The 72,089-nt window shown below is 36.8% G+C and overlaps 3 protein-coding genes across 16 annotated transcripts in view; 1 reads left to right on the plus strand and 2 right to left on the minus strand.

Moving 5' to 3' along the window:
• Positions 1-3,301: 3,301 nt before the first annotated feature.
• LOC132153132 (carboxy-terminal domain RNA polymerase II polypeptide A small phosphatase 1-like) lies at positions 3,302-40,345 on the plus strand. 2 transcript variants are annotated; one of them, XM_059562396.1, is made up of 7 exons: positions 3,302-3,696; positions 28,594-28,748; positions 34,314-34,415; positions 36,604-36,660; positions 38,193-38,285; positions 38,816-39,001; positions 39,348-40,345. In XM_059562396.1, exons 1-7 carry the CDS (start codon positions 3,480-3,482, stop codon positions 39,474-39,476), a joined length of 939 nt encoding a protein of 312 aa, XP_059418379.1. In that variant the 5' UTR covers positions 3,302-3,479; the 3' UTR covers positions 39,477-40,345. The 2 variants fall into 2 exon arrangements, with proteins under 2 accessions (XP_059418379.1, XP_059418378.1); XM_059562395.1 differs by lacking the exons at positions 3,302-3,696; positions 28,594-28,748 and adding an exon at positions 29,273-32,544.
• A 4,892-nt stretch (positions 40,346-45,237) lies between these two features.
• LOC132153133 (obscurin-like protein 1) overlaps positions 45,238-72,089 on the minus strand; it is a 26,908-nt gene continuing 56 nt past the window's right edge. Inside the window, exons 1-33 of one of the 13 annotated variants that reach the window (XM_059562399.1) lie at positions 71,112-72,089; positions 69,586-69,855; positions 69,167-69,427; positions 68,763-69,068; positions 68,423-68,689; positions 68,045-68,320; positions 67,557-67,832; positions 67,119-67,394; positions 66,561-66,836; positions 65,989-66,264; positions 65,492-65,770; positions 65,329-65,400; positions 61,479-61,754; positions 60,068-60,313; positions 59,558-59,833; positions 57,615-57,890; positions 57,251-57,544; positions 56,741-57,016; positions 56,371-56,646; positions 56,021-56,296; positions 54,628-54,903; positions 54,275-54,544; positions 53,892-54,158; positions 53,511-53,780; positions 52,824-53,090; positions 51,283-51,549; positions 49,159-49,271; positions 48,868-49,021; positions 48,447-48,608; positions 48,234-48,338; positions 47,663-47,929; positions 46,160-46,435; positions 45,238-45,900 (exon numbers count right to left, since the gene is read on the minus strand). The exon at positions 71,112-72,089 is cut by the window's right edge and continues 56 nt beyond it. In XM_059562399.1, coding sequence (XP_059418382.1) covers positions 45,881-45,900; positions 46,160-46,435; positions 47,663-47,929; positions 48,234-48,338; positions 48,447-48,608; positions 48,868-49,021; positions 49,159-49,271; positions 51,283-51,549; positions 52,824-53,090; positions 53,511-53,780; positions 53,892-54,158; positions 54,275-54,544; positions 54,628-54,903; positions 56,021-56,296; positions 56,371-56,646; positions 56,741-57,016; positions 57,251-57,544; positions 57,615-57,890; positions 59,558-59,833; positions 60,068-60,313; positions 61,479-61,754; positions 65,329-65,400; positions 65,492-65,770; positions 65,989-66,264; positions 66,561-66,836; positions 67,119-67,394; positions 67,557-67,832; positions 68,045-68,320; positions 68,423-68,689; positions 68,763-69,068; positions 69,167-69,427; positions 69,586-69,855; positions 71,112-72,089 — 8,723 coding nt within the window. In that variant the 3' untranslated portion in view covers positions 45,238-45,880. Of the gene's footprint in view, positions 45,906-46,159; positions 46,436-46,953; positions 47,258-47,601; positions 47,930-48,233; positions 48,339-48,446; positions 48,609-48,867; positions 49,022-49,158; positions 49,272-51,282; positions 51,550-52,823; positions 53,091-53,510; positions 53,781-53,891; positions 54,159-54,274; positions 54,545-54,627; positions 54,904-56,020; positions 56,297-56,370; positions 56,647-56,740; positions 57,017-57,250; positions 57,545-57,614; positions 57,891-59,557; positions 59,834-60,067; positions 60,314-61,478; positions 61,755-65,328; positions 65,404-65,491; positions 65,771-65,988; positions 66,265-66,560; positions 66,837-67,118; positions 67,395-67,556; positions 67,833-68,044; positions 68,321-68,422; positions 68,690-68,762; positions 69,069-69,166; positions 69,428-69,585; positions 69,856-71,111 lie in introns of those variants that run through there. The other 12 variants (XM_059562402.1, XM_059562401.1, XM_059562400.1 and 9 more) reach the window with 12 other exon arrangements.
• On the minus strand, positions 62,349-64,938 carry LOC132153134 (uncharacterized). Its single transcript, XM_059562412.1, has 3 exons — positions 63,569-64,938; positions 63,173-63,418; positions 62,349-62,847 (listed from the first exon to the last, which is right to left on the minus strand). Exons 1-3 carry the CDS (start codon positions 63,792-63,794, stop codon positions 62,468-62,470), a joined length of 852 nt encoding a protein of 283 aa, XP_059418395.1. The 5' UTR covers positions 63,795-64,938; the 3' UTR covers positions 62,349-62,467.

The raw sequence follows: 72,089 nt of genomic DNA on the forward strand, positions 1-72,089 counted from the left end.
TGGCTTGATTAAAAATAACTGTATTAGTGTTTATTGCAGTACTTACTATGAAGTTCAGTGCAAACTCTCTTCTGTTTTCCATCAGTTTGCATAAATGCCAAGATTGGGTTTGTTCTTTGAACTAATTTGTTTATTATTTGTTTTAACTTGGGATATTCAAATTTGATCAAGCTTCTAGTTTCAAATATGTTACGATGTGAGAACTAAACCTGAGAAGAAATGGAATCGCAATATATAAAGGAAAAAGATTCAGACTCAGTATGTTGTTGTGAATAAGGTACGTGTGTTTGTGTGTGTGTGTTCATTACTCTTTCAGTCATGCCGATCAACCCTTTAATGTGAAACTAAATCAAGCTTTTCTGGAATGAATTATGTTGCACTAAATCAGTGACAATGTGGAGATAATATGAATATTTTACAGTAGAATGAAGTGTGTATATGTCGAAAAAATGACTTTTCATGAATAAAATCAGCTGTCAGCAATACTAAACAGACTTGGATTTATTATTATCAGTCATTTAGTGTCTCTAAGTGCATGTGATGGGCTAAATGTCATTACCAGACTTCAGAATATACAAATTCAATCAGATGGCACTCTTTTATTTGAGAGCAATTATGTATCTGACACCATCACCTCATTGCAGGTTGACTATACACACATGTATCATTCTCAATATGTCATCTCAAAGATCAATGATTTGGTATTTAAAGAGCTCCTTCACCCAATATCAAACTAGAAGACTCTCTATAGATCTATATTTATACATCTGGTCATTTGTTTGATGCTGAGCAGATGTAAACATCAAGAAGGTTCTCCAGGTTGGATAATAATAAATTTTGTTCAGCATCAGACTATTTAGGATAAAATAATCATCAATCATAGCAGTATGCTATTCATGAACATTATCCTTGCATCATAATTGGTGATTTGTTTTATTAATTTACACTTAATTTAATATATCTTAAAAATTCAACATCAGATTTTTTTTTAATAATATATATATATATATATATATATATATATATATATATATATATATATATATATATATATATATATAAAGAACACAAGTTTTAAAATATAACTTAACTTTATAGGTTTTGTATTTCTTTATTTACTTAGAGGATTAATTTACCAGAATTTCTACATGGTGGTCCTCTCTTTAATATGTATATCAGGAAAATACTGAATTTTCAACAGTCATTACTCCAGTCTTCAGTTTCACATCTGTGGAAAACATCTGTCCAAAATCTACACCACATCCAGACCAGGACACACTTTGACTGTGAATGACACTCAAGTCCAAGAGGCAGCTAGCCACATCCGTCTTCATAGCGAGAGTGCTGTGTGAGTCACAATCCCATATAGATGGAGCTCTATTTAATGCGGTGTGCCTCAGCAGAATGTAACAGCTGACCTTTGATTTGTCATCTGTATGAATGTGCACCATTGTCTGTCTAAATCGAGGGAAAAGCTGCAACATAAAGGGCTCTCCAAAATGTGTCTGAAGGAACTGAAAGATGTGGTTCTGCTGGAGGACAGTGCAATTCAATGCAGACCCATTCAAAGACAAAGACTGGAAAGCAGCTGAAGGATGGACCCAAGTACCAATGTTTTTGAGGCCCTGGTCATGTGTGAAGCCATCTTGCATGACCAGAGCACATATACGGTGTCTATAATGTCTTATATTGATCTCCTAAATCTCAAAGGAAGTGCTTAACATCTCAGCTGATGAGTGTTACATAGAAAATACTGAAAAGATCCTTTAATGGGAGTATCCTTTCCCACAAATACTGTTCTCACCGTCAAGTAATCTTAACCAGCAGACTCAGTGAAGTATAACATCCTCTGAACAGTTAAACAGACACGGGTCCTCTTGTCTCTTGTCTTGTTGTTTATACACAATTAAAATCATGGCCTTTGTCTTTCTTCACTGGACTGCAAACAGTGATTCCTTTATGTCACTATGATCAAATAAAGGGCTTGCTGGGGACCTCTTTAACCTGTAAAGCCTGCTGTATCATATTAGATATAAACATTTTAAAGTCAGTAATTTATAAACATGCTCAAACTTTTACATTTTGTCCCTGTAATGCGGTTACATCCTTTATCTGATGCAAAGGTTTATACAATGGCGTGAAAAATGTTCCAAGATGTATATAAAAATTTATATAAATGTATATTTTTGGAAAATAATCGATGTGACAAAGCAATCTAACTCATAATCTGAATAGCCTTGCTCATGCTTTCAGTGAATGACTGTAAGACTGTTAAGTGTAGTGTGTCATGAATACCAATGATGTAAACTTTGTAATCAACATTACAGAGTGCGCGAACTTTGAGGACTCTCCCTGAAGACGGTCTCAAGGCCCCCGCGCTCGCAGCTCCTGCCACAAAAGTTCGCTAGAAAGTAGTTTTACTTGTTAAAACGTAGAAAATACACACGCGTTCATTTTAAAATCATTCACACCTTATTTCTTATGATATATAAAACCCGTCGGACGTTAGAAAATCTTGTTTTAACTCTGAATCAAACTCTATCTCGCGCGGAGGCCAAGAGATCTTTTAAACTTTGTTTGCGTGTTGAAGTTTGTAGATTTTAAAGGGGCAACGCATATTAATCAGGTCCGAATCCGAGCGAACAGAACACTTTGTACCAAAGTCATATTTCTTATCCAGTTCAAGTGAAATAAGTAGAAATATATAAATACAATCTAAATGGAATACTTATAGCGTAGAAAATGATTATTGGTGTATGTTTGAAGGATTTAAAATAAATAAATAACAAAGTTGACCCCACCAATATTATAAAATTAATTTACAGAGAATACTAAAAATGTTACATTTTCCTCTTGAATATACGAGTATCTTTTAACATAAATACTAGCGTTGCACTTTAAACCTGGCCTACAATATTGTGTGTATTATAATATATCTGCATACTGTATAATGCTTACATTGTAAAGCCATCAAAATAATAATAATTAATGATGTACAGTAATTAACTTTTTAAATTTATAATACATAATTATAATACATAATTTACATGAATGTGTGCAATACAATAACACATTTAGCTAAACTTTAGTTGCGCTGATGTTTTGCTTTGTGAAGCCACCTTTCTTGTTAAATGTTACATTTGAACAGGTACTAAAAGAGATATATTTACAGGCACTGGTAAATACACTTGTTTTTCTTCAGATTCGTAACACATTCATATTCCGCATTCATAAACTTCAAAAAGTGGCTCGTATAAATCTGTCTTGCCTGAGTTGTCGTTGCCCCTTTAAGACGAAGGGTACCTTGAAACCGTCGAGTTCCATGTTTGTATGTTGAAATTGAGAGCAGAGCTGAGCTCCATGTTGTGAAAAGTTAGCTTCTAGGAACTTAACTTTTTTCATAATTATTTTTATTTTGTCGTCTAACTTATAAAAGCATAGATATCACATTCAGCCTCGTATGGTGTCGCAGATTATGAATGTTCTTAAGCGGTAAAAGTCTGTTGGATTTTTGGGGGCATTTGAAGGGAGTTTTTTTTTTCAATTCAATTGTAGCCAACGGAAAGATTTTAATACGGAAACCCCTTTCAAGTTGCGATTTTACTGGCTTTACGGATCCCATGGACCACCCGTCCTCCTCGATCATAACGCAAGTGAGCAGAGATGAAGAAGCCAGTGCTCCTTTACGGGACGGAGGTGAGTCGAGAGAAAGTTTGGAGAGGGCACATGTCAAACTGATGAACGCTTGGAGCGAGCGGACGCTTCATACAGAGTTTAATTCCGTAAAAATAATACCGCATCGACTCGGTTTTATGGAAAACTTAGTGTACACTCACATATTTCCGCTCATCAAAACACTTCAAAAACATGTGATAACCACTTTCTGAAGGCTGTTGACAGTTGATGCATCTTGACGATCAGCATCAGGTCTATTTATTATAATAATACAGTTCAGATCTTAGACTGTATAGGTGCAGATCTATCACACGACTTCATTTGCATTCCATAAACTCGAGTTTAATGGGAAAACGACTTTTATTTTTTCCTGTAAGTGAAGGCATTGAAGTGGAGGGGGCGTGTCCATGATGACACTTGTCACTGACGTTTAAGGGAAGGCTGTTCTTGTTGTTTACTTTGTAGTGTGTGCTTTGGTACATGATCGTCACATGTCATTTTATGTTTATGTGTGCACGAAACTCCTAGCAAATGACTCCGAGTCCTTCCTCAGGTGACGGGTTATCATGAGATAAGATTGCATCCCATAGTCATTTTTGGGAAATGCTGACTGCTAGCCTCCCTTGTCTTATCTAGTTCTTTTTGTTGCACTAACCTGGTTAAGTTGTAGTCATTATTAATGTGAAAAATAAATAAATGATTAAGAAAAAATGTTTAATATGGAAATGCTTGGACTCTACTATGCTTTTTATTTTATTTTATTTGTTTTAAATTTGCATTAAAGTCATCAAAATTATGAAATGACGAAAAGGGAAGTGGTAGAATTTTGTAAGTCTGACTTAAAGCATTTAAGACTTTAGATGACAAGTTTTTAAGATCACACAAAATAAATTCAGTGGGCCGTCCCGACTTTTTGCCTGATGAAATTATCGAAAGGTAATAGATCACGATGTCTGAATTTTGATTCCTTATTATAATCCCTTGTGGTATAAAAAAGTTTTTAAATATTTAGTTTCAGTCCTGGGTGTTATGATAAAATGCTTGGTTAACACAGCTTTATTTTTCTTTTCTTACATTAGAATGTGTTCAGTTTAAATGTTTTTTTTTTCAGAGCAAAAAATAACTATACTTTAAATTTTTTTTTACCATGATTTAGCACGATTACATTTTCACAGGTTAGAAGTTTTTTTTTTTTTTTTTTTTTTTTTTTATAAAAATGTTTTATGCTGAATGATGATAGAACAGTATTTCACCCATATTTTGAATTTTTCACAAAACGTATTTGAAACGTTAAAGGAGATACTTTGCTACACTAACGATGTAGTGCTGCGTTTAGTTTTGCCTGTGATTTACATTAACGTTGTTACTTTTTGTATTAAGTTTTGTAGAGCTTAGCAGTTTTTTTATGCTTTAAAAAAATAAAGCTGAAATGTTTCAGCAACGTTATGAATGCGTTTGAACACAAGCGTGCTTTCTAAATGATGATGACTACAGTAGAGCCAGGGAGGATCTTCTGTCATAGCAGTCAGCCTTGCTGCTTGTTTTTCCAACCGCTGTGTTTTTCATCAGCACTCCTTTTCCTCTCTTGCACACACAGAGATGAAGATGGTTTACAGGCCTGTGTTTTTGTTAGAGATTTGATGAAAACCACTCCCTGTCACAGGTTCAGTACAGTGCACAGACCCTTTCCATCTGTCTTAGAAATCCATTTTTATATATTAGTTATTTGTGCTCAAATCAAAAAATCTCCTGTTGAAGAAACTGGAATATTTAGGAATGTGTATTTTATACTTGGAAAAAGTGGCAAGTCTTTGTGATGTGCCTAGAGAATGTTGCAGAACTAGGTAGTTAAATCTCTATTCTCTAGTTGCCCCTATGAATGTTAAGCGAAACAGATTGTTTTGTAAGGCAAAGTATGATGTGGTTGAAAAGGCATCAAAAGCATGTACTGACTGTACAGCCATGTGTGATATTAAGTTTCAGAGTCACTCTTTAAACTCTGAACATCTCTCACAAAAGCAGTGATTTTTTTGAGCAGTGTTTTCGGCAGTATTAGACTAAAAGCCACTAAAAGCAACAATCCGTCTTGAAAAAAGTTGAGAAAAAGTTGACCAGTGTTGGTGTTATATTTGAATGTAGTCAAGATCAGGAAACCTTTTGGACTGTGAGTACATGCACAATGATGGATATGGAAAAATATTGTGGCATAAAAAATAGGGCTGCTCCGATCACGATCGGCCGATCGTTAATGCGCATCTCGTCAGTAAAGCCGGTTCTCTAATCAGTGGTAAATTCCCTCAGGTGCGTGATTTCACATAGAGCAGCTGTTACTATACAGAGCCGTTGTTAACTGAGAAGATGCGCAAATAAACGCTGAAAATGAACGTGGATTTGCGCATCTTCTCAGTTAACAATGGCTCTGTGTAGTAACAGCTGCTCAATGTGAAATCACGCACCTGATGGAATTTACCGCTGATTAGAGAACCGGCTTTACTGACTAGATGCGCATTAATGATCGGCCGATCATGATCGGAGCAGCCCTAATAAAAAACATTGTCTACATGCAGATTTCACTGGGCACTGAGCACTTAATTTTTCAAAAGGTTGTAACTTTTGTACCATATATTGTAGAAAAATATAAACTTACCTCATATTCAATAGCTAGCTTATATCAAGACTCCGCTTATTGCAGTAGAAGCCATTATGAAAAGATCTTACAGAAATTGGCTCAGATGATCTGTGGACTGAGCTGCATATAAATTACTGAACAGAATTTAGATTTTAATCTTAGTTCAAAAGTTATGGCGTCACAAATTTAACAATGTCCACTTAAAATGGGTTCAGAGGCTGTATCTCGGCCTAATATTTATCATTGAAATGAAACGTGGTACGCTTCATCAGCACCATTATTGAGGGTACATGCCAAAGTTGGGAACAGCGCCACCTACAGGTCAGGAGATACCAAAAATTGACTATTGAGAATGAGGAGATGCGTCACGGTAGCTTGCTGTCACGTGACGAATTGCGCCCGTCCACCATTTTGGGAGGATACGCTATCGGTTGCTAGGGGCAATATATATATAAATACATATATATAATATAGAAAATAAGAAGAAATGGAGAAGAATGCGGCAAAAGAAAAGTGTCCTTACAGGGAGAAACTTACTACCAATGCCAAACAGAGGTATTTAGAGAAACTGGCTAATATAAAAAACGTCGACCCATACGAGCTGCCTGCAGCTGAATGGAACAAAGACCTAGACTCTTTACCACCTTGCACTTACATGGAAATAGTTAATTACTTGGTTTTTGGCATCAGTTATTACACTATGCTAGAATTCAAAAGCCTGAAATCCTTGGAAAGTTACGAGACATTCTGTTGCGGCTGGGTGCGCGACTTGGTCATCTACAAGCCCCCAAACTGAAAACACCGTTGTACTGGCAAAGGTAAGTTGCTTCACCTTTTGTCAAGTCAAGTCACTTTTAATTATATAGTGCTTTTTACAATCCAGATTGTATCAAAGCAGATTAATAATATAATAATAATAATAACAGTAAAATAACAAAGTTTGTTTCTGCTGTAACTTACAGCAGCTCTGGATCAAACAGTGATGGCATTCAGTTCAAATGAAATAGTGTCAATTGGGGGTGTAACAATATCGTGTCACAATATATTGCAATACAAAAATGCAACAATATATATCGTGGATAGTGACAATATGTAGCAGCTAGTGTGTATAGTTCACCCAAAATGAAAATTACTCCAAGTTTACAGACATCCAAGAAATCCGATGTCTCTTTGTCACATCGGAGACATGCTCTCCCTCATGCTTTTTCCATGTAGGGAAACGAAAAAACTGTAACAAATGGTTCCTACAGTTTCCACGACAATAGTGTGAGACACTGGAGCAGATTTTTACACAGCAGTGTTTTCCAGGCATTCTAGAATAGTGCGACAACCTCCTCTACTACCAATGTAAACAATGAATTGTGCTGGCGGGTATCCTCCCAAAATGGCGGAAAGGGGAGGAGACGCGGTCTCTGGGGGCGGGGCGTTGTGTCGTGACGACATCTCCTCATTCTCAATTGAACAGTTTGTCAGAAAATCAAGACCTTGATGTCCAAGGATTCCTTGACTCGTGACTAATCGGGGGATACTGCCAGGATCTGATCAACCACTTGTCGGCCATTTTTGAAATTTGTCAAAAAATGTGAAAAATTTTAAATATTGGCATAAAAATGAGGAAGGGTCATCAACAGCATGTCCCGGAGCTACCTGTGAAGTTTGAACACAGCGCCACTTAGTGTTTCAGAGATATAAGGAATTTTGAGAAAATGCTTATAACTTTTGAAAGCATTGTTCAAATGTTTTCTCTTTGTCAATACATTATGCCAATTCTGAAGATATCTAATTATTCATTTTACATCGTTTTGTTTGTCTGCCATTTTGAAGAAAATGTAAAAACTAGGGATGCACAGAATGTTAGGCAACCAAAATTATTTGGTCGAAAATAGCAAAAAAATCTCTTTCGGTGTTTGGCCAAATAAGCGAAAAGGTTGAATGATATGTACCGAACAATGACTAATGCGATCAAATAGAGACACTAATCAGAGAAAGACGCAAAAATAATTACAAGCACAAAGCACCGACAGTGGCACTGCAGTGGGTGGTGAAAACTGCCCAACGCATCACAGAGACAACACTTCCTGCTATTGAAGACATCCAGAGGAAACGCTGTCTACGTCGAGCTCCCAGTATTCTTAAGGACTCCTCTCACCCCGACCACAGACTGTTTAACCTCCTGCCCTCCAGGAGACGCTTCAGGGGCCTCCGGACAATGACCACAAGAAGGAACAGCTTTTTCCCTACAGCTGCCTCCTTGCTGAACTCTGCCCTCTGACCCCCCCACCCCAACACCACACACACAGACTCCTCACCCTCCTCATCACTACATCTGATTTATTTATTTATTTACAACAAGCAAAAAAACAGTAAACTTATTACTTGCACTACTGTCTGTTCATCCAGGAACACTGAGTAATCCATTTGCACATTGAAATATTTTATATGCACTTTACTGTTCATTGCACTAGTGTAAATGATGTTCATATGTTCATAGTTTCTGCATAGTGTACATACACTTTTACATAATCCATCTGTATAGTATGTTCATAGTACACCTATCTGTATATATCATGCTGATAGTATTTAAAATCTAAATTATGTCCATAATACTGCCTTATCTGTATAGTTATTGTACATATTGTAGACCTTGTATATTCTGTACTTACTGCTTATTGCACTTCTGGTTAGATGCTAACTGCATTTCGTTGCCTTGCACCTTACATGTGCAATGACAATAAAGTTTAATCTAATTAGAAGAAGAGGTGGCTGATGCTGGTGGTTAGGCTACTGTATAATGATTGAAATCGCGAAATGGCCTAGAATGATCAGTAAATAAACTGCAGAATGTTATATTTTCTAATGCACGCACAAATAGCATGTATTATGACCGCGCTGAACAAGCTCGTGGCACCAGGGTTTAAAGTCACAGTGAGAGGAAAATCTGCACCGAACTTGTTACTCATCAGTTGCTTAGTAACTTTTTTGTGAATTTTTTTTAAAGGCATGTGGCAATATGATATGTGCGATAAACATCTTCCCAAATTCATAATTTATAAATCTGCATGCTGTATTCAACAAGCACTGAGATCTTCCTGCGAGCTTGTGCCAAAATAAAAGCAGAGAAAAAGCAACAATTCCATCGACATTCATTAATGTTAGTATTGTCATTTTATTGTGTAAAATAAAATAAAACTAAGACCATTAATAATGATAATAATATTAATAATTACCATACAACAGCTCTATTAATAAATTAATTATAACCTTAACATGAAACATTCTAATGTTTTAAAATAATTCTCTTCTGCTCAGCAAGGCTGCCTTTTATTTGTACAGTAAAAACATGGCTGATTCAAGTCTCACAAATGGGCAATTTTTTTTTATTTTACCAAGTTAAATTGTGCTTTTTTGGTATAATGTCTGCTAAAATGTTGAAAAAATGTTAATTGTTAAGTAAATATTTTTAAATTGTTGTTTTGTAACTGATTTTTTATTTATTTATTTGACAAGCAGGACAAAACAGAAAAAAGCACATTTTGGCTATTTCATTTATGCAGCGGTGAGAAAAAAAAAAAAGGCAAAATAGGTAGGGGTGCTACTGATCACTATCGGCCGATAATCACATTGGGATGATTGATTGGCGGTCTCTAAAAGGCCGATCTCAAAAAAACGCTGCCGTCAGTGTTTTTGCATGACATACAGCGGCGCTGTCTCAGTCTCTGTCCAGCGCGGTTTAAATAATTATAATGCTGAAGGTACTCTCCTTCATATTTTTTCATTAAATAACTTAAAAAGTAATTTGAAAACCTTGTGTGAGACATAATTTTAGAAACAGCGAGCGTGAATCACTCACTCTTTCTCTCAAAATGCTCAAATGGTTTCAGATCACCACGCATCTGTCTGTCTGTAAGCGAGCTGCACAGTTGACACAGGAAATTGTCACTTGCACAGTCAAGGGAGTGTCATTTCATCACTAAAGTTTATAAATTGCATTTCTTTTAAATTCTTACCAGTGTTTTACCATTCAGTGCTTGCTTACTCTCCTGGAGACCTGCTCCTGCTAAGCACATTTTGCAGCATACATGCATAACGCGAGGTTCACATTACTCCGTTTGCAGTGCATATGTGGTGTGTATTTTGTCCGCGCTCATGTTAACGGATTAAAATGTTTACCATGCACATGGCTACAGTCTGGAAGTGCGTTCAGGAGCAGTGGGTATGCAGCAGTGCAGAGATCGTTTCTAGATCGAGTCTATTTTTTGCTGTGCTGCAAGCGCTAAATTAAAGTAACAGTGTATTGTTTTCAGTAAATATGAACATGGATTGACACGAAAATGTAGTAATTACACCATAAATGCATATAATTAAATTCTACTTTGTTTCACAGTCAACACATATGGCTGTTTGGCTAGGTTTAAAGGGAAAGAGCACTTTTATATAAAGAAGGCAATAATAGATGGCACTCTTGGAGGTAGGAAAACCAGGTTCTTGAACCACAGGATTGCTTGTAATAAAGATTTAAGTGCAAAAGAAAAGGCAGTAGAGCTGACTATTTCTGTCAATGGTAAGTTTATGATGTTAGAAAAGTAGATTAAATGTTTTAACAATTGCTTGAGCAAATGAATATATAAATCTAGAAGTAAATGCAAAAGTAAAAAGCATTGAATATATTGCTTATATTGTGTTTTAACATATCTGTGAAAGATTGTTACTGTACTGTAAAAAAAAAATTGCAATGCTGAAAAAGTATTTTTAATGACAATGTTTGGATTTGAAATCAAAATAATGGATAAATGTTGTGAACCCCTAAAAATAGGCTTACGAGGAGGAAAAATGCAAAAAAACATGTTTGACATTCGGCCTTCAGCCCAGTGTTTCATTTTCTTTTATTCGGCTTTGTTTGTTCTGAAAGGGAGATAAGCAAGTCGGACCACATCAAAGTAACCCAATTAGTGCCCTGGCATGTACTGTAATCATGAAAGAACCCACCATCATGTGTGAGTCCAGCAGCATGGTTCAGTTCTTCATGTGTGGCTTGTTTCACCATACCCTGATGCTTATGAGGAATCCCTGGATTATTTTGTTTTGAGAAATTATACTCTCAATTTAGCAGACAATGCTACTGCTTTGAGGTCATGTCGTAATGGTTGTGGTCACAAGTTTTGCACTCTTGAATGCCACTGCAAAGTCATAATTACCAGTAGGAAACTGGATATTTTTGAACACATATCAAACTCAGAAGTCAGTCTTGAACGATCATGGTGGAAGCAAATTGGTGTTATTCATAGTATGTTGTAATGGAGCATGTTATTCAGTTTGTAAAGCACAACGGTAAAACATTTTTTTTTGGCCTTCACAGATTATTTACCTTAATTTTTACTTTTTCCAAAATAATTGCATAATGCAAAAAATTGCTGATAGGTTTAACATTTTCAGCTCATTCTTACTAGTGCTTTAAAGTTTACAAATGGTGAATTTATAAAAAGAAATTAATAGCCACGGGCCTGTATTTTAAACCTTTTATTTTTTTGCATAGGCTCCTTTTTAAAACCATAATAGGGCACTATAAAATTTTCTTAATTTTTTGGTAATCAGATGAAGGGATAAAACAATTTAATTTACCCTAATCAAATGAAAAACCCTTTTATCTTTTGGCAAACAGTGCTGCACAACAGAGGTTATTAAAAAGAAAACAAATGTGATTATTCATTTTAAAAATAAAGATTAATTAATATTTATTAATAGTAGTGGTAGTAGCATTGTTGTAGTGTTGTCACGGTACCAAAATTTCAGTATTCGGTACCGATACCAGTGAAAATCCACGGTTCTCGGTACCAATTTCGGTACCTAAGCAAAACACAAAAATATGCCAATTAAAAAAAAAAACTATTCATCACTAAAAATAAAAACAATGCCATTCTTTATATTTATTTATATGTTTGCTAGCATTATCTTCCTTTTCATTTGGTTGCTGGTAGTTTCATTTGGACAAAGTATATGTAGAATGTATGCTAGATACGTTGTAAAAAAAAATAAATAAATAAAATAAATAAATATATATATATATATGTTCTTATTTAAAATATTTTAATTTTGAAATCTTCAAATGGAAAATATTAAAGTCCTTAAAGTGGCAAGAAAAAGACTTTACAATCATAAAATACTTTTTCAAACTAAAGTTTGATGTGTGTGTGTGTTTGTGTGTGTGTGTGTATGTGTGTTTAAACTCACTAAAGCTTGATAGAAGAGTCACGTTTATTGCCAAGTACTGTATGTATACATGTACAAGGAATTTGTTTTGGTAAATGTAGTAAATATTTACTAAAGGTTATTGTGTGTATATATATAAAATATATATATATATACTTATTTACAATTGTGTTTAAAGTTCTTCTACAAGTAATATAATTATGAAAAACAGTAAACAAGTTTCACGCAAATTTAATTTGTCTTTTAATTTATGAAATTTAAACACATTTTATTTTTTGGTAAATAAAGGGGATTTGCTATTAAAATTAAAACATGGAAGAAATATTGTGTGATTAATTTTTAATTAACAGTAGTAGCAGTATCACATACATTTTACAAAATAATAGTAATATTTCTAGCACAATGCCTTTATGTAAAAATGAATTTGTAATGAATGCATATTTGTCATTTATCTGAACTTAAGACTGGTGGTGATGCTTAAGATATTTTTGTTCATTGAGGGTTTCTGTAAAAAAAAAAAAAAATAGTAATAGATCATAATAATTATTATTAAAAGATAATAATACTACTAATTCTACTACCATACTAACAATATACAATGCACTATGGATTGATGAGCTGCTGGGTTCATGAATATTAATCACGTTTTCTGCGTTCGGTCGAACTGATTTGCTGAAATCAAAACAGGGACGGTAAAAGATGAGCGCCAGCCAATGAAATTGACATTTGCGCATTAGCTCCGCCCACTACCGGAGAAAACGGCATATCTTCTGCTTGTTCGAAAATATAAATACTTCTAAATGAACTCCATTATTTTGACAGGAGAAGACAACAAAGAATATAGTTTACATGTAGCATGTCGATTCAGCGTGGTAAGACTCTCGCTCTCTCTCTTTGCATGTGTGAGAAACAGCGCTGTCAGCAAAGCGACGGCGAGTCGTGCTCCTTCACACAGAGTTTACAGTTCGGCAAATACCATAGGCAGTAAAAGAGGCAAATACAGGTGTACTGTGCGTCCATTGAGATGAATTGAAAAGTACAGATCGCTTGATGGAGAGAGAACTCTGAAGCGCTCAGTCAGTGTTCAGCGAGTGAAAATATATCTGCGCCAATCTTATAATAGCCTCGAACACACACACACTGGCGAGTAAAATCTAAGAATGTATTAGCCAATGGCTAACAATAGACATAATTTACTCGCCCTGAGTAAAATTTATTCACATATGCGAGTTATTTACTCGCAATGTAGAGGCTGTTTTGACGGTTTTCCGTGAATACCTTTAAATTGACACTGGTTTTACTCAAATGAAACGGTAAAATGCTTGTGAAGTGACTCAGAACAGTGTTGTGTCTATGTACTTGTCTGGTGATGTTTGTGTATTTATGTCCTCATTATTGCAGGCGTCATGCGCTTCAGTCTATGTAGTAAACAAACCATTCATTCATTCACACAGAGACATGCGCGCAGAATATGCAGGATGCAGATTTCAACCAACTTTTGCGGCTTAACATTTACAGATACTGGTCCATATGGAGATTTGATTTGATTAATTTAAGCGAACTTTGACAAATTCCGTGACTGTCCATATTAAAATGTAAGTTTCATTTTCATGACTGGATTTTGAGATTCCGTCCGCGCTTTCTGCTTCGCGAAAATCATAGTGCTGTATGCGTCAAGAACCGGGTTTGAACGGGTCCTCCGTACCACCGGTACTTACAGAAACCTGGTACCGTCACATTTTCATTTTTTTAGTACCGACTTGGTACCGAAGTACCGGGTCTTTTGACAACACTACATTGTTGTTACAATAAGCCCTTTCACACATACAGACTTTTCCGGAAATTACCGGTAAATTGCCGTTAAGAGATCATATGTGAACAGGATCTTTAAAAAAATACCGGTAAATTCAATCCAGCAATTTACCGGTATGAGAAGTTGTAACATTACCAGTAAATTGCCGGAATTCTGCTGTGTGTGAATGCAGAAGGATAATTACCGGTATGAGCACGTACGAGTTAAGAACACGGTGACGTAAGACGTCTACTCTGGGCCAATCATAACAATGTGACGCATTCAAGCACTGTTTACGAAAATAAAAGAAATGTCATCCAATTGGAGCAACTGTGAAATTAAAGCGCTTCTCCTAATCTGGGCGAATTAAGACATTTGTCGTCATCTGAGAGGAAATGTTGGTGATGCAGTAATGTATGATCATGGGCGCCGTATGGGGGGAAAAGTTAGGACAATTCCAGGGGGCCCAACAAATATGTAAAAACTAATTAAATTTTTTTATTATATTATACACTATATAAACCATCATCATTGAGTATATTTCAAATAATAATAAAATGAATGATGTCTTTGATTTTGGCAATAAAAGTTAAATATCACCATTGACCAAAAAAATAAAACATCCATATTGACCCACCACCCCCCTGTATCTGCATGAAATGGTTTGGTCCTGCCTTAGCGCACTCATCAGTGACTGTGTTTAGTAGTTAGTTGCAGACAGTCAATCAATGTACGGCGCACTAGCAGTGTTAATTTCGTTAACGAAGACAATGACGAAAAATATTCGTAAACGAAAAATTTTTTATGTGACTAAGATAAGACGTTGATGAGCTAAAAATAATATCTGATGACGAAATTATGACGAAATTTATGCAGTGTTTTCGTTAACTAGACGAGACTGGACTATAATTTTATTTGAGCACTATTGGACATTCAAAATGCATCCTACAGGCTATTGTCTTTCAAAATGTGCGTCCCTGTCATTGGATTGCGATCGCCGGATAAGGGCCGTTTGTATATCTAGTCAGTATAACAGCTGCAGTTTCCCGGGAGTCACAATTCATTGTCGATTAACTTAAAGTTAGTGAAGGCGGGATAGGCGGAAGTGCTCTCTCTCTCGCGCGCGATCAGTTCTCAGCGCTCAAATACACACAGAGCAGTCTAAATGTTTATCGTGTAGAGTATCTCACGTAAATACAGTAGGTTATGGATTAAGTGTACATGAACAGGTGTGTGAAAACTGAACGCATGTCAGTATTTCATGCATGCCTTCCGTCTTAAAAGGACAGCATTCCAAATTAAATACCTATTTGTCATTAATGTTAACCAACAAAAGACGTTAAATAAATGTATACATGTTAAGTAAAACCTACAGTATCTGAAAAATGAGTTTAATTTGTATCTCTATTGTATTTGTCTTATTGTGCTTCATAAATATATATATATAAGTTGCTCCTTTTTCACTTCTGTTAAATGGATAGTTCACCCAAAAATGAAAATTGTCATAATTTATTTAAGATTTTCCAAATGTATTCCTTTCAAATTTCTCATAAGCTTAATTGATTTGGTCTAAAGAGAGAAGAATTAATGATTATTTTAATTTGAAAACTACATATAAATTAGCTACCACTGTGTAAATGACTTAGCATCATTCCAGGGAGGCATAAGTGTTTTCTGTTACAACTTGATGAACCACTGAAACGATTTTGCAAACATTATTTTAAGGTAAACATTTTTACATAGTGTTGCTTTAAGGACATTTTTATGGTGGCTTTTAATCTTGCATCAAAAATTGAACTGCATACTGTATGCAGACTTGCATTTACAAATCACCAGCAGTAAATATTGTGCTAGTTCTAGTATTGAACTACAAGCAGCAAGACAGTTGCAAGCCTTTGATTAGAGTTATGTAAAGCTTTTGATGGGACAGTTAGGTCCTAGAGATGTGGTGACAACAGCTGCGCAGATTAGATTTTTTTGTCATGGGGCCCAAAATTCCTGGCAGCGCCCCTGCGTATGATAAAATAACTAACCGTTAACTGTCTCCGAGAGCAATGGATTCACAGGAGTCAGATCATCAATAAACTGAAAACATTGCGTCTTAAATATCTAGAAATTAAACGACCATCACAAAAATTGTTTTTTAAGTAACTACCAACCGGCCAGCACAGAGAGTGAGCTGATCATGGCCTATGTTTGATCAATTTAGCCTTCTCAAATCATCAGAAATGGTCTAAAATAAAATATAAAAATATAAAACAGTTCAAGCATGTAACGATGTTTTAATGTTAAACCCAGATAAATGTGTGCTATATCCAATATTTTGTGTGGAGAGTGCAAGATAAAGCATGCTTTTTGGGACATAGAGGTGCCACAGCGATCATAAAATAAAACAAACAAATATAAAATAAAGAAAACAAACATGCTTTCTGCCATCTCGTCTTGGAACAGGAGCGTTTACAAAAATGAACCGAAACTCAGTGAATACATGCCTCACAGACATGATAAATATATCTATAGAAAGCTATAAATTACTTAACGGAAAAAAAACTCTTTCATTACAATCGTAATCCTTAAAGAAGGTGCGTCTAATGAGGAGATGACGAGTCAGGCAACTTCATCCTTGGGACACAGACTCAGAAAACAGTAGTTTATTAGTAAATAATTAAAATATCTCCTTATTATTTCCCCCTGACACATTCATGGTAATTACTTTTGCCGGTGCTTTGTGCCATCTCTTGAACTCATTTTGAACACCGAACTGTTCAGCTGCGCTTACAGCACATAGACTATTTGATATGAATTTGGATCAGCAAAGGCTACATACTTTTCTGCAATGTCTTACAGACTGCAATTTACAATCACAACTTCATTGTGCTATTACTCCTTTCAAGCCTAATTTCACTAAATTGGTCAGCTCCCGACAGCATCAGGTGTTTTATTAATGGTGAGTATAATTATTTATATATTTATTTCAATTAATTTAATCAATTTGATGCCATAATATTTAGGCTATAATGGTCTATTGTAAAGCTAGTTGGTCAGCTAGTTGCAGGTAGCTGCCTTCGGATGCTAGCGACAACAGACATTTTATCTCCTATGGTTAAGTATTTTGGTTTGTAGTCATCTATTGCGATGTCTCTGTAACAAAAGCAGTTGCATGAATGCTAAAGTTTGAAACAAAAAATGTAATGTCAACAAAAATACTGACCGCATATACCCCTTCATGTTTACAAATACAAGCGCAGCTGTTTAGAAGTTAATGACGTCACAGAATTTACCAGTGTGAATGGTGCTTTTCCGGAAAAAAGACGGAATGTCATTGACCGTGTGAACAGCGCATTTTTTTATTTACCGGTAAAGTCGTTGGGGTAATTTTACGGCAGTTTACTGGTATTACTGTGTGAAAGGGGCTATTTTGAGTCTTAAGACTGCTAAATAGTAATATATTTTTGTTAAACTTTTATTTTGACGGGTTTCCATGAGGATCTTGCTTCTGCTGTGTATGTGATATGATGAGAGTTTTGTCAAATTAAACAATAAAAGGCTAATAAAGGGACTCTTAGAGCAGTTGGGGATGAAATTTGTGTATTCATATCATCATAGTGATACGACAGAGGTTGAAAACACTGCGAGCGTCGTCTGCACTTGTGCAAACAAAACCGTGCTTTGCACCATTTGCCATTAATTAATTAATTAATTAATTCATTCATTGCCCAAATTATGGCGCCTTTACGCGGTCAAATGCTTCCACAGATTTGTAGTATTACTACAGAATTTCACCTGAGCATTTCAAATCACACTTTGTTCTTGGTTCTTATCAAGAGTCTCTCCACCATGATAAGCACTGAATGAGTGACAGGCTTTGTTGTGATATTGCGCAAGGTAAATACCGTATTTTCCGGACTTTTTTTTTTCATTGTTTGGCTGGTCCTGCGACTTATAGTCAGGTGCGACTTATCAAAATGAATTTGACATGAACCAAGAGAAAACATTACCGTCTAAAGCCGCAAGAGGGCGCTCTATGCTGCTCATTGCTCCTGTAGCCTACACTGAGCAGCATAGAGTGCCCTCTCGTGGCTGTAGACGGTAATGTTTTCTCTTGGTTCTTGTTTCTAAATAAATGCGACTTATAGTCTGGTGCGACTTATATATGTTTTATTCCTTGTCATGACATATTTTTGGACTGATGCGACTTATACTTAGGTGCGACTTACAGCCCGAAAAATACGGTAAGAGGGTGACATCTAGTGGAGAAGACTAATGAAAAGATTCACATTAATCAGATCATCTTTTAAATGTTTGCTGAAATAAATACCGGAAATGATTGATTCACGGCTTTTTAAGTGAAGTGACATACAGCCAAGTATGGTGACCCATACTCAGAATTCGTGCTCTGCATTTAACCCATCCAAAGTGCACACACACACCAACACACACACACACACCAACACACACTCCCACACCCGGAGCAGTGGGCAGCCATTTATGCTGCGGCGCCCGGGGAGCAGTTAGGAGATCGGTGCCTTGCTCAAGGGCACCTAAGTCATGGTATTGCCGGCCCGAGACTCAAACCCACAACCTTATGGTTAGGAGTCATACTCTCAAACCACTAGGCCATGACTTCCCCTCCCTTTTGATATATAGATATTTTTTTTGTCCAGCCCTATTCATGGGAGTAAAAAATATTTGTACTATGTGTCACTATTGCTTTGTTAGAGATCGCTTTATGTCCTGGTTATGAGTACGTGTCTAACCAAAGTCACAGAAAGGCTCCAACCTTGAAGGATGTAGCTTGTCAAACAAAAGTTGTTTATGTTGTTGATGAAGAATAAAGCTTGTTAGGAAATCTGCTCATTTAGCTGGTTTTCAAATTAATTAGATTTTGCAGGAAAACTAAATTTTCCAATCTCTTTCTGGCAGCACAAGAATGATAAAATAGTCTATGGCAGAGTTTTTTATTAGAATTATTAATGAAGCTCAAGGAAATGGGAAACTTATTTAGAGAAATCTTAATAAATTAACTGGTCGGAATAAAGAACAAAGGATAACTTTACACTTAAGAAATGGATTAAAAACAATCAAAACTGCAATCATTAATAGTTGGTTTATCTTATCTTAGGTACTGTCCTTCTTTGTATTGTATTTATTATTATGTATCTATTTTGTTAAATTGTTTTCTGTTTTACATGTATTTTTTTTTGTATTATGATGCTGTGTCTACCTGCCAAGGGACTACAGATGAAAATTAGCTCTCTAGCTAACTCTGGCACATTTACATTTTGAGTGTAAAACAAAAAATGTTAATTAATGTGCATTGTCCCTTTAAAAAAAAAAAAAATCAAAGTCTCTTTAAGACAATCATGTCACTTGGCGGCCATCTTTGAAACGCCTCTCAGGCATCCAAGTGCAGCTTCTATTTTTTTGAATGGGGAAACATCAAATTCTCCAAACCGGTTCATCCAAAGCACCTTACATTGCACCAAGGTCTGCATTTAATCAGTTCATGCAATTTCTGGGAATCAAACCCATGACCTTGACGTTGCTATCATCATTTTCTACTGTTCAATGGCATTTTCAATGCACTTTATTTCAGTAAAATAAATAATAATATTAATAAAAGTGGAAGGAAAGTTGCATGAAACAGTGAAACTTCACAGGGAATGAGTGCAAGTTATGCATCTAAAACAAAAAATTCCTTAAAATCAGTGCATGGCTGAAGTCTTTTCCTGGATACTGGAGTTAGACTAAACTCTGACTCTAACGTGTTGTGTCTAGCCGTACAACACCCAGACTGCTTGCATAATTCAATAATCATATTCTTAACAGCTTGGTCTTTGAGCTAAGGAACATTTCAGTACCTGGATTAATATAGGTGCATTGATTAATGCACCGACATAGAAGATCTGTCACTGGATGATGTTGTTTACTAAGGCTTAGCTTTTGGCGTGGTCCTGTGAAAAATGTGCCAAGACATTGTCCTGGCCCACCGGACAAATTTTTGGCACAGAGACCGAGCACCTGTTAGCCACTTTGTTATAGTACTGTATTTTTAGAAAGGCCAATCTTCAAAGCTGTGCCCTATTTGTCCATGTTTGGGATTGACAGCTGCCTAGGCTGCATTGGCAAGTCTGCTTGCATATGCCAAATATTCCTAATATTTCAAAAACCTTTTTGTTATTTCCTGTCTTGGAAGGCATTATGGTCCAAGCAAATTGGGTCAGTGGATGTGGTCAGTAATCAGAATCCTTCCCTGTCTGCACGGCATTGTGGATTATGTCTGCATGGTGTTCCCAAGCCTTCGCCGTTCTTTGCCTGTTTTGTTTGCTCATAGAACATGATCTGCCTGATGGATGTCAGAGGCGGGACACAATGAAGAGACAGTGTGGGCCTTCCATTGCCTTGTGGTGGCTCTTACTTCACTTCCTCACACTTCCTGTTCCTATTTTGGTTTGACCGGGCACAGTGCAGCAGAGTTATGGGCCAGAGATATGGCTGCATTCCAGTGAGTGTGCGCGAGAGGGAGACGGGGAGGGAGAGTGAGTGAGTTCACTGGGGCCCCCGGAGGGATTCTCATGCTCGGCAAGACTGTCATTTGAAGATCTGCTCTGTTTGTCTTGTGTTGCCTTTCTAGTACTGACCACTTTGTCATTAGGCAGTGAGTGATTTTGACCCCTTTTAGTAGGTTTTGGGTACCTATGGGACCGGTATGCATCAAGCCGAATCAGAGCGCAGATTTCGGTGCCTCATTTTGGTGCCTCTTAAATGCCTGAACGATCAGTTGAAATATTTGTCCTGGTTCTCTGAAATGTACACAAGAAGCATGGGCGTCCCTAGGATTTTTTTAGTGGGGCTGTAGCATTTAGCTCCATGAACTGTACACAAATTCGTGATCGCCTCAGAGTCAGTCGCTTAAATTTCATATAAAAACGGCGGCAGACCTGTCTCCTCCTCGTCTTTCAATCCGCAGACTGCGGCGAAGCAGCGCAAACGGACTCAAACAGAAACAGAGGACACAAGGTGTGTTTATCGGTAGATTGTTAGATTATCTGTATCTGTGCAGTTCTTTGACATAAATACAGTTTACAAAAGGTTACGAGGGAGCAGTAGGTTTCTCATCTACTGTAAAGTTTTCGCTTGTCACCGCTCATCACACCACAGCTGTTTCCTCCAGCGAAAATCTAGCCCTTAACACATAAAAATGCATACTTTAATTATACTTATTTAAATATACTTAATTTAATTACACTTACTTTATACATGCACTACTGTGCAAAAGTCTTAGGCACGTTAGTATATTCACCCCAAATAATGGTGTTCCGCCAGTTATTTATATCTTTTGCTGTAGTGTGTCAGTAGAAAATATAAGATTACATTTCCAAACATTCATTTTGCCATTAATTTTAATAATAATCTAGTGAGATTTTTGAATGCACAAGCAGTCTGACAACAGCCGGTGCTCCACATGGAGATCTGATCTCAGCATCACAGTTAATATTTACTGTATTTGGCCAAATAAATGCAGCATTTTTTCAAACAAATACAAAAGAAAATCAATAGCCTAAACCTTTGAACGGTAGTGTAAATTTCAAGCTGAAAAATTTATTATACATTATTTCAGTGATCCTCTCATAATTTTCTAGAACTTTTTTTTTTTTTTACTGCTTTTTAATTAGTGCTTTGCAAGAGTAAAGTAATATATATATATATATATATATATATATATATATATATATATAAATATATATATATATATATATAAATATATATATATAAATATATATATATATATATATATAAATATATATATATATATATATATATATATATATTAGTGCTGTCAATCGATTAAAAACTTTAACTAGATTAATCACACATTTTTTCTGTGATTAATCACAATAAAAAAAGAAATGTTTTTGTACGTTTTTAATAAATTTTTTAATTTAATAATTTCACAGTTAATCAAATTAATGTAGAAACAACATAAAGACAGTATATTTTAAATAATTGTTTAAATGGCATCTTTTTATGAATGAAGGCCAGTATTACTGATATTAATACAGCTACTGATTTTTTTTTTTTTACATTTATTATTAGGCTTCAAAAATATAACAGTTTTTAATTTAAGTAAACTTAAAACAATGCTAACATAAACCCATAATAAATGTCATGTTTACTCCTCCCCTTCCTGTCTTAACAGTTAGGAAATATACAGAAATTTAATAAAGTTATCAAAGTTATATGCAGTCTGCACTGCATAAACTATAAATTAAATAGTTAATCCTTATTAAAGCTACAAAAGTTATTTAGTCAAGAGCAGCGAGTCATTTTCTCTGTTCCCTTTGTTCTTTAACTTTACTGACAGGAAGCTTTATTGGCTGCTGTCCCTTTAAGAGCAGACAGACACGCGGATCTCACCGTTTATATACTGTCTATGGATCTCGCCTCATTCTCTCACAACTCTTTTTGTTCATTTTAGACTTTATATAAATCATTTAAGATTGCTCTTATGAGGATAATCGACAAAACTGGCACTTTGGGATGTTTATTGTTAGTTCAAGCGCTTAAGAGAACTGAATTCTGGCGCCCTGTCTATACATTGTGTGTGTGTGTGTGTGTGTGTGTGTACGTGTGTATGTGTCACATAAGGGCATTCACAGACAGCGCATTCTCTTTTGTCTTGCCGCGCTTGAAATGTTTAAAAGCATTTAAATGAATAAGAGCGTGATCATATAATGTAAAGCTAGCCAACGGATGGCAGAAAATACGGATGCTGCGTTAATTGCGTTAAATATTTTGACACGTTAAACCAGTCAAAAATTATTCGCATGCGTTAACGCGTTAACGTTGACAGCACTAATATATATATATATATATATATATATATATATATATATATATATACACACACACACAGACAGACACACACACACACACACAGTTTATAGTTTTATATATACAGCTTTACAGATAATTTTTTCCACAACAAATGTTTGCTTTCAAGAAAGTTTTATGGTATTGTTGCAGTACTAATTTGGACATACCATGATAATACTATGGTATTTCATGTTGTACCATATATATAACATGATACTTAGATGCAGTAAAAAAACCACATTATAGATACCACAGTATGTGGACTTTTCTATCTGTGTAAAATCTGTTTTAATGATCCTTGGTTGTATGAAAAGGTCACTGTTTTGTTTTCCCTCGTAACGTTGTTGTGTATATTGTTGTAGTAATCTTAAATTATTGATTTTAAGTGTGCATTTAATTGGACAAAATTTAAAGTTTTGTCATAAGTTAGTCTAGATCCCTTCATTGGACTCCTGCAAAGTATGTGCAATGTCACCCAAATTAGCTTCCCTTCTTCATCGAGGGGTGGCATGAAACAAGTTGCGAGTTCATAAAGTAGGATCATGTGTCACCATCGTAAAGTCAGTCACTGAGTGGCTTCTGTCCGTCGGGATTGGAATAGCATGGGGACCCTCTGGGACCCAGACAAGCCACCCTCAAGTATGTGGACAGAAACTAAACTGGCTGGGGTGAAAAAGTTGAAGCCTAATTATCAGTCTCATTATAGAATGCCAAGGAGTCAGGTTTTCCTTATAATTGTCTCTGCCAGATCTGTTTGGTCTTTTTCTGTTTACAAGTTGGGGTTTGTTGCTCCAAGCTAATAGGTTACAACTTTTCCGTCTTTCATCAAAGTGTCCATCAAGGTATCATATGTACAGCATGAGATAAACATATGGTTGAGCCATTCCCTCCCGTCCCTGCGCTGGGAACACAACAAAGTTTTGTTTTGCGATTCCGTTTATGGTGTGGTCTATATTTGTGTAGAATGCCATCACTAACCACTGTCAACAGCTGCCCACGTGTGCTATTTAAAGTCCTCTGATGTATAATATCAGAGGAGTCAGCGTGAAGCGATGGATGCAGTTTCTTCACCTGCCCTTTTCTTCACTTTTGTAAACCTGTCACTCTCCCGTCCTGTGCCAGGATGCAGGTGTGCTCGCTTAGCGATGTATCACTATTATGACCTGTCAGATTCTCTGGATATTTACAGGGGGTCACATGCACGGTTATCGTGTGTGTGGCATCGTTGACAAGTCAATGTATATCTTATGTTTTAAGGTCAAGAGATGTGTTTTATATCCTGATGATGGGCTGGCAGCTCACGGCATATATGTTCTTTTGGTTAAGTTTGGTTTTAAGGGCAACTTTTATGTTAAAGGACACATCGAAATGAAGATAAATCTAATAGGCTACTCTAAATTTAAAACGAAAACTCAGCCTTTAGTTTCTGATCATATTCGTTTACTGTTACAATAATGTGCTTTTAGTATTTAAATAAAAGTACTGGATGTTTTAACTAACTTGTTTATTACAGCTCGGTTTGATACATGAGCTTTAAGTTTGAATTTTGAATGGCTTGCTAATCTTCCCTGTTGACAGCTGCCTTGTCCGTCTTGGCCTCATTTGTCAAAGATTTTGTCTTGCTTTCGTCGCTGTTGTTCGCTCTTGTAAGTTGCCCAGTGCTGTGCTGTTGCCCTGAGCCCAACATAGATCCATAATCACGTGGATTCCCTGTAATGTGTCACTATTCACGGATACTGTGTCTCTGTCTGCTGTATTTGGTGACAAATATCTTGCTTATTAGCAAACAGCAGGCATGGTCATTTCGAATAATTTTGTGTTTGTGTACCCTAACACTGATTTTCAAACTATTTGATGCCAAGAACCCCCAAATATGATGATGATACCCTTTGCAAAGCAATTCCCTTGAAATATAGAGGTGGTTATATATTTTCATTATAGGGGTGTGCGATAACACGATTTTTGATTGTGGAAGAAAAAAATGTCTCCACAATCTTCTTTTGAAGAAATATCGTATTTTCCTGCTACAGCACACATTTTGTTAGTAACAGATCTGTCGCCTCCTTCTCAATATACTGTACAACATGACATACATTCATTAAACACTCAAGTTTTACATATAAACACTTGGTTGTGTCGAAAGTAAAAGTACACAGTTGAGAGAAAAACAAATACGTGTCTGTATATTAGATGCGAGCAGTTCTTAAAGTGACAGCAGGCTAATTGTAGTTAGGGCTGTCGCGGTTAAGAAATTTCCCCTGCGGTTATTATGGGTGGCCCAATAGCGCGATATGCGGTATTACCGCCGTGTTTTTTTTTTTTTACATACCTAATTTATCCTGATTTTGCTGCATACAAAACTCTATCGTTGAGTTTTGTAGCATATATTGTTGCTTTGTTAACTGACAGAGAGACACGTTTGAAAACATTTTTGTTTATTGTTAAACGCCAAACAGCAACAAGAACATGCGTTTTCCAATAATTTTTTTTTTTTTTTAAATCTAAGAGTTCTAACATGTATTACACGTATTTGTGCGCGACTTTGGAAATCTAGACTGATTATCGCATCACCACTGGCCCACCAGGACAGTGGATTCGCGTTGGAGTTGGAGATGCACTCCTCGAGCAGATAGCATGTGTGAGCTCGTTATCTGCTCACGCTCTCTTGGGTATGGACACTGACTTCAGCAGGTATGCCTGTTACTTTCATGGCTGTATTTTACAGATTTCGCAAAGGCTTCAGCTACTCCTAACTGTCGGCCGGTACCGGTCTCAGCTGTTTTTTTTGATGTTGCTCCACGACCTGATGCTTGAGGGGGCAGCTGCGCTGGATGACAGGGGACACTCTAAAACGCTTACCGTGAAAAACGCTTAACATGGCTTAATGTACTAAGACAGTGATATTAGCAGACCAAACTCACTAAAAATCATACTAATAAAGTATACTATCTATAAAAAAAATCAGATGAGCCCTGAATATGAATGCAACAATAACACGTTAAGCCTTTTCCTCCCATAGAAAACCATTAAGAAAACGCTTAATGTGGCTTAATGTACTAAGACAGTGATTTTTAAAAACCAAACTCACTAAACATTATACTAATAAAGTATACGATGTAAAAAAAAACAAAAAAAAAACAAGTCGTTTAATAACACGTTAAGCCTTATGATGGTTTTCTATGGGAGGAAAAGGCTTAACGTGTTATTAAACGCGTTGAATTCATATTCAGGGATCATCTGTTTTTTTTGTAGATAGTATACTTTATTAATATGATGTTTAGTGAGTTTGGTCTGTTAATATCACTGTATTAGTACATTAAACCACGTTAGGCGTTTTAGAATGTCCCGATGATCTCAAATTAGATGTATTGCTGCGTCACAGGAACCTTTTTGCAGCAAATTTTGCATATCGGCTCATCTATATTCGCTGGGTCGCCCTTTTCATTGGGTTGAATGCCAAAATGTTCCCAAACTGGCGACGTGACATTAGGTTTTGGGACGAGATCGAGCGCCTCCCATCGTTTTCAGCCGGCCTATTCAAAACAACCGAAGCACCATAAAGCTATCACGGCTCGCGAGAAAATTACAGTTGTAACCATATTGTATCATTAATTTATTTAACATTTGAATGCACAGTGACAAATTGAAAAAACAAGAAGGCCACAGCCTCATCAAAAAAAACTGAACACTGCGGTTGCCACGGTTTCTGCGGTTGCTATCTTTCCTCTGTGGTTTGCTTGTCAATAGCGCGGTATTACAATATTGCGGTTATCGCGACAGCCCTAATTGTAGTAAACATGCTGCCACTTGTCATTTAAAATAAAAATTTGTCATTATTTATGCACTCTCATGTGGTCCCAAACCTGTATTAATTTGCGCTGAACACAAAAAAAAGATATTTTGAAGAATGTGGGTAAACAAACAGTTGCTGGTGAAGAAAAAAAAAACACCATGAAAGTCACTGAGGACCAGCAACTGTTTGGTTGCCCACATTCTCCAAAATAACTGTAATCAACAGTATATTGTATGAACAATAATGTTCAACAGAGGAAAGAAATTCATTCAGGTGTAAAACCACTTGAGAGTGAGTAAATTATGACATAATTTTCATTTTTGGGTGAACTATCCCTTTAATGGTTAACAAAACACAAAGATAAAAATCCCTCACTGCTCTTGACTTAAGAACTTTAATACAGTTGGTTTAATAAGAATCAATGTGTAATTTATACAGTGAAGTGTATATAGTTTTTTACTTTTATATTTATTCATTCAATTTCTTTAATGATACAACTAAATACACCTACTGTACCTGAAAAATAAAACACTGTTTTATTTGTATATTATGTGTTTGTTATGTGTATCTTTTGTTCTTATTTTTTAGTAACAAATTTAAAATGTCAAAATTTTTGGTAAAAGTTGCGATTTTCATGAAAAAAAAAAAATATGATATGATAATTTTGTCATATTATTTAAGGAAAAGTGTGATATAATTAAAGACCCGTGAAATTAAATAATTTGCCTTTTTTATTCTTGCCGTATTAAAGCCAAATCAAAATATTTTCTGGAAATACTGACTTATTATTAAATGTGTCTTTTCTTTTAATACTTCAGAACAGTCTTAGAGTTAACTTAAGAGTTGATATGGTGTATTTTTTTTTTACTTTGCCGGGCAGAACCCTATTGCAACCCTCTATGATATATAATGGGCTATTGAAAATTAAAAAAAGTAAAATGTGAGATTCTTAGCAGAGATACAAAGAACAATCAATTTGTGCTAGGCCTATTTAATAATTTTTTAGTGGTTGAATAGTTAGTGCAGAACAAGTATGCAAAATTGTTTTTTCCCCCTCAAAATGTTTCGGACTCAAAAGCATTGGTGTTGTTTGTCGTATGCTGATTTTAAGATTCTGTAATAAGTTTTGGGGAGCTCATGGGTGTGACGTGTGTTTCCAATTTTCCAATTTTATTTCCAATAAAAGTTCCACTCCACCCTTTCAAAAATCCATAGATGTTGTTTCATCCTATACAGTTAAAAAAGCAGTTATGGAAAGGCTTTCAGTGAAAGATTTTACAACACTGTAAGAACACTGCTTGTTTTAATCAATATTTCAAAATGTGACTTAGACATTCTTAGGATTTGGTGTTAATTTAAGGTACGATATATAATTACAAAAATGTTTTTGCAACGTTTTGGCAAGTTTCTGTATCCGTTTGTTTTATTCTGATGTTTGCACTCATCTGTGTATATGTAATATAAGACCAGTTATTACCGATCATTTATACATGGGAATACAGTAATCTCATAACATGCGTAAGCTGTCGGAAATAGCCGAGTGTATCATGTATGCAAAGATATATGACGGTGAACAGCAGGGTAGCTGTTGGTGTGATATGATTGCTTCTCGTTTCCCAGGTGCCTCTCCACATGTTGCATCCTCATCGAAGAAACCCCGCAGTCGTGGTATTTTGCACAGTCTCTTCTGCTGCCTTTGTCATGACGAAACGGATCACGTGCCTGTCAATAACAACGCCCCGCTGCTGGTGGAAGAGAATGGAACCATCTCAAAAGTAAGAGTTATTTCTGTTTTGGTAACTTATTATTTTGATTTCCCATTGCCTCCCCACCCTGTACTCTCTAGTGTTTTCTGAAAACTGGCTAGCCCGTGGTTTACACGGCCGAGAGCCACATGATCAGCTGTGATAGTGAGGAAACCAAAACCTCAAGCTAGCTTTTGCGCATTTCTTTTCCTGTTTACGAGTTGAATATAGCATGATGAAAATTAATCACATTGGTATTCATGTACCAGAGACCCTAAATACTTTTCAGCAAAAAAAAAAAAGAAAAACTGTTGCCACTCATAATTCCAATGAACTTATTATTCAGGGAAAAAAGCATGGCTGTGAACAACTACAAGTAGATCAGGTGTCAAGATGCTGTAGGTGTCTGATTCAGATTTATGCCTTACTTCAGCTTTTTATAGTGATTTGATACACCAGGAGTTATTTGTCACGTCTCTGAAGCACCAAAATAAATTGGTAGGTGTCCTGAAGGCGGGCTGAGTGCAGGGTTCAGTGGAGTCTCAACCCCTCTGTCATGTCAAACCGTTAAGTGTCTCAGGCAGGCTGTGGGCTCAACGAACCCCTTTAGCCTTGTGCGCCTCCTCTTCCAATGCAGATCTCTGACTCTCCTTGCAGGCTCTCTGGAGAAAGCAAACTTATGGGAGAATGTTTGGAGTGTTTCCCTTCTTCTGACATTTGCCAGGGTTTCGGAGAACGGATGTCTTTTGCCGAAAGCAACATTACTAAATACTTGGAATCCTCTGCCTTTTTTAAAAGCAAGCACTCTGAAGTAAACATGCCCGCTGAACTATGCTTTGGCCATTCTGAGGTCTCTGGACAAGGAGATCCTAAAAAGGAAAACCAGCCTTTGGAACGTGCTGCAGAAATGTGCACAGAACAAGAAGCACTTATTGAATCCACGGCACACCAAAATGCCATCGAGGTGAAAGAGGCTGATGGGATTTGCTTTGAAAATGGTCAAATCAATGGTGAATTTTCATATCGGTCTAGTTCATCTGGATACAGCTCTTTGTTGGACAGCTGCTCTGAGCACAGTGAGTGTTTTGAAATAAGCAGTTCTTCAGTTGAATTGGTTGAAATAAGCCAAAATGCACTTAGCATTGCATTTGAGCAAAGTGATCAAAGTGAGATTTCTGAACATGATGCTGAACAGTTAACTTTATCTGAGATGAGCTTAGATGATTGTGAGTCTTTTCAACAAGATGATACAGAACAGATCATTCTAACTGAAATGAGATTAGGTAATTGTAACTCTTTTAAACAACATGATGCAGTACAGTTAAACTCATCGGAGATGAGCTCAGACCTTGGTGAGTTTATTCTGCAAGATGATGCAGAACCGGTAAAGTTTAACCCAGACTGTTTGCACCTTGATAATGCGGAAGAAATCAATTTGTCCCAGATGAGCCTAGATGATTGTGAAACTTTACCACAAGATGATGCAGAACTAGTAACGGAGAGAGATCTTTGTGATTCTTTTCCACAAGTTGATGTTGAGTCCTCACAATTAGATCCTTCAGATCATGAAATGCTTTCTGAATGTGATGGAGGGTTTCAGGAACAGTGCAGCAAGTGTGAAAACAGCAGTCCTGAAGACAGTATATCTGATCAAAACGGTGTAGTTGAACTAGATTCTGAAGACTGCGAGACATCTAAACAGTCTGAACCTAACAATCAAAACAAGCTTGAGAAATACCATGCCACACATTTTGAATCCACTGAACTGTGTCAGGACTATATAAAAAGTAAGCCATCTGACCACTGTGTGTCCCTTGAGCACACACAGCTTACTGGGCAAATGGATACCGCTGATGACAGAGTTCTGTTAAACAGCCTAGATGATTGGACTGAGACCTTTGATTGTAGTTGGACCTTTGACTCCCCAACTAAAGGGCATCAAGACTGTAACCAACTCTCTGAGCACAGCAAATCCTCTCTATGTTTTAAGGTTTTAGAGCAATGCACAAGCTGTGGGACGAGTTTTGAGAAAGGTTATGTGCGTGAACAATGCACTCCCGCTGTACGCATTGACCATTCTGAGGGCCCACATCAAAGCAGACTTGCAGAAGAGTCTTCAAGAACACACAGCTCTGTCTTTCACATCCTTGATGTTACCAAAGAAAATTTGCCTAATCATATCAGCAGAACTGAGGTAAGGAAACCATCTCAGTCCGATGCCATGTTTTCTGGATCAATGGAAACCTTTGAAGCTCGGTGGCTTTCTCAGTTTCTTGCTCTTTTGAGGCATAATAAGGAGACTTCAAGTCTTGCTGCTGAAATCCTTGAGTCAAATGGAGAGGTAGAAATCCCTGAAGTCATAGATTGCAAGCGTGAAGTTCAAACTTTGGATATATGTAGGAAGCTCTGTAGAAAATGTGATGAGTTGGAGACCGGGAAATGTTGTAATGATGAAACTCCTCAATCTTTTCAACTTGCTGATGATGAGGAGGTTAAGTTTGAACACCACTCGAATGTGGTCATCTCCCTGGATGCAGTGACCACAGCGGCGGGTTCTTCAGATGAATCAAGCGAGGAGGAGTATGGTGACTGCATGGATGGTAAAAGTCAAGGTAGCTCTGAAACTGAATCATTCAAAAGTTTTGTTGAGTCGGAATCGTTTGAAATCTTCTCAGATCAACCATGTGAGAAGGAAAATCTTACGGAGGATGATGAGTCCTTGATTCAAATTCTGCAGCCAGATGAGTACCCTGATGAAGGTAAGGAGAAGAACTACAGTATGTATACACAGGAAAGGTTAAGTGCTTGTGAAGAAGTGTGTGAGATTGATTCCGGGCGACAAGTGACAGGAAAGGAAAGCAGTAAAACGTATGCTGAAGCTGTAGCTGTTGGACTCGACCTGGGTCAGATCCATGAATGTGCCAAACCAGATGAGGTCCATGAAACTGAAGATTATGGGCCTGGTTTTATGGATGAATGCTTCTTATTGTATTCTGAGGGCAGGTTTGATGAACTTTGCCACAAAAATGGAGAGGTCATTGAACCCCATGTTGATATGGATGTGCAAGGGTCTTGTGTTGCTGCTGTTCAAGCTTATGGACTTGAAGAAGTGGTTGAAAATGCTTTCGACAGTTTATCTGATGATTCCACAGGATTGTGTGCTGTGAAGGACACATTTCAAGGAGCTGAAACTTCAGAATCTCCTGTTGAAGAAAGTACATTGTTGGAAACTGAAGTCAGTCAGGGTTTAACTGAAAATTACACTTCTGAGAACACGGAAAATATACAAGATCTCAGTTCTGTGGTTGAAATCGATGAACTCAAGGAGATACACTCTGACTTTGATGAAACTGAGGGGGCTTATGGACCTTGTTGTGGAGAGATTGAAACTACTGAAGATGATGAAACAAACCTTTTTGACTTTGAGGATGTTATGGGATGTTCTGAGGAACTTGACGAAGGTAAAGAGACCCCAACTGCTGATCAGCTGGTCTCATTTGCCTTTGGGGAGCAGTCAAACGCAGAGACTGGCACTCTTTGGGTATCAGATGGTCATCAAGAGGCTAACACCGAGCCAAAAGACCCCTGTGGGCTTCTTGATCCTCCTGGAACTGATGGTCTGTCTGAGCAGCACCAGAAAAATGAAAAATTAGAGGAACTTATACATCAAGTTGCAAGAAGTGAAACATCTGAACAAGACACGTTATTTAAGTCTGACCAAAAAAACTGTGAGCAGAGTCATTCTTATGAGGAGAGTGATGTATCTGAAGACGAAGAGTACCCAGAGGACTGTGATTGTGAATTCTGTCTTCCACCCATAGATCAGGTACCTTTTTCTTAGGGGAGACACTTGTTGATTGAATTAAGGAGTTTAAAAGTCTATGCATGAATTTGATCGTTCAATGTCAAAACATTTTGTTTGTAAAAGAACACAATTAGTCTGTTCTGTTTTGAGTTGCCAGACATTCTTGCCATATCTGTTTTTGCTTGGGATTTTAATTATTATGTAGTCAGTAGCAACAGAACTAAAACAAGACGCCATGCTGGGATCTGATTCCATGTCTTATGTTCTGTTATTTAAATCAGTCATCTGTACACTCTTCGACTTGGTAATGGATCCGGAAGAGCCTGCAGGTCTTGAGATGTTCGTTCTGTAAACGTAGGGCAGAGTCTGTTTCAGACTGTGTGTGCACGGTATACTTTTCGATGAAAAATTGGTTTGACAGCAGCTTTGATATCCCGACCAAGCTGAAGCAAAGTCACTTGATCTTCCTCTGCTTATGGAATGCTAGTGCTAAAAGAGCTACCTTATGCCCCCTTATGGATACTCATGTCTATAACTAATACACCGTTTGGGTTGGGCTCTGCGACCAAAGTCTTACCATGGTGTATTTGCATAATGTTAATTGTGCACTACTGTGCAAAAGTTTGGAGTCAGTTAAAAAAAAATAATAATTTGCAAGAGATTTCTTAAAAAAAACTAAAAAAAAAAAAAAATAGTCCAGCCCCAGTAGGGGTAGTATGTATATATTATAGTTTTATTTTATATATTATTTTATATATATAAATTTTTTATATATATATATATATATATATATATATATATATATATAATTTTATATTTTTTCTCCCTTGAAGTTCAATGGAAAAACCATTTGAATCCCAAAAAACAACAAAACAAAAGTGAAATTACTGTGCTCAAATGATAACCCTAACCCACAGGGTGCTTAGATCAGTAAAAATCATAATTAGTTCAAATGAAAAGGAAGGATCTGCTCTCACTAGTAAACCCAATCAATGTTTTTTAGATTTTTATTGCACAAAAAGCTCAAATGGATCATCAGGATCATTAAATGTTTACATATATATATATATATATATATATATATATATATATATATATATATATATATATATATATATATATATATATATATATATATATATATATATAAAAAATACATGTATATTACCATTTGGTAATGACTTCCAATGAATGAAATATAAATATTTGTTTCTATTTAATTTTTCTACATTTTCTACATAGAACAATAAATTAAAGTGTGACATAGGCTAGTACCTGAGTTAAAACAAAAGAACTCAAACAGTTAAACTAGTGTTAAAATGTATGTTTCTTTTAAATTCTCTTGAAATTTTGGACACATCATGCTTAGTGTTTTGCATTTTTCCATATGACTTTATACCTCTCACATTTTTACACTGGACTTAATAGCTCTAAATAATGTGATGCAACCCTCTCCCTCAATAGATACTCAGGCAAACGTATAGAATTTCAAATAAAATCTTTACCAGTTGACACATTTTACTGTCCATCATGCAGTACATGCGTCGCACCAGATAGCCCTACCCATTTTATCCATTCAACTAGGTTTCTTGTCTACTAACAGACTAAGATACATAATATAAGATGCAAAAATCCAAAACATAAATTTTGTATAGCTGACATGCAATTTCAGTCTTTATTTGTATGATAATGTCTGTGACATAAGAAGCTATAATATTAAATAGCTTGTTGTAAATGACAACTTATTTACAGCTACTTATTTACCAGTGTCCTTGAAATGTTTATTACAGGTCCCAGCCAAACCACTTCTTCCACAGATAAAGTCTAAAGATGTAGGGAAGATCTGTGTAGTCATTGATCTGGATGAAACACTAGTCCACAGTTCTTTCAAGGTAAGTCAATGTGTTGAGCCCTGTTTTTCCATCACTTTATTGCTGGCAGCGGGTGTGAATTAACTATATGTCACATGTGCTGTTGGCAGTCCAACTAATCATATCGTGGATATGAGATACACTTGACTCAAATGTTATAGATATATATTTTACACCATTGCATGCATTCACATCACAAACTTTAAAGCTGAAGTGTCATTTATCTGATGTTCTCCTGTTTGACAGTTTGAAGGGATAGTTTACCTAAAAAGGAAAATTCTGTCATTGACCTGTAAGACTTGCTTTCTTCTGCTGTACTTATAAGAAATATTAAGAAGAATGTTTCAGTGTTTTTTGTATATACAATGATAATCAGTTGGGTCAAGTGTTGGTTTGCTTTGGGCACCACCGACTTTGATTATATGGACAAAAACATTGTTCAAAATATCACCGAGTCTGACATAAAGGTGAGTAATGATGAGAGAAATTTAATTTCTGATTTAACTATCCTTTAATGTGCATCGACAACTCTGAAAAGTGTACAAACCAAGCGTCTCTCTCTCGTGAAGCCAACATGGAAGTGACTTAAACTGTAATTCGTCAACTGGCCGCTAGAGGCTGGCTCCAAAAGAGAGTCAATCCCATAGACTCTCCATGTTAAAATGGCCAACTTTACAGCAGAAAAAAAACTTTTTTACAGCTTGGTTCAAAAAATTATTTTGGTCTATATTGCCCTATATTTGCCCTTCATGACAACTGTGAGTGGGGTGAATTTTTTAATAAGGCATCCCTTTAAATTATATAAAGCCTTAAAGTTCTGCATAATTAAGGGCGTGGCCACTTGAGTGACACATGGATTGCCGCTGCGGACACTGCCGTCGGTGTCACTGTGTACAGGTGGGCGTGGCTTCAGCAACCAGCATCCCGCTTTTTTGCCCATTTTCGTTTATCTGGGAGTGACGCGCTGCAAAGATGGCACCAAGATGGAGTGGCTCGCTTCGCCCACTTTGAGCTTCAAAAACGCTCTTCAGAAAACTGCCAGTGACGTCACGGACACTACGTCCATGTTTTTATACATTCTGTGGTACAAACTGTGGCTCTGTGATGCTATCATGCTATCATTTTGAGCTGCCTGACCAGCAACAAACTCAACCAATGGCGTTAGTTTGAGACCAGACTTTCTGTTTGTACAACCAGTAGCAGATGATGGGAGGGTGCAGGAAACGTTCGTAGAAAAACAATACAATACTATACAATACTTTTTGTTTTTTTAAATACAAATTGACATCAAGTTGACTAGAGAAAGTGCAGTTTGTTTTTACACACACGCATGCACTTTTCTGGAGAAATGTGGCATTCCCTTATTTGACTCCTTATGGAAGAATGTTGTTCTCCTGGTGCATTACATCATTAATGTGCTATGTCCACAATTTGGGAAAGCCAGGAAGAAAAGGAATGTTTTCTTGGGAGTTTTCGCAGCGACACTGTTCTAATGACTACTTGCAATCAGAGAGTGAACTTTGAGTATATTGAGTTTATTAAATATAAGCTGTTTGTTTAAAAGTAGGTCATTATTAGAAATGTCATTATTTTCCCCTCATGTTTTAAATCTATACGCTGTTCTTGTTTTACTTACTGTGGAACACAAGCGGAGAATTACACTTTGCAAACGAGCAACAGTTCTGAGTAAACACTAACTGCGAAAGGACCAAAAAAACAAACTAAAAAACCCTGACACCAGCACACATTAGTCTGATATTTATTTATTTGTGACTTCAATGTCAGTCTGTTCTTCACAAAAACGTCAAGGTTTTAAAAGACAGAGAATGTACTGCAGAGTCACATGGCAGATTTTCATGTTTGGAATGAATTTTTCCTTTTAAAGTCAAAAGTGAAACAAGTGTGATCTTTTAGCACAAGACAGCTTGATGTTACATCATGCCACATCTGTGAATGTAGGTCATGCTGTCCTGACATCTCTATAACACATAAACGTGATTATCTTAACATTTGAGATTGAGTTACTAGGCCTATCTAAAGAGCACTCTCAGGGTCTGTGGCAGTGTTTTAAATAATGACTGGAACCTGCTGGGTCTTTCATGTTCACTAACTTCTTGTCAGTCATTGATTCAGTCACCTGCAATATAGATTGAACATATGTTCTTTTGCCTGCAACGGTTCAGTTTTGTTTGTTTTTTTTTCTTCCCAGCCGATAAACAATGCTGACTTTATCATTCCAGTGGAAATTGATGGAACAGTACATCAGGTGAGCGTAACCTGTTCTCATACAAGGGTTTTCATAAATAATTAAGCAGTTGAAAGTCAGGCTGTAAAAAAAAAATTGTTCGCCGTAGGCCTGCACTATTATCTAGGAAAAAAAGATCAAGATTATAACTGCGTTTATAATGAAAGATGCCCATTTTGATGCCAATATCCTAGAAATATGACATCCTGAAGAAACTTTTCTTGAAAGAAAAAGTGTGTGTGTGAATATTATTTTTTTATAATTTGGCCTTATATTCTTAATTTACTGAAGCCAAAGTAAACTACAATATTATTAGGAAAATAAAACATTTTCTACCAACTTGTAGAGGTAATGTTACTATTTATTTGTATTTTTTTTCGTTCCCAGACTCCAAGTTGAAAGTCCTGAATTACAGTGTTCAATCAGATTAATGTATTTACAATTTTTGGCAATGGATGAGAATTGCAGCCAATCATAGCCCATTATACACATGAATGCAGTGGTCACTCATAAGGTTTTTAAAAAGTCTGTAGGCCTGTCATTACTCATCCTAATTGGACGAACGTTTTAAGTATCACTTCTGTTCTCAGTGTGTGAGACTGTGATCATCTGCAGTAACAGCTTTGTTGATTATAATGTGAGCATTGTCATGTTTTTACTGGCTTCCTGCATACATACATACATACATTTAAAAAAAGGCGTGCAGTTGTCCCACACAGAATAAGTATTTACTTTAATGTAATTTGTTCATTAGAACAAAACAATTGTGATAGAATATATATCAAATAAAAAAAAATCTGCATTCAAGCTTCTTTAATCATGCAGTCCAAGTTAACCTGTGACCTCTATTTGTCTGTCTACTGTTGCGCAGTGTTGAACAACACAAACTTTATCTCTTGTTTACATATTGCCATTTAAGTTGGGTGTGCTACCTGACAGTATCGTTGCCATCTCCACTGATGGGTCAGAGCAGCAGGTGGCTATTTCTAGGTCCTGACGAAATGGAGAAACCCTGACTGGCTTCTGAGAAGTCACTGGCCATCAATCTCTCCTCAGAGTGTGTCTGTTGCTCACTCAGGCTATGAGAGTATGGTGCTTTGGCCCTTTAAAGGCCAACAGTCCCAGTTACACCATGAGACTGAAGACTGAAGACAGATAAGGCTTTGGCCTGTTTCAAGTAATCCAGGATAGGCTTGTAATGTCAGGAAAGCCTATTCGGGATGACTTGGTTCAGGATTGAGACCACCAGCTTCATAAACGAGCTTGGCTGACCTAGTTGTTCGAGTAAAACAACCCGTTTTATTGCTTCTCTTAAAACAGGGTTTATCGTTGTACGATCATATAAAACTCATCGTTATATGAAGCTTCATATCAAAATGTAGGCTAATATAAATCTTATTTATTTAGTAATATATCATCATGAATGTGACCTGTTTTAGCACCAGTTTTTCTCATATGCTGGGTTTCTTCCTACAGATAGTAACTGAATTGAATCCATTGCAGCAATGACTCATATTTGAACTGTTTTTCCTCTGTCTGTCTTCTAAATGTAGGTGTATGTGTTGAAGAGACCTCATGTTGACGAGTTTCTCAAACGGATGGGTGAACTGTTCGAGTGCGTGTTGTTCACTGCAAGCTTAGCCAAGGTAAGAAATGCAAAAGGATTTTGCACTATGCGAGGTATTAAGCAATATGTTTATTAATAAAAAGGATTTAACATTACTTACTGTACACTATGTATGAGATTTAAAGATGGTTACAGGGTTCCCACAGCTGTGGACAACAAATGATTTTAAAATGGATGTTTTCAGATCTGGATTTTTTTTTTGTATATTTTTTTTATATCTTTGCCATGTTTCATTGTGTATGAAATGCATCTGAATAATTTCCATCTGAAAGTACACAATGGAGATTTAGCGGTACTATTAATTACAGAACCGGCTTTACTGACGAGATAAGCATGGCAATCAAATATATATATTTATAGAACCTTTAATTGAGGATTATTTAAAGAAATGTTTTCTATATCCACTAATCAAAAACAACTTAAGACTCGTGTAATTTCATGGGTGTGGGAGTGCTATATTTTAGAAAGGTATTCGCAGGTTTTGTACTTGATACCGGCACTTTTTTTGCCTCTCTGTCTAACTGTGCCGGTCACATTCTGTTTTTCTAGTATGCTGATCCCGTCTCGGATCTGCTGGACAAGTGGGGAGCTTTCCGAAGCCGTCTTTTCCGGGAATCTTGTGTGTTCCACCGTGGAAATTATGTCAAGGACTTAAGCCGTCTAGGCAGGGATCTTAACAAAGTCATCATTGTGGACAACTCGCCAGCCTCCTACATTTTCCACCCAGACAATGCTGTACGTTACTGCCTTTCTTTGTTCTTTTGCACATGTTTTCCTGTGGCTCAGTGGTAGAGCATTGTGTTAGCAGTGCAAAAGGTTGCGGGTTCAATTCCCAAGGAAACACACAGACTGGTAAAAAAAATAAAATAAAATTGTATAGCCTGAATGCACTTGAAGTTGCTTTAGATAAAAGCGTCTGCTAAATGCATAAATGTAACTAAATAACTGCTTTGGGTCAAATTATGTATTATGTACAGTGCTTAGCCTGTTAAACCTTGTGTGAGTTTATTTGTCATTTGCTTGTCGCTTTGTCCCAGTATTCATATTAGTTTTAACAGACACTCTCCTCTGTTATGTTTAGGTACCTGTAGCCTCCTGGTTTGATGACATGTCTGACACAGAGCTGCTGGATCTCATCCCTTTCTTTGAGAGACTGAGTAAAGTGGATAATGTCTACACTGTGCTAAAGCAGCAGAGGACTACTAGCTAGCACAACACTAAGGGCAGCTGTCAGTATGGGGCCAGGGAGGCCGCTGGGCTTGGAGCACCACACTGCTTCCCCCTAACAGGACCAGCCACTAGCTCAGTCCTCATCACCTACCCAGAATTCCATTCATATGATGTTTGATAGAGAAAAAGAAGTTGAATGACAGAACTGTGAAGGACTATTACATGCATTCAATAAGAAGCTGATTGTTTTAACACTCAGTTGCATGAATCTCAGGAAAACAGGCCAAGACCATATTTCACCCTGAAGTCAAATAATAGAATTTTTTTTTTAAAGGAAATGAGAGAGATGCTTTTTTGCCTTTGTGACATTATTTTGACAACTAAGCACATTCCCTCCAATTTTTCTCATAATGCAAAAATTCTAACTTATACTGTAATGTGTAAAAATATATATTATTTAAATTGTATTTATATATTATGGTTGTATTTGTTGTACTGCATTTTAATTTATGCTTGTTTATAAGAAACGTACTGTATTACAGTAAACTAATTGTGAAAAATAATATGGAAATAATATAAAAAAAGCTAAAGCAAAATGTCCAGATGTATTATGGTAATAATGAGGGACAAATTGTTTAATTTTCATCAAATTAATTTCACAAAGCAAAAAAAAAAAAACAACAACAACAAAAAAACAACTTTGTTTTCTATATGCAAATATCATTTTATATGTATTTTACTTTTGATTTTAGGGGGCAATGTGGCCTGGGCATGTTTTCGTGCGATTCACCCAAAAAACGTGTTATTCCCTCTTTGCAATGCTTTCATTTTCATGGTTGAGGGAAGCCCTGTTAAAATGAAACAAGTTGATTGTCCTTTGGTTGGTGATTTGAGAAGATCAGTTTTTTTTAAGAAAATGACTTCCTCTTCTTGGGTTTCTATCTTGAGTTAAACTTCCCTCATTCCCTGTGTTTATTGAGTTTACTTCAAGATCTTACTTCAAGTGAGGACAAAACCATGAATGCCAATCACATGGAATAATATGCTGTCTTTTTTTTATCTAACCAACTTTATTTGACTCTAAAACAAGCTTTCATTATCCCTTTTTTTTTAAATCATGTTTTTGTTCCCTTCTCCAGTTTCTCAATGAGATTTGAAAAAAAGACTAATGATGCAATCAGCCCGCACTTGTAAGAAAGGGAAACTGGCCCAGCACTTATTGTGTCACACGGCCCGTTTTCATTCAGAACGTTAAGATAATGCACCTTTTGAATCATATACAGTATGCTTTATTTTGTGTAATGCCAGGTCATTCACCTTGGCCTTAAAATTACTGTAGCAAAAATTCCTCAGACAATATCAAATTGGTCATATTTACAAATCAGTTTGTCTAATACTGTATAGTTTTAAATTCATAACAGTATGCAATTTGTGTTTTATATTAATCAAAAAAAGTAAAGAATACTGGAATCAAACCTTGATTTGTCAGTGGAAACAGATGTTCGTTCGACTTGTAATGCCTTAACTCTCCATTAGATCACTAGGCTGTCAGATGGTTCATTGAGAAAGTGATTTGGGCATTGGCGTAAGCATGCCATACTGTGGACTGGAGAGCCCTGTTAATGAGCAGTTGACATGCCTTCTTGTTAGTTGCCATTTAATATGGACTGTTTTCCTAATGGGGATTGTATACTTGCTCAGAACTGTCTGAGTTGATTGTTTTGCAAGTGCCAATATTGAAAATAATGTTGATGTTCATGTGTCTGGGAGAGAGTGGAAGGGTGATGTTATGGTTTTTTAATACTGTTTTTTTTTTGTCCATTTTTCAGTGTTTGACTTTTTAAATAGATTTGGTGATGGTGAAACATTTGCCATCTTTCTATATTTGTGATATTAATGAAAATAGTGCTGTGCCATGGAGAATATTTTTTTCTTTGTTATTCATAAAAGTGTAAAGAGCAGCTTGAGTGATATTTTATTCTTAAAAAGCACAATTGATTTTTCTCTTTTGTACTTGAATCAAACCCTGTATTATATTCTGGTAGTATTTCCAATAGTATTGGATGTGCAGTTACATGATTTGCAGTCTGCTTACGCAACAGTACCAACCTAGACCCATGTTTTTCTGAGGTTATGTAATAGTCCTGGTAGTGCTTGTATGCCGCCTTTTCAATATTCTCAAAGAGGCCACAAATGAACTTCTCTTAATGTGTAATTGTTGAATTAGAAATGTGCAATGTATCTTTGATCTCCTGAACAAAAAATGTGATAGTGGTAAGGCTTCAGAGCTTGTAGTTTTGTCAGTTGTTTCACTTTTATTAACTGCCATAAGCAATTAATCCGTTTTCTCATAGTCGATTTTAATGTGCTCCACAGCAAGTCTTTTTGTAGGCACTCTAGGCATTATTAAGATAAATGAAGACTAGAATTAAGAACTTGCTGTCTGAAAAACACTTGTTATTGGTTCATTTGAAGGCTAAAGGCTCCCTCTAGAGTTACATATAGAAATATTTTTTCATCTGTAACGAGATGAAATGTGCTATAGTATAATCTTTAAGCAAATGTTACATTTAAACAAGACAAAATATATAATTTCAAGTCAGTGTTAAAATATCACTTAATTAAGAGCCATCAAAACGAAGTATTTTTGGATACAGTGATTCACTCCTTTGTATTAATACTTTAAAGGTACATATTAATACAAAAGTGTATACCTTAAGGTACCTCTGAAATGGTAGTTTTGTCTTTATTTTCCCTGAAACAGGACAGCGCTTTACTTCATGCAAAGCTTGTTGTTTCTAAACTTTTATTTAGTGCTATCTAATCATCAACAGTCTTTTTCTAAAACTTCGTATTGTTTTTTGATGTTTTAGGCAGCCTATGTAGTATGTACAGTAATTTGAAAACTGGTTGGGACAAAAACTGAAGCCCCGTTATACAGCGAGATGATCCCATTCATTTTCAGTGGAGAGCTGACGACTTCCGGGCCGGAGACACGAGAGACAGTTGGCGACAGAATGTACGGTAAAGGAGTTGCGCGACAAATTTTTATTACATTTTCTAAAGATATGTCCAGATGTGCAGTCTAGTCCATAACATTAAAGCGACACCACTGGGAGCGTCCACAAGCGTCTTTACAGTACAAAGTCTAGCGACCTTTTATCGCTTGTGGCGGCGTCGTGTGAAGTTTGAACATGGAACGGTTATAGAGGTTAGCTGTCCACACAACAAGGACGCGGTTATTTTTAAAACCGTAACGTTAGCTTTTTCTACGGGGTTTGGCCATTCGTCAACACGCAAACGAAGCTCCAGGTTACTGAAACCGAACATTTTTTAAAACGCGTGCCAGTGTGAGGATTTTCAAAAACTCTGGTTGCAGTGTTGACAACAGCGTCTCTACTTCCTCTGCAAACTGAGGAGAGCCAAAGCCCCACTCCCCATCATGTACACCTTCTACCAGGGCCGTGCTGAGACCTTTGGAGGGGCAGGTGCTCAAAGTATAAAAGGGGCACATGGAACAAGGCTTTAAATGGCACTGTTCAAAATATCAATACAGCAATATATTGTGATGCATTCCTTGCTGATTCGCATATCGATATGGATGATTATGTATTATGTACCGCAGCAAATGCTCTGATGCAGTTTTGAAAAAGAAAAAATAGAAAAGACAATTTTAAGTTTAAAAGTTAAACAAATATTTTCTTTCCACCTAATAATAGCTCTGGGATCAGAAATTGAAATGTCTTAAGTTGTCCCAACCTGATGGCTTTTTCTTCTCTGTTCTACAGAATAAATAAGAACAGCTGTTATAGTAAAAACTATAGAAAACGCTTTTGCCTCTACATTTTCCTCTTTCTCACCAGCCTCTGTCTCCTGGCTTGCTGTTCCCTGCTCCCTTTCTGTCACTTGTGCCTCTACATTTCCCTCTTTTTCTTCCTCTGTCTCCATCTCCTCATCTGGGGCCCGTTTCACAAAGGAGGTTAAGAGTATGTTTACCCTGAAATGAGGGAAACTCTAGGTTTTCTGTTTCAGAATGGGAGGTTTGTCAAACATGAGAAAGCAGGGTAAGTCAAGCCCATTTCTGAAAGAGAGGTAACTTACACTATGAACCTAACCTGGTTGGGAGCAGGTTTTCTTCGTTAAACCCAGAGTTTATTTCGGTCTCCTCCCCCTTTTTAAACACTTCATTAATGCACGCTGGAAAAATGCTCTTCTTACTAAGTGTTTTTTTTTCTTCTTTTTTTGCCCAAGTACAAATATAAAAAAGAATTATAAAATAAAGATTGATTTTCTATATAAGAAAATGATATAAGAAATTTTGTCTTGTTTCCTGGGGGGGGGGGGGGGGGGGTCTAAATTAAGTGCATTTTACTTAAGCAAAATTATATGCCAGTGTGGTAATAAAAATAATCTTAATGCAAATGGTAAACCTTATTCTGAGTGTCTATTACTAAGTGTAAATCTACTGTAGCTCCGCCCTCCATCGACACATAAGGTTAAATATGACACGTGTGAATAACGGCTTCAGTGGTGTAGGCACTAGGCTAATAATGTTTTTGGCACGGAAACTAGCTTGTAATGTGATTGATTGGGTTAGAGTCCGGCTTTTGCCGAGCTCATTCTTCTCACTTTTCCCATCACATGTCACATTAGAAATTATTTTCAATAAAAAGGAACAAAATGTTCTAAAAGTGGAAGTAAAGTGCCTAACGAGTGTTTAATAATGATACAACTATTTATAATTGTAATAAATAAAATCATTTACTATATGTTATTATTGCATCCTGTTAATGTATAACAATACTGAGGTGCGAATGTATCTGCCAGTATAAAGTATAACTAGCATCTTATTATTATTTACACTTATCCTGTTGCAAAGAACTGCTACTTTTACATGGTAAATAGAATATATCACGATTTTCACTGTACATTTTTTTCTGTAAATAGCATCTAGAGCTACTTGCACTTAGCCTACTGTAAATAGGATCTATCGCTAAGAAAGTATGTTAATTCCACTTAGTGTAAATAGCCACTGCCATATTTTTCTTACTCTATTGGCAGATCATTTGTAAAATTAGAAAAATACACTTAAAATATTATTATTAATATGATTATCTTATATTTTTTTGCCCATGAGATACATAAAATGATTAGCTATTAATTCATTAATCTAATGTTCTGCCAGTTTTCAACTGTGATATTATAACACTGATAAGAATTACATTTGTATCGAGTCTGAAGTATGCAGATGGATTTTTGGCGGGAGCTGTTGCCATGGTGAATCGTAATTTTGGCGCTCCATTGATACTGACTTTTTATAGTAGTGGTGCACGCGCTTAACTCAGAGTCAGTCAATTTAGAGTTGATTAAACCAACTCATTTCAGCTGTTCTGTAACCGAAAACTCAGAGTTTCCCATCTCAGGGTAAGTCAACTCAGAGTTCAAGTTTAAACTCAGAGTTGGTTGAACCTCCTTAGTGAAACGGGCCCCAGCTCTATTACTTTCAACTCTCTGTCCATTTAGAAACAAGGCATAATTTACTATTTCAGCATTAATCTATTATTTTAACCATCACTACTGTCTACTCTTGCACCTAATCAATAAGTCCACCTTAAATATTGATACAAAACATTAAACACTAGAGAGTGCACTGGTACATTTTGCGTGAATGATAGAAATAAAGTCAGAGATACAGGTTTGGAGACAGAATGTAACTTTCATTTCTGGATTGCAGTGATGAACTCGAAGAGGGGCATTTGTACTGTATTGACTTCACTAAAAAAAAATTTTATTGAAAGACATTGATAAACAAGAGGAAACTGCAGCACTTTATTTGGATACTTAAGTAAAAAGGCATGAACTGTGACATACTTTTCTTACAACAGAAGCAAACTATTAAAACTCAAAACCATTTTCATTTATATGTAAATGTTTCCCTTCCTTTGTAAAAGTCAATTTCCATCCCAAATGCTCTTTTGATCATCTTTGGCCCTGCACATTTGTATTACATGCCTTAACCTCACTTTAATCTGCATCCCACAAAATAATAATAATAAAAAAAAAACTACACAAAGAATATCTATACAAGGATATACAGTATACACAAATTTCTAAAATTAAATACCAAATTACTGTGCAAGAAACTTAAGTCATAAGGATATCTGGCCTGGTGTTATTCATTTTGTGTATTTTTTTATAAAGCACAATGCATTTGATCATAAATTTAGAAAAACTGAACTATTATTATGTTATGGATGGTAAACCATGTAAAGTGGGATATAATGTGTAAAACATGACACTAAAGATTTATAATTTTGATTTCAAATAAATTAATGATAGCGCTCTCAATTTCAGACACATCAAAAGAGTTAATAGTTTCATCATTTCATTTGGTGTTTTTGTATGTAAATAGTGGCGTAGCTGAGTATTATGCACTGTAAGTGCTTATGTGTTGTTTCTCAGTGGTTACCTGCAGAAAAAAGAAAAGGAGAAAGATTACTAAGTCAGCAGTCCCTTGATAAACCCTTACCCTCAGCTGTAAATCACAAGGCCCATGCTATTAGTGTGTATCAGGTTCTTATTAAAACAAGTCCAGACTCAATGTCTAACAATAGGCACCAGAAATGTCTCATATCAGAGTAAAGTATAATGATATACAAAATATAACCACAAACTTTTACTTTGCAATATATAAACATGCATTCCATATATAACCGTATATAGGCATACCTTTGACCTGCAGATGTGCAGTGCTTTTAGCTCTCCCAGTAATAAAGCACACGGTGCCACCCATGTCTTCAGATGTTTGTATGAGAGTGAGCTTATGAACGGTTCCCATTTTCTCTACCACAACTTTAGGACCAGGATGCAGCGTCTCCCCATTCAGCGTCCAGGTAGGTGCCTTGGCCACTGGCGCAGAGACTTCACATTCAAAGCATGCGTCAGCAGGAGCTGTTACATCCACATCCTGCAGCTCTCGCACCATCAGGACCGATTGAGCTGTTTTATCAGAGGACAAGTGCAATACATGTTGTCACATTTAACTGCCAGTTATGTAAATGCAAAATTTGCCATACTGTTTTATAATTTATTTAAAAAACAAACAAACAATGAAGAAGGTTTTAAAAGGAAACACTTTATATTGGAAAAACTTATGCAAAAGAATGAGTAACTAACTTTCAAGTAGCCATTTTATTGACATGACACAGGAAAACCTTAAAACTGAGTAGAACCATCAATAATATTTTATTTGGACCATTTTATGAACAGGCATATATTTAGGCTATTTGTGCACTTAATCGTTCCTGTGGCTCAGTGGTAGAGCATTGCTTTAGCAGCGCAATGGTAGAAATGCTGAAATAACTGTACAGCCTGAATGCACGGTAAGTCACTTTGGATAAAAGTGTCTGCTAAATGCATAAATGTAAATGTTAAGTGTACCAGTAATCAGAACCTACTGTACATGTAAAATTAAAACATTGCCATCTTGCGTTTAATCGTAGTAACCACCGAGAAATTTTGGCCCTTTACATTTGGGTGCAAGCTGGCTGAGGGTAAATTGGATGCACAAAGCAGTCCAGAGATTAATTTGTCTAAAATACTTATTTCCTAAGTAATTTCGCCATAAAACGGTGGTATCATTCATTTGGCTTAGAAAAAGCAGCCAAAAATGAGAGATTAGGTGTTGTGTGAGAGGCGTTCATGCCAAGAAAATTGTTTGGTTTTTCCCACCTAAAAGAAAATTGATTGATTGAAGCTGCTCTGCATATTTCGCACCTGATTCAGATCAATGCTGTTAGGAGGGAGATCCATGAACTGACGCTGAGGGCATCAGAAAATGTGTTTCCCAAAAGCATTGTAAGCTTCAGTAGATCGTAGACAATTGCCACCAATTACGATGCTTTAGAAAACGCAGCTGACATTACAAATATGTGTGTTGAGAAAAGTTCGTTATTACCATAAATACCCCCATCCCACATACACACAATAGTGTGACTACATATTATAATAGAACAAACCTGATCATATTCTATATGAGAATGCCTTGTTATTATTAAATCTAAACGAACCCCAGTATGACTGACAGCTCAAGGAACTATTGTTTTTTTAACATTATATGATAGTGCTGTCAATCAATCCAGTTCAAACGCAGCTGTTATAAATACTAAATTATTAATTATAACTTATAATGCTATAATTGGTTTGAAATGAATGAATTTGCCTTACCTTCAACAGTTAGTTTTGCTGAAGATGTGAAGTTTCCAACTTGAACACTGTAGGTGCCCTCATCTTCCAGCAACACCTGCTGAATCACAAGTTTTCGGTAACATCCTTCACTGCAGATCTCAAAGTGTTCTGAGGGCAGGATGACATTTGGGCCCTTATACCAGCGAATGCTACAACGGGGATTTGTCACAGTGCAGTCCAGTATGACACGGGTCTTTTCCAGAGCAGTTTTATCCTGAAGTGGTTTCACAATGTTTGCTGGTAGTGCTGTTGAGATGAAAAGTGGTAGTTTTAAGTGATGTCCTTCTTGACAATAAAATAATTTGTACAGAATGGTAAGAAGAACCAAAAATACAGAGGCTTGGAAAAGTTTTTTTGTATTACTATTTTTGACCATTGGTCATTGCTGCTTTCTCACTTGTCAGGACAGTGTAAATACCCATCTGGTTGACCACATTCTAGACCAGTTTTAAACCAGTTTAAAAAATGCCATGGCATCTGCGACTTGCAATCAAGGGGGATGACAATTTATTGAATTGTAGTGAATGCTTGACTTAAACTAAATACAGACCTTCCACCTCAAGGTAAGCTGTTGTCTCAAGATTCTTGGCAACAAACTTCATTTCTCCAGAATCGTCTTCTTTGACATTGCATATGAGGAGGAAGTGCTTTGTCCCTAAGTAGGAAAACATGATACAGAAAATTCACGATCAGATACTAATTGAAATATTCTCTGATCAGTTTTTGGAAGAGGGCAAAGTTAAGCAACAGGTGCTAGAATAACCTTCCTGACGGATCTTAATGGTGCTGGTTGGTTTTATCTTCTCGCCATTCTTAAACCACTCTCCGGGCACATCATCCAGGGACACTTCACACACGAACACTGCATTCTGACCTTCTTGAATATCCAGATCCTCTAAGCTTTGTAGTATCTCAAGCTCCCTCTCTGTTGAAATGTTAATACACATAAAAAGGCACTGTTTAATTTTAGAATGTACTCATTTAAAACAAAGCAAGGGTAAATGCTTACCATTCAGTTAAATTCACCTCTGTACCAGTAGGTGGCAATGTTGTACTTAGATTGATTTAGCCTACTTCAGCAGCAGGATAACGATTTAAATTGGTTTAAAATAATCAGTACCTCCAGGAATATATATAACCTGCAGATAAATGTGGTGATAATCTAACAGACTTTCTCTTGTTACCATAGATATCCACTGTACAGGATGTTGTGGCATCTCCAGCATCACACACATATAAACCAGAGTCTCCCAGCTCACACTTCAGTATCTGTAGGAAACACTTTCTTCCCATCGAATAAATACGATTATTTTTTCCTGGTTTAAGATGTACATCATTCTGAAAGTAGAAGACATTTTTATTTTTAGATTGTTTTTTTCTTCACATAATTGTTAGCACTGGTTTAGGACTTTTACATGAGCGGTTTTTAATGTACTGCAACCAGAGGGTTTTCTGAGGATGTCATGTAATTATACCTTTGTCCACTTTATGTCCACGTTGTGCCGTGAGAGCTCACATTCAAGGGTTATACCAGATCCCTCTGGTTGCCTGATATCCTCAAGCTTTTTCAGAATTGATACAGGAATTTCTGAGGAAGCAAAGGAATCTTGTCAGCCTATGTGAAAACACTATTGTTGGACTTGATTTAACATATTGATCAGCTTCTTGATCACAATTGAAAGGCTGTGATCTTCAAAGCCAGTCACAATTTATTCAGATTATTTTTTTACAATTTACCCCTGATTGCCCCTGTTTGACTTTTGAGATCACATGAGTCAACTGTGAACATATCTATCTGTCTAGTACAACAGGAGCTTATCATTTAACCATACCTCAGCTTTTGTGCTTAGAGGACTTTGAGAAGAGTACTTTGTTGTTTGTGGCATTTACATGTTATTGTCATCCTTAGTGACAGCTCTGTGACTCCAAAGGATAAGCTCTATTGAGTGACTTGGCATAGAAGAGATTACCTTACACTGGCACTTTATGCTTGTGACTGTTAGTCTGATCATGTGATCCATATCTTTTTATGTGTGCAACCTGACACGGTAAGAGCAGTAGCAAAGCTGCCTGTCCATGCCATTGTAGTGTCATCAGCATCTGAAATTGAACCAGTTTGTAGACTTACATCATTGCCCTGGACCCTCTTACGTCCTATGACTTGTTTATCATGGCCAGATTCTACCCCTTATATGTTAATTGTTGCCAAAGCAATTAAGAAACGAAAGACAGATTATTACAAGCCTGTATAGCTTGGCGCTATAAGTAAATATGAGTATATGCATAAAAATCATAGTTTATTTAGGGATTTTGGATATGTCTTTGTGCATTTTGTTTGATACAGTGTTGAAGAGAAGGTGTGTGGTTAAAAGGATGTGGGTCGATGAAATCAGTGGCTATATCTTAACAGAATGTTTAAATCACTTACAGGTGATTTGTGAACCCTTCAAAATGAGTAGTGCTGCCCAAACTCATGTCATTGGATGAGCCAGTAAAGGCACCAGTTTGCTGTCTGGGATTTGCCACACTGCACTGTGTCTAGTGTAGACAGAATCACAGATTATAAAGGGGTTCTGTTGTTTTTAGTCAAGTCAAGTCACGCTGCCTGCACTCAGTGTAACTTGGAATCTAATCCTACTCCTCAGAGATCCCTCTCGTCTTTGCCTTATATTACATGCTGGAATTGATGGGCGGGGCTAAAGAAGCAATAATGTAGAAGTAGGCTGTGATCTTCTGTAGAGGCAGTCTTTCAACGCACTGTGACGATGTCATACTGAGATAAAATCCGAAACGAGTTGTTTTAGCAGCTTGGTTTTGAGTTCTGAAACTTACAGGATGGTTTCATAGTAAAATGACCTCTTATATGTCAAAAGATCAAGAACAATATGATTTCTCAATTAATGACCCCTTTAAGACTTGTTTTCAGAAAATGTCTAACACAAGCGTATTTTGTCTTACTGCACTGGCACTCTTATAGTGTGTTGATTTTTTTGTACATTTTTCTTTTCTTTTTTCTTTCTTTTTAACTGGATTACAAGTTGAATTAATAGTGAAAGCTAAATTTGCTGTCAAGTGTTTGAAATAGGTGGCCAGTTGATTGCCTTTAGTATAAGCTAATAATAAATAGAAGTTTCTTCATTCAGGGTAATGTTTTTGTCATTTGGTGTGATGCAAATTCTCTGTTACACCAGTGTCATCCATTACACTGAATGACAGTATCACTGAATAATTAACGATTTTAGCATCTTATCTATCTTACAGATAAATATTTATCTTACACTTAAAATGAATAATGATGTGAATTTTTTTGTGATAATTATCGATATTGACTGATATGAAAAAAAAAATGGACTGTGATACTTTCTTGGCCATATATCGCCCAGCCCTACTTGTTGGTTAAGCTTGCTTTTCACTGCCATTACGATATATGGATGAGGACATTTTACAACATTTCTTGTTTTGTAAATCCAAAAAAGAAAAGGGAATTCAGTATTAAAACAACATTAGTTAAATAATGTATATAATGACATGATTTTCCTTTTGGGGAGAACTAACCCTTTAAGTTTCATTTATAAAAATAATTTTAGTTTGCACTTTACCTTTAACGTCCAATTTTGCTATTGATCTGATGGTGTCAACAGAGAATATGTAGGTTCCAGTGTCATCCAAGGTCAGGTTGGAGATGGTTAGGCTGTGTACTTGCCCTTTCGCAGTCATACGCAAACGGTTGTTGTTTTTGAGAATGTGCCCATCCTTCTGCCATACACCCTCCACATTGCTATGTGACAGCTCCACCTCAAAAGAAGCCGTCTCTCGTTCATAAGTCTGGATCTGAGTTAGACCTTTCCAAATCTTGATTTTTCGTGCTGTGGGAGAAAGCACAGGTTGTTAAAGGCAAAAAAAGGTATAGTTCAATGGTGATGCAATTAGAAATCTGTTAATATTTTGGAAAAGAAAGAGAGATTAAGGTGAAAGCTAAAGGTAATAAAGAGAAAAAATAGAATAACAGTTGTTGAATTAGTTGGCTTTGTTTTGCCTGCTTGGTGTTAGCAGCAATACACTAAATCCTGCTTTCGATCAGGGCTACCCTTATGAAATAAAAATATATTGCAGTATATTGGAAAATATCATGTAATATATTAGGCATATATTCTTTTATATATTTATTTTTTCCAATATATTGCAATATATTGAAAGCGGCAATCATTTGTATATTTTGCAATATATTATGTAATATATGTATCATCAATAATATTATTAAATGTATTCAAATATATAATATATTAGAAAATAAAAAGGGAAAATAATATATTACAATATATCACAATATATTTTAAGAAATATATTGGTAAATATATTTTCCTTTTCGTAAGGGTATGCCAACATTTTTTTTAAGTTTTCCAAAACAGGCATTCCCTGTGGAAAAGAGGGGTTTATTTTAGAGAGTTGGTGACACCACCCTAAATTTTGAAGGCCAGTGCACCAATTTAGATGCAATGAAAACAGATCCAGATTCATAGTTGGTGCCAGGAACAGCCAAAGTGCAGACTTTATCTCATCACTTGCTCATTTGTACAACACAGCTTCATCGTCTTGACCTATCCATATGACTAGTAATTAATTGCTTGTTTTCCAAATTGTAAATTAATTTTAACTTGAAAAGCTATGTTAAGAGATTGGTAAGTTTGAAATTAGATTGGGTAATATATGTATTGAAGGAAATGGAAATTAGTTGTGAGTAGATAGCCCCATGAAACTTTTATCCTCCTCTCATAATATGTGTTTCACAGGCAACTAAGAGGAATTAAAAGGTTACTTAGCCAGGACCTTCTACCAGCTCTTGATCCAGTTCTCATTTGGCATGCTTTATTAAATTATCATAGCTCTTCTGATCTAATGTCAATACAGAAAGCTCTTCCCCAGGACTCAGTAAGTAGTTTGCCAGAAACCTGTTTACTGCTGTCACACCATGGAACAAGTGTCACTAAAGTAGATGCCTCTTACTCAAATTACTCTTGGTCACTTGATCCAGTTTGTTTAAGACAACAACATCGCAACGGGCAGTTATGAGGGACCATCATCGTAAAGACATGCTAATAACAGCACACAGTGAGGAAGAAAGCAGCATGTGCAGACTCACGTTCCACAGCGAGCTTGGCTTGTGTACGGTCATGAAGCGTTTCACAGCTGTAGGTGCCACGGTCTGAAAGTGTCAGTTTGTGGATTGTGAGAGAACGCTTTTTGCCATTCTGCTTCAGGATGAATCTGGACCCTGGATGTATTACCACTCCTTGTCTCATCCACTGTACCTCTGCAGTTTCAAGGCTGACCTCCACCTCAAGCGTTGCTTCACCAAACTCCTCTGCAACTACCGGGCACAAGCTCTTTGTGAAAAGCACCTGTGCCTCTGAATACAGATAAGGTTAAATGTTAAGATCTTTCCCCATTTATTTGAACACATTGGAAAACTCTTTATATTTGAAAGCCAATGAGCAAAGCCAATGAGAATGACATTATTTCATGTGCTTGAAGTACAGCTTCACTTGTCTGTGTCAGTTAAGAATGGAAATCTAACTGGAGAAGCTGTTCAGCACAAGCCATCATAAGCACCTTTTCAAAAATTTGGGCATGTCTGAAAGGGTCATTATTAAACACAAACATGTTGACATGGTATTAAAGACCTGTACAGGCTCTTAAAAATATAACCCACTCTGCACTCCAAATAATATTTTGTAGAAAGTGAATTTGTAACTTCATAGGTTGAAACTAAGAATACATGTTCATAAGTCACGTTTGAGCAGTGAAATAAAGGTGGATGGTATTCTACCTTGGACTTGAAGGGTAGCTCTGGAAATCACACCTTCAGCCTCGGCTGTTAACTTGCAGCTATCTGAGACTTGGCAGTTGGTGATATGCAGCACATGGCATAATCCATTACTTGAGATGCTGAACTTCTCATTTGATGAAATTGGCTGGGCATTCCTAAACCAGGCCAACTTTGCATCCTCTGGAGATACCATACACTTAAATGTTGCGTCTTCTCCTTCCATGACAGTTATGTTGTGTAGCTCTGCGATAAACTCCACAATGCGAGGAACTTGGCATAAGAAGAGAAGGAAATTGGCACTAAATTAAAATGTGATTCGTTGCTGATTTCAGGTTAAGCTTTATGCATTTAACACAAGTCCTTTGGTAGAAATGAACTTACTTTTGACCACTACAGTAGCTGATTTCCTTTCATCTTTAGATTCACAAGCATACTCTCCTGCATCATCTTCTGTGACATCATGTATTGTCAGGCTTCTCACTCGACCCTCAGCTCTGATTGTAAAGTGTCTGTTTGGTGCAATCTCTTGATTGCCTTTAAGCCACTGAACATCTCCTTTGGACTTGTACAGTTCACATTTTAAAACCACATCACTACCTTTGAGTCCCACTACATTTTCTAGTGGTTTGGAGAATTTTACCTTCATTGCTGATTTGGAAACAGTAGAAATAACATTTTACTAGAGACTTTTTTTTATAGACAGTCAACTTAGTACATATAGCACTTTGAGTTGTAAAACTTCACAAACCATTCCCTGGTCTTACCTTTAACATGGAGAATGAAATGCATCTCGTCAGATTCCACATGACACGTATACTCTCCAGTATCACATCTCTTAAGTGGGTTAATAGTGAGGTAGTGGGTGTTACCATCACTTGTTGTGTGGAAACGATCACTTCTGATTGGATTATGGCCTCTCTGCCATTTCACTGGGGCACTGACCCTATTAACAGTGGCACGTAGTGTCACACTGTCTTCTTCATAGGCTGAAATATTTGTTCTTTCATCTTTTTTAATGAATTTAAATGGGGGTTCTATGAAAAAGCATGTTATTTAGTGATTTTTATACACAATGTTTTACCTGATACATATGAAATTGTTTTTTTTTGCTATTTACCTTGAACTGTTAGCCTAGTTATCATTTTGTCATCAATGGCATCACAGAGATACTCTCCAGAGTCGGATGTCTGAAGTCCTGACAGCACAAGCTTTCTTGTTGTTTCTCTGCTTACAATGTGTGTGCGTACATCCTCTTGTAGCAAACATCCATTGCAGTACCACTGGGCTATAGCATTTACTCGAGATACCTCACATTCCAGGATAAGATCATCTCCTGTCATTAAAATGTGGTGTTCTGGCTTCTCTGAATTTCCAATAATGGACACTGGAGCCTCTGAGCAAAAAGAATAGGTTATTTTGAAAAATACACTGTCAAAAAAAAATGTGCAAAAATATTTTGCGGTACAACAGCTTGTCACTAAGGTAGTACCCTCAAAGCTACAGCTATGTACCTTATCTACACTTAATGGTAACTTAAAGGGGTCATATAACGTTGCTAAAAATAACATTATTTTGTGCATTTGGTGTAATTCAATGTGTTTATGTGGTTTATGGTTCAAAAAACAATATTTTCACATAATGTACATCATTGTTGCTCCACTAGGCCCCACCTGTTTGAAACCCGTCAATCTTTATAAAGCTCATCGTTCTGAAAAGCGAGGTGTGCTCTGATTGCACAGCTATCCAGTGAGCTGTGACAAAAACAATAAAACCCATTACAAACTAGGCATTTGAGTGAGTGGGGGCTGGCGGGCTTGAGTAAGGAATGGGTGGTGGATTTGACGAAGGAGTGGCTAGCGGGCTTGTGGCAACCACATGTGACAACACCGGGCTGGACTCCGTGTCGTCTATGGCGAAAGCCGATCCGGAGATCCACAGCGCGAAGTTGATGTATTTCCTCAGTGACCAACACAGATCAGCTCTAGGCATGACGAAGCGGATATCGTCCTCTTTTGGAAGGCCAAACAAAGTAGTTTCGCTTTCACAATGAAACGCACAGCGTCTCCACAACATGGTGGCGTTGACAACAACATTACTACAGTGAGAATAAGTTACGCCTTTTTTCTGTGCGTGTACATATGGGCGGTGTTATGCAAATATTCCCACATCGTGACGCTGAGATGTGGGGGCATGTTTAAACGAGGTGTTTTAGGAGGGCGTGGACGAGTCTTTGATTAAGAATATCTCTTTGGGTTTGAGACTTTAGTCTTTGCAACTTTAGGGATCTTATCGATTCACAAACAGCTTGTAACACTCCAAAGAGAAAGGATATTTTTTATTCTATCATATGACCTCTTTAAGTCGGTAGATCAGATAAAAAAAAGTCTACTTTTGAGGGTACTTCGGACTGCTTCCCCAATGACAAGCTAAAGATACAAGTTTTGGGTATTTTCTCTGAGCATGTACATGCATGTTTTTCATTGTGTACATTGCCTTTTAACAAGTAGTACCTTCTACAGTAACACTGAAGCCAACTTTATCATCTTGTGCATCACAGATGTACTCCCCTGAGTCCTTCAATTCAGCACTGGGGACAATCAGAGATCTGAATGTCCCTTCCTCTTCACAGATGAAATGCTCATTTCCCTCAATCTTCTCATTGTCTTTAAGCCAACTGACCACTCCATTTGGTCTTGAGATCTCACATTTTAACACAATAGCATCAGATGCTAAAAATCGGCACTTTGTTTTTAGGTCAGCTTTTCGCAGAATTTTTAGTGGTGGATCTGGAAGGAAGAGGATATAACTTTAGTTAGTTGCAGTAATCAAATTAATTAATCTACTTCTTGCGGAAATGTACCTTTGATTTTCACTAGGAAATCCATCACATCATCTCTAGCATCACAGACATATTGCCCTGTGTCTTCAAAAGCTGCAGAGTGAATGGTTAAATGTCGACTTGTGCCATCCTCTGTGATAGTTATGTTGCTGTTCTCCTCTATCTCTTCTCCATCCTTCTTCCAGGTGACTTCAGCATTTGGTCGAGACACTTCACACTCCAGAACCACAGTGTCTCCCACAAGTTTCTCTACTCCATAGGCCATTTTCCTTGGCCGAATAAATCTAACTGGTGGCTCTGGACAAAGAAATAAAGCCATTATGGACATTTGTTTTATTTTTTTATTTTTTATTATTATTATGAATTATTAAATAGAGGGTCTTTTACACACCTGCAATGTTTACAAAGAAGGTCACTGAGTCATCAGCGGTGTCACAGACATATTCTGCAGAGTCTTTGACGGTAGGTTTTGGGATAATAAGTCTCCTATAGACACCATCAACCTCCAGAATTAGGCTGTCACTCTCCTCTACTTCAAGTCCATCTCGATACCAACGTACAGTGGCGTTTGGTCTAGAGATTTCACAGCTCAGGACCATCCTTTCAGAAGTCTGCTGGCAAAGTTCCATTTGGGATTGGCTTGGAGAAACTATGCGCACTGGGGGTTCTATAGGGAAAAGTCAACATGACATCAAAATGGGCCTTATTTACTTTCTTAATGCAGGTTCCTAATCTCTCATTTCATGCAATTCATTGATGTATGGTATTCTAAGAAAAGAAAAAATGTTTTTGTAATCTTGTAACCATTTGATTAACTTGATCTGATTACTGCAACAACTTTTCTACTGGCTGACATCACAAATCTCTAACTTGTAAAACATATTAAACCTAAATTTGATACCTTTTATGTTTAGATTGAAGAATATTGAATCATCAGCTGCATCACAGACATATTCTCCAGAGTCCTCAACACCACTGTGTAGAATTTTTAGCCGTCTATATGGACCCTCTGTCTTTAGCTTTATGTTTTCACTCTCCTGTAGTTTCTGTCCATCCTTGAACCATGTCACCTTTCCATTTGCCCGTGAAAGTTCACAGCTAAGAACAATTTCTTCAGGAACAAAGCGATCAAGCTGGACATCTTCCTTGGGATATACAATCATCACTGGAGGTTCTGTAAAGCAAAAGAGAATTGCTACACAGCCTTGTAAATGTAATTTGATCAGATTTGACTTGTTTGTATGAATGTAAACATATTTACTCACCTCTTACATTAACTTTAAATAATAATGCACTATTTCCAGCCCGACAGGTATATGTCCCAGAATCTGAGAGTTGAGCTGAAGGGATGATCAGTCTTTGTATAGTGTTTTCTGCTTCTATGAGGATGTTGTCACAAGGCTTTAGTTCTGCTCCGTCCTTGTACCATTGTGCAGTAGCATCTGACCTGGACACTTGACAGCAAAGGAGTAGATTGTCTTGTTCCACAATATTTTTGAGCAGATCATCTTTTGGTATGTAGCCAAATGTTACAGGAGGTGCTGCAATAAAAAAGAAATGGAAATTAGTTTTATGTTGTGCTGCTTTTACTTTGTATTAAGTATTACATAAGTATTACATAAAGCATGCAATTCAAGCACTGATGATGATTGCATGGGCAGCCCTGTAGAACTTTCTCCACTTTAAAAGCCAAATGAAATACAAAGAAAAAGAGAATACAGTTAATGAAAGCTTTGCAAGAATGAAGTGCTGTTAAGCACAGATAATAAAGGTTACATGCTTGACCAGGGTAAATGGTTTCTTTAAAAATAAAGAGAAACAAGATGCCAGTTAAATAGCATCTAAGGATAGTAGTAGTTGGAGGAAACTACCATTGGACCAGGGCTTTAGGATCAGATATCTCACACAGGAGAATGATTAAGTGAGTGAAAGTGACATTCAGCCAAGTATGGTGACCCATACTCAGAATTTGTGCTCTGCATTTAACCCATCCGAAGTGCACACACACAGAGCAGTGAACACACACACACACTGTGAACACACACCCAGAGCAGTGGGCAGCCATTTATGCTGCGGCGCCCGGGGAGCAGTTGGGGGTTCGATGCCTTGCTCAAGGGCACCTAAGTCGTGGTATTGAAGGTGGAGAGAGAACTGTACATGCACTCCCCCCACCCACAATTCCTGCCAGCCCGGGACTCGAACTCACAACCTTTCGATTGGGAGTCCGACTCTCTAACCATTAGGCCACAACTTCCCTTGGCGAGCCTGCTTCAACAGACTTGTTCTTCTCAATCTCAGGAACAGATGAGAACATCGCTGGTGGAGCTAAGAGGATTGTTGTTCAGTCAAATTAATTGAATTACCAAAAAAAAAAAAAAAACTTTCTAAGATATGAAAACTAAGGAAGTTAAATGATGAGAAAGATTAAAACTAATGGCTAATAAATGAGACACTTTGCAGATTCCTAGTGTATATCATGAGTTCTTATCTCATGTTATTTGTTACTGTAGAAGAAGCATATTCTTCTAAGCATATAAGTTAATGAGCATGTCTAAATTTTGGGTGACCATAAATGCCCTTTTTCTTGGACACATCCTGGCCAGATTTTCTATATTGCCTAAAATATCCAGGTTTCGGCTTCATTTGCGCTGCGCAGACCAATCAGTGTTATGGCATCAAAATACCCCGTGAGCTATAGAGAGCAGACGGTTCCTTGTGCTTTTAAATTGCTAGTATGTAGATCCCACCTTCTCCGCGCCATGATTGGTCGATTATGTACAATACCTGCATGTTATTGGTCAAACTACTTTTTGATCATTACCTTCAGAAAGTATGAAAATATGAAAACAAAGCCAAAACCTGGATATATTGGGCAACGAAGAAATACTGTCCAGGACATGTCCAGGAAAAAGAGGACGTACGGTCACCCTACTAAATTATGTGACATTATCTATACAATATATTAATATTGTATAGCAATAAGTGATTTGAAGATGTTCAAAAATCTTTTGAATCCTTTTTTACAGTTTGTTTGTGTCAGCCAAAGTGGTGAGGAGTTCATTTTAGCGTTTAATAAATGGGGCTGTGATTATTTGGTTATGAATGTTTACTTTGTTAAATTCTGATAAGGGCAAACAGCATTTAGTGGATGAAGCGTTATTTGACACATTGTTAGTGGTTTTGAGAAAGTATGTAGACTCAAAATCACCTGCAACATCCACCTTGAATGCTATGCAATCATCCACAGCCTCACAGCTGTACACGCCTGAGTGTTTGAGCTCAGCTGATTGGATGATCATTTTCCTCATAGTGCCCTCTGACTGGATGTCAAGTCCACTGTCTTGTTGGAGTTCAACTCCATCTTTGAGCCAGGAAACTTGGGCAGTACAGTCTGAGATTTCACACTGAAGTATAATGGGACAGCCTGCTTCGATAAACTTGTTCCTCGCAATTTCTGGGAGTGCTGAGAACCTAACAGAGTGTGCTATGAAAATTTGAACAATAAAAAAAAAGTAGATTATTGACAAATTAATTTGTTTAAAAAAGTATAAATCTTTTAAAAGACAATTAGACAGTCTTAACCTACAAATTTGTTAGTCACAGAGTTTGCTAATGGATGGTAAAAAGTATGTTTTCAACAGGGAGTGATTAGAAGTGGAAGAACTATCTAAAGTGCCATGAAACTTTATTATCATTTTAATAGAATTGTGAAAGTCACCTTGAACATCCACCTTGAATGATATGGTATCACCTGGAGCATTACATGTGTTGTTTCCAGTATCAGACATGTCTGCTGATTGGACAGTTAGTTTCTTCATATTTCCATCTTTTTGGAAATTGAGCCCAGGTTTTGGGGCCAGATCTATATCATCTTTGCACCAGAGCATCTCAGTGGTAGAGTCTTTTATATCACATTTCAGAACATTTGGTAAGTGTACTTCAGTGGACTTGTTCTTCTCCACTTCTGAAATTGGAATGCACTTTAGTGACGGAGCTACAAAATTGTGAATGGCATAGAGTAGGGCTGGGCGTTATGACATTATATATTGTCGCGATGGTACAGTATAAAGTGTCTAATTTATAGATACTTTACTAAAGTATATTATACAGGGTATGTAAATATATCTGCGTAACACAGTATTACTAAAAGTTGCTGACTCCTTATAATGATAAAGGAACATGCATGAATGAGAAAATAAAGAGCGGCAAGTGCACTCAATTGTGTTTGCGCTGACTGAAAAACCTGTGAAGTACGCGCACCGAAAGCCGCCTCTCAGAAAGCATGCTAACACGAATTCAGCTCTCTTTTGCGTCTTCTTGCACTTGAATCAAATGCACACACAATTATGTCAAAATGTCCATTGTGTGGACTGGAGTATTCATGTAAACAAAGTTGTTCCTTTTGTTTTAAGTGAATGTAAACATTTGAGAGGAAACTGGATGTGTTTCATTATTTTGGTGCCGCACATTCGGTCTTAAAGTGACAGCAGCCTATTATAAATACATTAATGTCTGAAAAAAAATCTTACTGATTTTGCTGTAATACCATTTGTAGCTTTAATAAGAATACATTTATATTTAATTCACACAGTGAAGACTATGCATTTTTATTTTATACACTTGATTATACAGTTTCTGTAGTATTTATTACTACATGACATTACAAGAGGTCCTATTCAACTTACCTCCTATTATACCTAAAAAAACTTAATTTGTACTTTTGTTATATTACATTTTTCCTGTTGTTTGTAATTTGCTTCTTTCTTCTTATTTTTAATAAGATAAAATAATAAAATAACAAAAATAACTATATAGAGACATATTATTATCAGGAAATTTTGTATTGTGAATATTGTGAAATAAGATTTTGGTCATATCGCCCATGGAGGAAGAGCTGCATGATTTAGTGGAAAATAATTGGCTAGTAAGTGGTTGTGTTTTTTTTTCCCTATTCACGAATACATGTGCTTGAATGACAATCAGTAAATACTACTTTTGAGGGATGAAGGCCAAATTATTTGCCTTGTACTTCTGAATAACCACAATACATAGTTTTTAAGTGATTGCTTGACTTGCTCAGTTTACACACATCTCATGTGGTGTCTTCATGAAAGAAAACATCAAATCACCTTTGATTTCCACATGGAATGAGATGGCGTCATTGTTTGTCTGGCAGCTGTATGTTCCGCTGTGACATAATTCAGCACTTTGCACAGAGAGTGTTCTCATTGCTTCCTCATACATTGTAACAGTGCCATCTTGAAGAAGCACTGCATTCCCATCTTTGTACCACCAGACTTGTGCATCAGGGTCTGAGATTTGGCATTGTAGTTTAAAGGGTCTTCCTGACTCAATGCATATGGTCCGTTGAGCCTCAGGGACACTGGAGAATGTCACTGGTGGAGCTACAGACAATTTTGTACAGACACATTTACTTTTATATAGTTTGTTACTTTTTTATAAAACATACATGCATTTATAGTTTTTCTCGAAACTTGATTCTCAAGAACGGGTCAAAATATTGACTAACATTCAGTATTTTTAAGAAAGACTCTGTTTGGCATGAAAATCAGTTTAAGAATATATTGACAATTGATTCCCAAAATGGGAAAACAAAACCGAAAACAGACATACATTTCAGAATATAAGATGAAATATTAGAAGCGCAAGAGTAATGGACAACATTCAAGTCACAGATATTTTACAACAAAGACAAAACATGGGCAACAAACATGAAAGACAAACATACTGAAAATGAATTTAGTGTTGTTACTTGTGTATATATCAGTTAGTAATGTGATTGTAGTATCCCTAAGAAGAATGCATTTTTATTATTATTATTATTAGTTGTAGTAGTAGTAATATATAACCACCATAATTATTAAATAGATATCTGAATTACTTTAATGAAGTTTCTTTAAACATGCTTGAGAACTTGTTATTGCCAGTTTTCTAATTACTGTTTTGAAAATGATTTTACTTAAATTGAAATTTCCAGGATGCTGCTATGAAAGGGAAATGTAAATAAATAATAATATAAAAATAATATTAAGTAATTTCTCTACTGAAATGTGCATCAGCAGTGACAACATCTTACAACAACCTATTAGTCTGGCTTTTATCCGAACAACAGATTCAACAGAGTTAGTGACCACTGCATGATTGAAGTGGTTAGTTTGATAATCGAATGGATTGAGCTGGCGTAGATGACTGATGATTCACCTGGTAGGTCCTGGGGAAACTGGACGGTGACATCATCTGTCTCATAAGCATGTTCTCCAGAGTGAGACGGCTCAGCTGTTTTGACAACAAGAGCTCTGAGAGTCTCCTTAGATTGGGTGCTACCATCACATTCTTGGAGTTCCTCACCTTCCTTGTACCAGCATACCTCTGCCATTGTGTTCGATACCTCAGGTTGTGGAAAATTAGCAATTTCTATCTCTTCATATGACTCTCTCCCATCAGTCTCATGGATAGTTGATGTTTGCAAAGATGTAGCTAAGGGGTTTAATTTAATATATTTTACCATAAGCAGATATTTTGACCTAAACAGGTACTATTTAAAATAAATGTTTTTTTTTTAATGTAACAAGTATTTGTTTCTTTGCTTTATAGCAAACAGAAAAATTAAGGCTATACTGCATTAAAGTTTTGTTCTGAGTATCATTTACTTTGGTATTGTAATTGTTTTTAAATGTTTATAAAAAATTATTTTTACATCTAGTCATTTCATTTCATATTTGAATATATTATTTTTAAAATATCAATTAAATGACTGGAATTGATTAGGTAGCAGAGTGGATTTAAACTAGTTTAAAATCACCTTTGACATCCACCTTAAATATTATGTCATCATCCTTTGTCTTGTAGTGGTATACGGCTGAATGACCCGAGCCTATTGCTTGAACATTCAGTCTTCGCACACTTTCCTCTGATTCAAGCATATATCCATTTTCAGAGTAGAACTGTATTCCATCCTTGTAACAGTGAACCAGTGAATCATCTTCCATGGTTCTGACAGCTTTATCTTCCGGTGGAAGTATAAAGAATTCTGTTTCATGACCAGGTTCTTCAATTTTGAGGGGACAAAGCAATGTAGATTAAGAGTGTAAGTGTGAATCAATTTGATTGACTAGGGTACAACACATTTAAGCAAAAAGCCAGACATTGTTAGTTGCTTTTGTTCATTAATCCTGTGTTAAAAACAATCTCGAGTCACCTTTCACTTCCTCCTGATGTACAACAAATTCACCCTTGGTAACAGTCTCATATGCTTCTTGCAGACACATATCTGATGACTGAATGAGCTGTTTCTGTGTTGTAGGGTTACTGAATATTACAGTTGTCTCATCTTCTTGGCAGGATTTAGGGTTTTCTTGGATTGTGTTGTCAGAGGTCTCAGTTAGCGGTACACTGGAACAGTCTGCTTCAATGCTCTCATCCATTCCACAAACTGGTGTGGAATTTGTCCTTGAAGCTAGGGATATTTCAAGTTATATGAAAAGAGACATGTATAACAATTATGACACATTACATTGTATATTTTACATTAAATAAGCTTAATAAACTGCACTTATTTATAGCTTCACTATCAATCATCTTATTATAGACTTGTATTTCTTTTACTTAGCCAATATCAAAATTACACTATTTTGGCTACAATTTAGATTCAAGATGATAAAATAGCATTTGTTTTTAGTGAGATGATTTTTGTTAGATATATATTTTGTGATGGAATTCTACAAGTGAATAATTAAAAAATGTAGCCACATTGTAGAAAAGAGCTGTTTTTGTTTGTAAGTAAGTTGAAGTTTTCTGAGTTATTCAGATTCAGTAAATGGATCCGAATAGAGAAGAATGGCGTTAAGTGGTTGTTTGGTGGTAAATGTCAATGGCATATATTTTGCTCCCATCATATTTGCAGAATGATGGAGCTAACTATTTAAATCACCTTCAACATCCACCTTAAAAGCTAAGACATCTTGATCCATGCCACTCTCTTGTTTTCTGATGTGACCTGAGCCTTCATCTTCGGAAACTGAAATATTTGTCTGGTTTGTTGGTTGCAGCTGTGGTTGTAGCATTGTTTGTAGCTGTGGTTGTAGCATTGGTTGAAACTGTGGTTGTAGTATTGGTTGTAGCTGTGGCTGTAGCATTGTTTGTAGCTGTGGTTCTAGTATTGGTTGAAGCTGTGGTTGTAGCATTGGTTGTTGCTGTTTTTCCTCTTCAATCAATCTGAAAGTTTTAGGGATAGACAGTGGGGTACCCCACTGAATTCCTTCTCCAGATCTTTCTGCTGTGAGATTGTTGTTCTCTTTTTCAGATCTGATCTCAGCCTCAGGTCCTGATGTTTTCAGGAACTCTTCTATAGTTTAATTGTTTACACAAAGAAAAGGTGGAGTTCTTTTCAGTCTTCACAGTCAGAAAAGCTTTTAAAGATGTAGTTTTAGGAGTATTTCAAGATTGTAAAAATATAATAGAGATGAGTCATAACACATAGTGGTCTAAAACAAGACAAACAGTGGTTAAAACACATACAGTATTAAAAACCAAACATGATTACACAAAAAGTAATATCACCAACTTTCATTCACTCAACTATTAATACTGTATTTCAGATCTCTGTAACATAATTCAGTCAAGAAAATAATGATGATGATCCTGAATGACACATGGACAAGATGACTCAATATGACTTTTCATATCTGATATGAAAAGTTTAAGTTGAAATGAAATGTTCTTCAATGAAGAATTAAAATGGGTAAGTCTATTGAATGAGTGTTAGTTTGGAAGAAGGGTTTGCAGACCAACAGGATGTTGGATAAAAACATGGATTAGTTTTGGGAGCTGTTTTGGGTAGGTAACCAAGATGCAGGGGACCAGCATCTCCAGGAAGAGCCATTGGATCGTTAAAACCACCCTTGTTAGTGGCATAGAGGCACTGGGTTAAATGCTTGGGTTGAGGTAGCATTATATCACCTTTTATATCCACAGTGCACTGGACAGAGTCATCATAGGTCTCACCACTGAACACCTCATAGTGAGACAGTTCTGCTGTTAGAAAAGCCACAAAGAAAACAATAACTGACTTGCTTCAGCCATGTTCCTAATTCAGAATGGCGACAAATAAATGGCAAACCACCTTGGTCCATTTCAAACGGGGTGGGATCATCTGGTGTCTTTTGGGTGTTTACTTCAAAAAGAGATGTCTCAGGTGCATGGATGATTATAGTTCTTCTGGATGTGTCTGAGTGAACTTCAGGTTCAGGCTTAGATTGAGAGAGGATGACCTTGTCATCTTTTGTCACGCTGACATACGGAGTCAAATCTGAAATTTCATAATGTAATGCAACATGTTCCATTTCCTCAGTGCATTTGGTCTTCTCATCTTCAGGATCAGCCAAAAATGTTGGTGGTGGCCCTACAGATGATCATTTACAGAGGAATGATTTATTCAATGTAAGGGACTTTTTTTCTAAACTCAGAAAGACAGAACCAATTATGGCCACTGAAGCCAAGGACATATAAGTAACATTGTCAGAATACATTTAAAGATAATTTAAAAAGCTACGTAGAGCACACAATTGTTAGTCATCACACACACGTTAAGTAGATTAGAAGCAAATCTTTGAAAATCACCTTGGTCTTGTACATTAAACTGGATGACATCACCCGTTCTCACATAGTCGTACCATCCAGAGTTAGAGGGCTGTGCTGTCTTGACAGCTAATGTCCTCCTGGTTCTCTCCGATTTGATATGAGGCTGACTTTTTGAGACAAGCTCTACACCATCCTCGTAGCAACACACATTGGCATTTGGATCTGAGATCTCACCTTGCAAATCAGTGGAGTAGTCTGCTTCAACCAGCTGGTCCTTCACGCTGTCTTGTAATGCTGAGAACATCACTGGTGGGTCTAAAGGTGATCCGATGCATTATTAAAGAATAAACATAATTAAAATATTTTATTAAAAAGTAACCTAGGCTGCCTATTTGTGATTTCTCAGACCATCTGCCAAGAAGCAAGTTAAATAATGCAAAACGTAACATCTGTATCAAATCACTGTCAACAAGTTGGATGCAATGGTGAGAGGCATGTCCATAACAGCAATGCTAAGAGACGCAGACAGCAAAAAGCTTGATTATTAGATTGCATCTAGTTTTGCAAACGTGTTACTGGATGTACAAGATTCTCAAAAAGTTATAAATCACCTTTGATATCCACAGTGAACGGGACAGAGTCGTCAGATGATTCACAGTGGTACAATCCAAAATGAGTGGGTTCAGCTGGATTGACTACCAGAGTCCTTACATCTCCTTCTGACTGAATGTCCAAACCACTCTCTAGCTGAAGCTGCGTATTGTTGTGGAACCAGCTGACTTGGGATGTAGAGTCTGAGACCTTACAGCGGAGTTCAAAGTGTCCACCAGCTTCCATGCATTTATTCTTCTCAGCTTCAGGAACAGCTGAGAACCTCACCGGTGCAGCTAAAGATGATGGTTTATATCATAATCATCAAGAATTACAAGAAATTATCTAGATTAAAAGACCTATTGCTTTAAGATAACACGTAACAACTGAATATACGAGAACAACATGACATAATGAAAAGACACTCAAACATTTTAAAACAAAATCAGAAAAATGGTGACAACTGACAGAAAAAAACTGACAAAAGAGCAATACAGAAAGCAGTGATTGTTACTAGCATTATTGCAAGAAGACATACAGTTAATTTGTAAGTCAGTAATAAATTTGGCCAAAGTCACCTCTTATCTCCACATGAAACTTGATGACATCATCCTTTGTTGTGCAGCTGTACACACCGGCATGAGACGGGTGTGCTGATTGAATACTGAGTGTTCTCATACAGTCATCTGAGTTGAAGTCTACTCCAGATTTTACAAGGAGCTGAGCCCCATCTTTGTACCACTGGACCTGTGCAGTAGAGTCTGAAACCTCACACTGCAGAACAATGGGGCAGCCTACTTCAATGCACTTTCTCCTATTAACCTCAGGGACAGCAGAGAACCTCACAGGTGGGGCTATGGATATTTTAGAGTGTTTAAGTCTTTACTTTATGATTTTAATAGTCATTTTTATTAATTTAACTCTATACAGTCTTAATCAACTTTACCATAGTCTTCCCATTTTTTATCTGGCAAAATAAAATTGTAATTTAATTCACTTGTGAAAATTTTTATCACCTTTAACATCCACATTGAAGTGGACAGCATTACCCCTTGTCTTGCAGCTGTACCCCCCTGAATGGTAAAATTCAGCTGCCTGGACAATTAGTTGCCTCTTTGTGCCCTTGGATTTGAAGTCTAGTCCACTTTGTGGTAAAAGTTTCACACCATCTTTATACCAGGAGACCTGGGCGAGTGGATCTGAGAGCTCACATTGCAGTGCTATCGGTGAGCCTGCTTCAATGGACTTGTTCCTATCATCCTCTGGAAGGACTAAGAACCTCACTGGTGGGGCTACATGTGTTTTGGATTAGCATTATTTGGTAAACTTTAGAGACTTGGAAGTGCAAGATTCCATTGTTGAACATATTCATTTGATTTGATTCATAGGAATCCAAATTAATGTTATTAATAAATGCCTTCATTCTTAGATTTCCAACATGTCAACATAATGAAGCGGATTAACAACTATGAAGAAAGGAATAATAATAACAACAATGACTCACCCTCAACCTCCACGTTAAACCTGATGACATCATCAATAGCGTCACAACTATAAACTCCTGAGTGGGAGAAATCAGCTGATTGGATGACAATCCTCCTCATTGTTCCTTCTGATTGGATGTGCAGACGTTCCGTTGTATGAAGTTCAACACCATTCTTATACCAACGAACTGGAGCCTCAGGGTCTGAGAGCTCACAGTAGAGCACTATAGGGTTGCCAACCTCCACAAATTTGTTTCGATCCATTTCAGAAAGTGGAGTGAATTTTACCAGTGGAGCTGATTGATGGGAATATATAAGCAAGTTCAATAACACAAATACAACAGTTAATATCCTTATAAATATATCTCAGTGCAAGGAAATCAGAGTTAAGTCTTTACCTTGTATGTACAAAGCAGCAGAATCTCGAATTCCATAGGCAATGAAGGTGATCTCTGCTCCATTGTCTGTGTTCCGTACCCCACGAATGCGTAGGGACTGGTGTGTACGCGAACGCCTTATGGAGAAACGTTCATCATCTTGAAGCTGATTTCCGTTTAAGAACCAAGTGCCTATAACTGAGGCAGAGAGCTCAATGGTAAAGCAGGCAACCTGGCCCTCTGGCACTAAAGCATCTTGTAGAGGGGCTTGGATTCTGGCAACTGGAACTGGAATTGGGAATTACATTTGTTAGTGCTTTTTTGATGTGTATGCAGTGGATAGTCTTAATTAGGAGCTTACCGAGATGAACTGCTCGAGGGAACTCTACATTTCCACTCCTTCCATACTTGTTGACACTGCATATCCGAAATCTGTAGTCTGCCTCGCATGGAACGCTGTCGCCAAGAATCTCCACTGAGGTTGCAGAGTCTGTGGTTAAACATTGCAGCCACTCCTGTGAGCCAACTTCTTGTCTTTCAATTATATACCCTGAAGGTGGATTCTTTCGAGAGTCTTGTGCTGGAAACCAGGACAGGAGAGCTGCATTCGCTCGCTCTGTGTTTATCTGTACCCCTATAGGACAGCTTGGTGGACAGTGCCTTGCAGCTTAAATTATCACAAGAGAAGAAGATGTTGATTGAAAACTAATAGCTTTGGACATTCTGGAATATGAAATATGAATTCCAAACAATTGTTTTTTTTACCTTTCACCCTTAGCTGAGATGACGTCTTCGATCTACCCACATAGAACATGACCAAACCAGAGTCTTGTGGTGTGGTGTTGACAAAGACCAAGATGTGTGTCCTTCCAAAGGATTTGACAATGGTCTGATGGGTCTCCCTTAGCTCTGTTCCATCTTTGTACCAATGAATGTCCATTTCTTCCTCCTCCACTTCCACACAGAAGGCTGCATTTTCCCCCTCCAGAACATCAACTTTTCGTGGCAGCTTTCTTACAATGGTTCCTTCAAGAGTATGTTTAGATTAAGTAAGTTTACATTTAATTGATGTCAATTAAATTATACAGTTACAAATGCTCAGAATTAGTTTTTCCTAGGTGGATGCAAGCAAGTTAGTGTAACAGTTTTTTTTTTTTTGGTTTATTTTTATTTATTTTTTTTACCTTTGACTGCTACCTCAGCAATGCTTCTGCCCCCATCAGCCATTTCACATAGATATATACCATCATCATCAACCCCAATATCACGAATTGTGAGTCGCCGCATTGTCCCCCACTCCTCCATCCCATATTTGGCTCCAGGTTGTAGTCGCCTGTCTTCTAAGTACCATGTGATTGGAACAGAGTCCTCAGGAACTTCACACTCAAGAACAGCTAAGTCTCTCTCCCATACTTGCAAGTCATTCAGTGGTTGCTTAAATCGGACAGGTGGCTCTGTTGTTATAAGAAGGAAAGAACCCAAAAAGGAAAGTTTTTTTTTTAATGTCAGTAATGATAGATCTGCATTATCTCTGTGCAGTTTATATCAAATACCTACCCTGCTGGCAATGACCAGCATATTGTGTTTTGGGTGACGCAAGACTGCTTTGATGGACCAGCTCCAACCAGAAAGGCCATTCTTTGTTTGTCAATAAGGAAACCTTTTGGTAGTTAACTGCATGACTATGCTTGTTAAGCTTTTAGATCAGCGCTAGCATTCACTAGCCTTGACCAGAATCGATATTCATGCATGGACATTTAAAATAGTCTGGTGGATATTTCCTAATGTAGCAAGGAGGTAATCCGTAATCAGTTAATGGTATTATTTTCATATCGTTATACTATTTTATTTTAGAAAAGGTAATCATACTATTGATACACCTAACCCTAACCCTAAACCTAACTGAAAATAGTATTTTTCCTGTTTACAATTATTGTAAACACTGTAACTTTACTTTAGAAGCAACCCTGCATAAGGTTTATACTAGTTTTCAGAATTATACTAGTTTTAAAAAAGTGGGAAAAAAAAAAAAAAAATATGCCAGTGCAGTAAGGCCTACAATATACGTAATATAATGTAATATTTCAGAAATGTTGCTTTTCATGATCTTTTTTCATCTTTTTATTTATTTTTTTGATATAGCTTTTAAGAATTATGTCTTAAAGAGTATACCACATCCTGATAGTAAGGTTTTATTTTATTTATTTGTCTTATTCGCTTTAGAAAACATAGCTAAGAAGACATAAGACCTGGTGACTCGAAACTCTTTTGAGCTTTATGGAGTTTCCTGGCTCTGATACAATATAGTTATGCAAAGCAATCAGTATTGACTGTTTGATGATCCATGTGGGAAATATGAGCTTGCTTCTAGAGATTTCTATCACGTCTGGGCCTCAGGCCTTTCAAAGCCTAAAAGACTTTGCAGATATAGGACTGAATGGAATCTATTTAATGTTAATGAGATTGGCCAGGTCCGGTAATTTTAAAGTTCCCTTGATGCATTTCCTAAAACTGAATCATCATAAAAGTTACTGTTGATTACGGTACCAAATACTTAACACAACAAATGGCAACTTGCACCTTCATTGTACAGGCTTATTAAATGTATGCCAGATCAATATATATGTTATAGAACAGATGGTAAAACCATACTATTATATTACACTAGTATTGTACTGAATTTATCATATATTATTCAAATGACTCTTACCTTTGACGATAAGGTGTACCACACTCAGGGTTTGCCCTGCTGTGTTTGAGGCAGAACAGACATAAACTCCATTGTCCTGTTGTTTGCAGTAGAGAACTTTAAGTGTGAAGTAACCCTCTCTGTCTTCATACAAAAGATACCGTCTACCAGATAAGATAAGTCTCCCATCTTTTCTCCATAATATTTCAGGTTTTGGCTTCCCTGTTACATAGCATCGAAACTTTGCATGTTTCCCTTCTGTCACTGCAAACATTTTTACTTTGGCTGAGTTTGGCAGTGGATCATCTTTCAGCCTTGTTGCAACTTGCCTACTACTTTGCCTACTCTGTTTTCCCTGATATGCTTTCCAGTGGCCGTTAGTGTAACCGTTACGGTTCCCTTCATCCTCATGTCCTGGTCCAGCATCCACCAATAGCACAGCCCCTGCCAGACTCTCTCCAAATTCATTCCTGGCCTTACACATGTACACCCCTCCATCTGGTGCTCTTGTCTTGAAAATCTTTAGTTGGAACCATCCTCCATCCTGATAGCTGATGGTGAAATGTGTGCTTTCAAAGATCTCATTTAACTTCTTGCCATCCTTCTCCCACATCACTTCTGGTCTGGGGTTTCCCCACAGCTTACAGGAGAACACGGCATCCTCTCCTCGTCCAACTCTAGTTGAGAGGGGCTTGATGAGGAAGCGTGGCTTGTTTTCCTCCCGAAACTCCATCTCTTGTGCTTCACCTTCTACTTTCAAAGTGGCTGCTGCGTAAGTCTCTCCAATGCAGTTCTTGGCCTTACAGATGTATTGTCCACTGTCCTCCACTGTCACAGAGGTTATGATAAGGTTGTAGACATTGCCATCCTCAAACACCCGGTATCTGCCCTCTGGGTGAATTTTCTCATTGTTTCTCTCCCATATAACTGCTGGTCTGGGATCCCCACCAATCTGGCATTTTAGAACTGCATCTGTGCCACTTTGTACTACCACAGGAC

The sequence above is a fragment of the Carassius carassius genome, chromosome 11 (assembly GCF_963082965.1).
Source record: "Carassius carassius chromosome 11, fCarCar2.1, whole genome shotgun sequence".
Lineage (NCBI taxonomy): Eukaryota > Metazoa > Chordata > Actinopteri > Cypriniformes > Cyprinidae > Carassius > Carassius carassius.

What these genes read in the sequence shown, in the direction of transcription:
- LOC132153134 (XM_059562412.1), bottom strand. Translation starts at nt 63,794, where the DNA reads ATGGATGAGAGCATTGAAGCAGACTGTTCCAGTGTACCGCTAACTGAG. An exon ending in ACATCAGGAGGAAGTGAAAG is followed by an intron (nt 63,419 to 63,568) that starts GTGACTCGAGAT and finishes TCAAAATTGAAG; the next exon opens with AACCTGGTCATGAAACAGAA. An exon ending in ATTTAAGGTGGATGTCAAAG is followed by an intron (nt 62,848 to 63,172) that starts GTGATTTTAAAC and finishes TAAACCCCTTAG; the next exon opens with CTACATCTTTGCAAACATCA.
- LOC132153132 (XM_059562395.1), top strand. Translation starts at nt 29,350, where the DNA reads ATGCAGATCTCTGACTCTCCTTGCAGGCTCTCTGGAGAAAGCAAACTT. An exon ending in GTCTTCCACCCATAGATCAG is followed by an intron (nt 32,545 to 34,313) that starts GTACCTTTTTCT and finishes TGTTTATTACAG; the next exon opens with GTCCCAGCCAAACCACTTCT. An exon ending in TTGATGGAACAGTACATCAG is followed by an intron (nt 36,661 to 38,192) that starts GTGAGCGTAACC and finishes TTCTAAATGTAG; the next exon opens with GTGTATGTGTTGAAGAGACC.